At 38.7% G+C, this 72,089-nt stretch overlaps 1 protein-coding gene across 1 annotated transcript; it reads left to right on the top strand.

Annotated features, from left to right (window-relative positions):
- Positions 1–31,930: 31,930 nt before the first annotated feature.
- On the top strand, positions 31,931–34,225 carry LOC102411110 (zinc finger protein 671). Its single transcript, XM_044936988.1, has 3 exons — positions 31,931–32,372; positions 33,411–33,587; positions 33,784–34,225. Exons 1-2 carry the CDS (start codon positions 32,112–32,114, stop codon positions 33,477–33,479), a joined length of 330 nt encoding a protein of 109 aa, XP_044792923.1. The 5' UTR covers positions 31,931–32,111; the 3' UTR covers positions 33,480–33,587; positions 33,784–34,225.
- The last annotated feature ends 37,864 nt before the right edge of the window (positions 34,226–72,089 follow it).

Raw genomic sequence — 72,089 nt, 5'->3', positions numbered from 1 at the left:
GCAAGGCTTGTTGCTATACACTGTGGCTATAATGACTCAGTAGAACAAACCTAAGGGCTAATTGCTGCCTTGATATCATTTTCAGATGGAATAAGTGAGGTCCAGGAAGGTTAAGTAATTTTTGGTTAACCTGTCACAAAGAGGATAAGTAGAATTGAGATTCAAAACCAACTTGTTTTAAATCTAGAGCCCAAACCCTGATCCCATGAAATGACTTACCACTTTTCCTGCATATTTTAATATTCCAAGATTAAAATTATTTATATATTGTTCATACAGTAGTGCATCCTGTCACGGTTTAATGTGGACAACCATAAAGACCTTGATTTAAACACTGCACTTTGGTATGGTTCTCTAAGAGCTTCGCATATTTTTCATTTAGACCTGAAAGTGGAAACCTGACCTCTAATTTTAATATGAAAAGATAAATATGGCCTACACTGCATCAATTTATATTGAAATAAAAGTAAAACTCTTTAATCTTCTCTCCAAAACTTGACAAAAATATTGAGTTAAAGATAAACATGGTAGCAACGAAGGTGATATTTTGAAAACACTGTGTATTTTGAAGTCTTAAGAAAGCAGAGTAATTTACATGTTGTCCACCATGATAATTTTTACCTTTTCACCTATCAAAATCTTCATAAATTTGTAAGTAGCACAATGGTATTCCAAACAGAAATCATAAATAACTATAGTTTCAAGGTTACATTTAACAAACATCTATTATAAGGCAGAGATCTTTTAAATACATATATTTATGACACTTAAGAACATATATATAATTTATATTATATAATATATGCATGTATGTGTATATAGTATTTATATGTATTACATCATAATTTATGAAAATTACACATAATTATATTATTATATGTTTGTGACTAGTGGCCTTAATCTTCAGTTTACAGACAATTGGAGGAGCGAAGAGATCAAAGAACTTCTGAGAAATGTTTAAGATCCTTAGTAGTAGGACTGCAGATAGAATGCAGGACTCCCTGAGTTCAGGGTCATTCCCAATTTACTCGGGTGCTTTGAAGGCCTAAGTTGAAAAGAAACAGAATAATCTTGCAAAGATGCAAAGTAGAGAGAAACAAGGGAAAGTGAATTTGGAGCTAGTTTAGAGTGGAAAGGTTAGCTTCCCAGTGAATTCTGAATATGTGGACACTAGATCATCCTTTCAGGACCAAAAACATGTAGAGGTATTCAGGGAGCAGCCACACTGCTCAAATGAGGTAGACAACATCCAATCTTTCTTGTCATATCTCTCACATGAGGCTAAAGTCTGAAAGCAGAACTAGAATTTCATGGAGTTTTAAAGTTATATACATTGAACACTAATATGCTCTGTCATAATATTAAACAGTCTACATCACAAATAGCATACATTTGTATTTTCAGCTAATATACGTAAACACCATCAACTACATCAAAATGGCAACACACACCAATCTCTATTTGTGTTCATGCAATTCAGCAGACATCAATGGAATGAGTGCACATGAGGTAAGGAAGGTAAATGCCAGCTAGCTCCTCTAGGCACACATGACAACATGCTTTATGGGGTTGTAAAAACACTATAGGAGCAAGAACCTTTTTTTTTGCTCCATTAATTGGAGAATATTGAGCTCCAATTTCTATCATATGGAAGAAAACCCTGTTGCTACTGGGACTCTTATGACTCCCAGCAGCCTGACTAACTTCAACTGCACAGCAGTTCAGAATTTACACCATTGTTTTAACATGAATTAGCACAACAGTTAGAATATACACCATTATTTTCCAGACCCAGAAAAATGCATGTTATTTAAATAACACCTGTTATAGAAAATATGATACTTCTAAGGTCTATGAAAATATCAAAATTCACTAACTTTATAAAACTGAATAGGTGGCCTTGGTGGTTAAAATAAAAATTCCCACTTTTTAGGAACATCCAAGTTCTATGTGGCAGGATTCATTCTCTATGGGCTTCCCAGGTGACTCAGTGGGTAAAGAACCTGCCTGCAGTCAGAGAGGACTGAAGCGACTGAGCACAGCACAGCACATACATTCTCTGTAAGTGAGAGAAGGCCACACTCTCGGTTCTAAAGTTAGTTAATCAGCAACCAACTGTCTATTTAACTATTGATTCAGTAACTATATTATGAAATGCAGAGGGCTAGGTTATGAGGACAATGCAAAAAAAAAATAAAATACAGATCCACTTCACGATGATTTCACTAGTTGAGGACACATGGCAAATATATACATACATAAATATTTGTATGTACTGTGCTGAGTCGCTTCAGTCATGTCCGACTCTTTGCAACCCTATGTCAGGTATCCCTCCAGGCTCCTCTCTCCATGGCATTCTCCAGTCAAGAATATTCCTCCAGGGGATCCTCCAAACCCAAGGATCGAACCTGCATCTCTTACATCTACTACTTGTATAAAATCTCTTAAAATATAAACTGGGTATCTAGTCAAGGCTATGGTTTTTCCTGTGGTCATGTGTGGATGTGAGAGTTGGACTGTGAAGAAGGCTGAGTGCCGAAGAATTGATGCTTTTTAACTGTAGTGTTGGAGAAGACTCTTGAGAGTCCCTTGGACTGCAAGGAGATCCAACCAGTCCATTCTGAAGGAGATCAGCCCTGGGATTTCTTTGGAAGGAATGATGCTAAAGCTGAAACTCCAGTACTTTGGCCACCTCATGCGAAGAGTTGACTCATTGGTAAAGACTCTGATGCTGGGAGGGATTGGGGGCAGGAGGAGAAGGGAACGACAGAGGATGAGATGGCTGGATGGCATCACTGACTCAATGGATGTGAGTCTGAGTGAACTCCGGGAGTTGGTGATGGACAGGGAGGCCTGGCGTGCTGCGATTCATGGGGTCGCAAAGAGTCAGACATGACCGAGCGACTGATCTGATCTGATGTACACACTTATGATAACAGGCAAAGAGAAATAAGAAGTATCATTCAAATATTTGTTTTTCATCAAAGAAAATTTCTTTATTGAATTGCATTTAAAGAATAATAATTAGAACATTAAGTAAATCTCCAGGGTTCCTTAAGCACTGATTATTAAAACTCAATTTCAGGAACTCTTATTCATTACTGGTGGGAGTGCAACCTGGGGAGTGCCACTTTGGAAGACAGTTTGGCAGTTTCTGACAGAACTAAACACACTGGTACCATACAATCCAGCATTTGTACTTCTTGGAATTTGTACAAATGAACTGAAAACTTATGTCTACACAAAAACCTACATGGGGACATTTATAGCAGCATTATTCATAGCTGGCAAAACTTTGAAGCAATCAAGATGTCCATTGGTAGGTGAATGTATAAGTAAACTGTGGTACAACCAGACAATGGACTACTATTTAGTACAAAAAAGAAATGAGCTATCCAGCTATGAAAAGACACAGAGGAATCTTAAATGCAGATTACTAAGTGAAAGAAGTCAATATAAAAAGCTACTATATGATTCCAACTATGAAACACTCTGGAGAAGGCTATGGAGACAGTAAAAAGATCTGCAATGGCCAGAGGTTAGTGGGGAGGGAGGGATGAATAGATGGAACACAAAGGATTTTAGGGCAGTGAAACTATGCTGTAAGATACTATAATGGTGAATACATATCATTATACATTTGTCAAAACCCATAGAATGTATAACACCAAGAGAGAACCCTAATGTAAACTACGGCTTTTGGATAATAATGACATGTCAATGTAGGTACAGGATTTTTATACTTGGAAAGGCCATGCATGTGGTGGGGAGGGGCAGGGTATGTCTGGGAACTCTGTACTTTCTCCTCAATTTTCTATGAACCTAAACTGCTCTTTTAAAAAAGTATTTTTAAATAAAATTCAGTAGTGACACCTGTGAACAAAGAATCTATTCACTCATAGGCTACAACTTTGGAGTTTATTACTCCTTTCCTACCTTAGGATATGTAAGAATATCTGTACCTATCTGACAATGAGGAGAAAAGGAAATATTTGAAATATTTGAAAATTCCTTGCAATATATGACTATAGTAGGTGTTCAATAAATGCATTGAAAAGTCATTAAAGCATCTGTATGAATCACTCGGGAAGCTTGTTAATATGAAGATTCTGATTCAGCAAGTCTAAGGTGAGGGTCTGAGATTCTGCATTTCAAACAATCTTCCAGGTAATGCTGATGCTGCTAGTTCCTCAGACCACACTTTGTGTGACAAGGAATGCTTTACAAACTGGTGTCTCCAAAGAGTATTCCTGCTTGATAGTGGTTGGCAAAGGGAAAATTCGTTTAATGAAATTCACTTAGAAAAGGAAATGATGAATATATGGTCGCCTGCTTGGTGAGCCTGATATACACAGAAACAGTAAAGGCTCTGAGTAAAGCAAACTGCTGAACTTTAAATGACTCAGCATTCTCCAATCATATTATGACCACAGTACCTAATTACCTTTCTGGGGAGCTATTAGTCATCCTAGTATTTCACAATACACAATTCACAGAATGCTGATTTATATAGGCTATAAGAAGATAAAAAAGCATACAGCTTTATACTAGCTTTCAGTATTAAACTACATGATCTTTGAAAAGTCTAGTTTTATGTTTGATGAAATATACTGAAAAAAATATGCTGTTCTTTTAGGTCATATATTAAGATAATCATATTCAAAAATAGTGTTAAAATCAATTTTCCATATTTTTAATAGTCAAAGGCCAAAGAAATTTTTGTATATACAGTTACCAAACCCAAAGCTAGCACAACTCATAAAATAAGAAAAATATGTTCATTTTCTCTTCCAAGAGAGTCAAATATCAGTCCTTGAAAAGACAGTTGGGAATAGTTGCTCTCCTTCATTCAAATTCTTCAGATTCTGAGATTTAGACTACGATTGAGCTTACTGCTATGTTTTCCCTATTAAATTTATTTTTCTCATTAAGAAAAGAGAAAGAAAAAAAGAGGGGGGAAGCACACAACTTTAAGGTAAGGATAATTTACCTTTTGTGAAAATACTTTAAGTCTAAGCTACTTAGTCTCATGTATCTGATTCTCTTTAAGTAAAGGAAATGACCACAGCAAGTGGAGGTTATGTACAGGTAACAGTGAACTCACCTAACTACACATCAGGAGGAGAACAAGCAGGGGACAAAAGTAGATTTCAGACTCTCAGACAGTATGCTTGCAGTGGAGTGCTGAAGACAGTATCCCAGATTGGGTAGACAGGTGCATGTCAGAGATGATTAATGAGGGAAAAAAGGGAACAAAGTCCTTCACTTTCTTGACATACGCTGTCAACAAGGAGAATGAGAATACATGTTTCTGGACTCAGAAATGTTTTCTGCCGTATATCTCTTCTCCCCCAAGCAAAAGTACCAACCAGTATGGGTCCTCTTTAGGGTTACGAGTCAAAGCGGTATGGCTGTCTGGCCCTGCCCTTCCTTAAACTGGAGTGGAGGTGGCAGATAGTTATGGTTTTCCTAACTGTGAGTATCCAAGAGTGAGTACACAATTATGTCAGCTTGCCCACTGTGAACCAGGCATGAGTAGGCCAATAATATCCTCAGAAATCATGGTCTGACTAGCAATGAATCTTCCCACTTAAGGCTAAGAGGGAAAATCCATTGTCGGGAAAGCCCTCAAACTGTTCCCAACAGACTGCAAGAATGAGCTTGAAATTAATATGTGAACACCATTAGTTGCCAGGGATCTATGGCCCTTTTTTGGAAAAATGAGATGAAGTAAAAAATATTTGAGAAAACAAATACAAAGCAAACAGGAGTACAATGTAGTGTGACCCAACTCATTTTTAAAATAATGTTTTTGCACTTATTTTAAATATATATCATAGAAAATACTGATGAAAAGTTAAACAAAATAAACTATAAAATCCTTTCAACTATATAGTATGGCTGAAATTATTCATAATAAAATCTAGGAAAATAAAAGTTAATCAAAATCAATAACAACAGTCCTATTACTCAGAGATAATCACTATTAATATATTGGCATATTTCCTTATGGAGATTCTTTTCCTTACACATGATACTTCCTTTATATAAATGTACTCATGCTATATAAATAACATTTTTAACAAATATTTTCTATGTTACTAACAACAAACCTTGGAGAAGAAAATGGCAACCCACTCCTGTATTCTTGCCTGGAGAATCCTGTGGACAGAGGAGCCTGGTGGGCTGCTGTCCATAGGGTCGCAAAGAGTTGGATATGACTGAAGCGACTTAGCATGCATGCAGGAAGATATTTAGAATATAAACTTATGGCCATGTAGTATGTGTATGTGGAGGGGAGGTCTAAAATTATTCTATTTTTAATTATTTAACCATGACATTACAGTTTTCATACAAGGGTTCATAGTTTCATAAAGAATCAAATCCTTCCCCAAATGACCGTGAGAATAAAAATACATAACATCTTTCAACTTTGCAGGTGTTTTCAGGTAGCAGCCAATTTTATAGGAGAATTAGAACATCAGCAATAAGGCTATGAGACTGTATTTTATCAACCAAATATTTTTCTCATATTGCTATATAGAAGGAAGAGAGTAGATTGTAGTAATTATTATCTATAGTTTTTTTTAGAATCAAGTAAAATGCTGCTTCATTTCTGGCTTTGTCACTTACTGTGTGACTCCTGGCAAGAAGTCAATATATCTAGGCCTTCGTTTATACATCTGCAAATTCTGAATAATAATGATATATACCCCATAGAGGTGGTGAGCTGATTAAATGAAATTAGCTTTATGCAGATACCATTGTGTACATGGTGCTGCTTTCCAGGCTTCACCAGCTCTTTTCTGAAGAACTCAGCCAGGGTCAATCCAGCTGAGTATGAATCAGTGGTAGTGTCTGAGGTTCTGCTTAAAATAAAGACCTTAAGATGATAAAAGGATTTGTGATGATAACGGAATCTACAACCTGATTTGAGAGCTACATAAATAGCAAATTACTCATAAAAATATGTACACCTACAAAAGACACATGAGTTAGGTTCCAATATCGGCATCTATGTTTGCCTTTGTGAAGACCTGGTAATAACCCTTAAGCCACATGGAGAGAGACCACTCTCTGCACTGCTAACTAGCTTTCCCTCTTTCTATGTCCTGACACCATTTTTCTATGAGTCCCATTTCACTCTTGTATCACAGATTTTTTTCTTTTTTTCTGGAATGCTTCTTTCCTGACTGAGGCCTCTACTTACCGTATATACAAAAGCTTTTTCCCCCCTTTTTCATGTAAAGTGTCCATGGCAGGACCTACATGTCTCCATCTTTTATTTTCTACCACAACACACTCTATCCAGACACCAGACACTATGCAAAATGTAGAGTGCCTCCTGTCGTTCAGCCAGTCGAGGGCAGATTTCTGCTCTAACTCGCGGTCATAATCCCTCCCTGAGCCCCTTCTATACTCTAATGCTATATTTTCTGGTTTATTACAATAAATATAGTATATTTACTTTTATTTAACAAAATTCATAGATAAATAAAATTAAAATTACTTCTTGATTAGAACCTGAATCAGCTACATAAACATCATCAAATCTTCTGAGTAATGCCCTGAACATTCTGTTTAGGCAGTAGCTACTCCAGAAATGTTCCCATGGAAACAATCAAGTTTAATATTACCTCAAGTACTTTAAGGCTATGTCTAGTCTCAGAGTCAATTATATTTAGCTGAGGATAATCTGTCTTAACTCCCATTAAATTAGAACTCCTTTTAATGATGTTAATATTTGTAATATCTGTCCATAACATATACTTGCCTTTTTTCTAAATTACAGAGCCACAGCTTATACTTAAAAAGTAAACAGATACATTTTTAGACAACCAACATACCTATTCTTTTATATCCATTCTTATTCTAAAAATATTCCCCCCAAATTGTAAGAATGTGAGTTTTGCAATTTATAAAATGATATGACGTCACAGTATTTCAAATAATCACATGTCACCACTACTTTAGAGAGAGTAATCAGCTCAGTTAATCTTTAAAGAAGCAGGCTCTAGAAGACTGCTGTCCAAAAGAACTTTCTGTAATGATACAAATATTCTGTATCTATTTGGTCCAGTATAATAGTCACTGCCACAAAGAGCACTTGAAATGTAACTAGTGCAACTGAGAAACTGATTTTTTATTTTAATTAGTTTAAATCTGAATAGTCACATGTGGTTAGTTTACTACCATATTATACAGCACAGTTTCCAGGAAACTTTTAATAGAAATGTCAAGCATTAAACACATTCTGCTTAATATCTTATTATAACAGCAACATTCATTGCTGGAACCTTGACGCTCTCTTCTCCTCTATTTAGAGTGTACATTCAGCCATTCACTTTCTGCACCTCATTATCTCCTATGCATCAGAGTTATTTATAAGAGTGCACATCTTTTCCAAGAGATTACAAACTCTTCGAGTGCAGGAACCACATCTTTCTCAATTCTGTATGCCTCATTGATCATACTACAATACATTACATATTATAAGTACTCAGTGTTTGCAAATAATAATGATAGCCCCTTCTCATTTCAATTTTGAAAATATATTCTGATGGCATATTTTCCTTAGTACTTCTCTGTGTCCTAGTATAACTTAGCTCCTCCAGAGTTTAAACCTTCTCTGTGTTGTATTATAAGCTTCCCAGAGAGTACATTTTAATGCTCTGGTTGGCAATCTAAATCAGAACTCTAGAAGAAAAATCCAAAAATTTATATCTTTTCTGCCACATATATTTTGAAAGAGCTAGAGTAGACATTTTTTGCAACATTGCATCAAGAAAAGGAACTGATGGTGAACTAGACAAATCTACAAGCAGGGAATTGAAAAATATTAGTTCTTTAAATGCACCCTTCCTTTCCCTAGATATCTTGAGGCATTTTTTCATTGATCTTTTGTGACAAAAACAAAAAGGAACACTAGCTAGAGGACTACATGCAACTCAGTATAATGGTACACTCAGAACAACTCAAAAGGGAAGGAGGCAAGAGGCAAGAATCTGTCAGTCATCTCTTTTAGTATGATAAATTTTCAAATAACTCCCCTATAGACAACTATTTAGAAAGCTCATATTTATGGCTGAGAGACATTAGCATGAATTAATGATTGCTCTAAATTTTTTGAATCAATGTGAAGAACATAAGGTTTGAAGTTTAAAATAAAAGCTCTGCTGTTGCTGCTGCTAAGTCGCTTCAGTTGTGTCCGACTCTGTGCGACCCCATGGACTGTAGCCCACCAGGCTCCCCCGTCCCTGGGATTCTCCAGGCAAGAGTACTGGGGTGGGTTGCCATTGCCTTCTCCGATAAAAGCTCTAGGTAACATTAAACAGTCTAAAAATGACAATAGTTAATTTACCAAGGTATCTATTTTATAAGAAGCCAGCTTTATATGGAACTGTATTTGGGAAAGAGGGAAATAAGAATTCAGATTATTAAAACATGTATTATTCTAGTCAAATTTTATTTATGTAAAATTTCATTTTTAATTTTATTTTTTAATATGTAGGAAAATGTGTGTGACTTCAGTCTCATCTATACAGCCTTCTGTAGTTACATAAGAATAAGGGCCTCCTATAGTCTAGAAATCAAGGTGCACAGCTAATAAAATCAAGCATTATTTCAAAAACATTTTTATTATGCTCTTTCTACTCCATTCGTTTTTTAGGTCAAAAGTTGGATGTCTATGTTTATCAGAAAAATACGTGTATATGTATGGCTGAGTCCCTTCGCTGTCCACCTGAAATTATCACAACACTGCTAATAAGCTGTACCCCAGTACAAAATAAAAAGTTTAAAGCTAAAAAAATACATTAGAAAATAAATAAAAACTGTAGGTTTGTTTATGGTAGAAAAGAACTTGTGCTTCCCTTAGCAGAGAGGACTATAAAATGAGAATAAGTATCAAAATTATACACCCTGCTTTTAAACTCATGAACTAGGATTCATTCATTTGTCATGTCCCTCATCATTTGCAATTATGAGGTAAAGAAAATGTGGTTAGTGGGTGAATGAATCCTTTTTACTAAAAATGTCTTCAACCTATATAAAAACATATTAGTTTTAAATCAAAATGAAGCATATCATCAAACACTTTCACTCAAGGAATGAAGATCCATATCAGTTTATTATTTTCCAAATTTGGTTTGGCACATTGTAGCCTTGGAATTGAAGAAAATGGCCAATGATTTACAACCAACCATAAAATTCAGGCCTCCGCTTGGTTGTCCTAAGGTAACAAAAGGATCAGTTGGTAAAAATGATTATGGGTTAGTCTATTCACTACATCTCTAGGCAATGGAACGTGATAACTCTATTGCTCATAGTGTCCGCAGTTTTTAAAAGTCATGTAATTGATATTTACTATCATGAAGGAAAATATTAAATATTAGAGCTTAAGAATTTTCCAAGACATAGATCTTTATTCTGTGATAACCAAATACAAGTCAGGCTGTGAACATAAAACAATTATTTAATATTCAAAAAGTTTGCTTGCATTTGGATATTTATTTAAAGTGTGCCAGTCCTACTGTTGAACCTGGACATAGCCTTTGATACTGCTTTTTTAAAAAATGAGCAAACTAAAAAGAACAAAAGAGTTTAAGTATATCAACTAACAGTCTCTTCTTTTAACAGAAACTATGAGACATGAGTAAGGTCACACTTCTCCATCCATGTCCCTACAAGGATACACTGCCTTTTACCATTTCATATTCATGTTTAACCTAGCACTGTGTTTACAACAATTTTCAGTAATGGACACAGCAGGAAAAGCATGAAGGCTTTAGAAATTATTGTGAGTAAAAAGTAAATTGCATTAAAAGGTTGTCCATTTAGTACAATTCAGTACAGTAAAGCACTTGGAGGGGGTGGAATAAATATTGCTGCTTTATTATGTTTTTAACTTTAGAGTAAACAATGTTAAAGCGTGTACCTTAGCTATTCTGTTTTGAAGCCTACTGATCAGATTCTCATTTTACTCTAAGAGTGAACATTTACTTACTGAGATGCCAGCATCATTTGCTAGTAATATAAAAGAGGACGTCATTCTCGTTTTATGCATTAAGCAACTTACCACACTGTCAAAGATCAGATTTATATATGTGAACTTTTTAGAATATATTTTAAATTCTGCTTAGAAATAGATTTGGGTTTTATTTTGTTTCTCCTCTTCACAGTTGAGTAACACTCAAATCTCAACTGTAGGAGTGACATCACCAAAATGGTGACTTTGGAGACCCCGGCATCAACAACTAGACAGCTATCCACAAACAAAAACAGCCCCGGGAGAGCTCTGGAGTTCTATTAAGAAATTTTAGTAACACAGTGAAACAAAAAGCCTGAGAATAATTGCACAAGAAGAGAAGAAAGACAACTTCATTTTGCCTGCACCATCCCATCCCCCAAGCCAGAACTGTTCAGAGCCAAGAGGGAACTTCGAGCCAGAAAAACTTCCTCCTTCCACACAAGGAAGAATGAGGTGAGCAATGAGCTTCTCCAGCCTTTCAGGGCACCACACAGTGGTCCTGCCCTGGTTTAACTCTACCCAGACTGGAAAGCTGAGATGTATAGAGATGCCTAGGAACAAGAAAAGCAGGAGCTACTAGTAGCAGCCAATCAGTGATAGTTGCAATCCAGTGACCTGCTCTGTAGACAAACCAGGCCAGCACAGCCAAGGCAGACCACCTGCAAATCCTTAAGCTTTTACCCCACAGGTGCAAATTCTACATTAACTGATGACAGCCACCTGCATCCCTCCCTATGCCTCACCCCCACTACATGACTCTGAACCCTGGAACAACACTGGCAACCAGCTCAGGCCTCTGCAGCTGCAAGAGTGCAAGACACTATCTGATGCACCCTCAGCTGACCCCCACTGCCCTGTGAATGCTCAGGGGCTAGCCCCTCCAGCTGTGCACTGGCACAGCCCTTGGCCAACCCCTGTCACCAGCCTCCACTGCAGTTTGCACTCCTGGGCAGACAGTGCTAGCCCCAGAAGAGCATGCCAAACAGCAACTACATTTGGGTGCAGATCAAGCCCAGTCTTCTATCACTGGCCTATACCACACTCATCTATAGCTAGCCCTTCCAGATGTGCACCTGCACAATTCCACACAGACCCCCATCACAAGCCTCCAATGAAGGGTGAATGCACAGGGGGAAAATAGGAAACTGTCAGTGGGCTCTCAGTTGACCCTAGGCTTTGCTGCAGAACCTGGACTCCACCACAATGTGTGCATCTGCAACTGGCCTTGCCTCTATGTAGGCACCTGCTGCTGGCCACTAGAGCCAAATGTGTAAATGCCAACAGTTCAGGCCACCACCAATGACTGCCCTAACTGCTGATCCTGGAAGAACCACTGAGGATCTCGACAGGAAATAGTAAGTTTTTACCTATCAGCTATTACTCTAAATGAAAATGTATTGAATTCTCCAGTCAAAAGACACAGAGTAGATGGATGAATGGGAATAAAAAAGACCCAACTATATGCTGCCTACAAGAGGATCTCTTCACCTTTAAGTGCACATACAGGGTCAAAGTGAGAGCTGGCAAAGATATTCCATGCAGGAGGAAACTACAAAAAAGCAGGGGTAGCTATATTTACATCAGAAAAAATAGACTTTAAGCCAAAACAGTAACAAGAGACAAAGACGGTCATTATATAATGATAAAAGAGTCAACTCAGTCAGAAGATAAAATATCAGACATATATAGACATTTCATCCAACAGCAGTCGAATACACATTCTTTCTTCTCAAGTACACATGGAACATTCTACATCATAGATTATATGATAGGTCACAAAACAAGTCTTAGCAAATTTTAAAAGTTTGAAAGCATATAAAGTATTTTCATTCCACAAGGGTATCAAACTAGAAATCAATAATAGGAATAAAAAATGTGGAAATTAAACAACACATTTCTGAACCAAAGGGTCAAAGAAGAAATCAAAATTGAAAATAAAAAAAATCTGAAACTAATAGAAACAGAAGCATAGCATATCAAAACCCATGGAATGCTACAAAAGCAGTTCTAAGAGAGAAGTTTAAAGTAATTATGTTTGTCCCCCATGGTTTAGTTGTAAGTCATGTCTGACTCTTTTGAGACCCCATGGACTGTAGCCCGCCAGGCTCTTCTGCCCATGGGATTTCCCAGGCAAGAATACTGGAGTGGGTTGCCATTCCCTTCTCCAGGGAATCGTCCCAACCCAGAGACTGAACCATGTTTTCTGCATTGCAGGTAGTTTCCTGCACTGCAGGCAGATTCTTTACCAACAGAGCCACCAGGAAAGTCCTTACAGTAATAAACACATTAAGAAAAAACTCAAATCAACTACCTAACTTTCCACCTTAGGGAAACAGAAAAGGAATAAAAAATTAAGCCCAAAGTTAGCTATAGGCAAAGTAATCAGCGCCTCCCCCCCCCAAAAAAAAAAGTGGCATCCAAATCAAAGAGAAAGAAATAAAACTGTCTTTTGTTGCAGATAATATGATTTTCCCCTTCCCTGATAGCTCAGTTGTTAAAGAATCTGCCTGCAATGCAGGAGACCCTAATTCGATTCCTGGGTCAGGAAGATCTGCTGGAGAAGGGATAGATTCTTGGACTTCCTTTGTGGCTCAGCTAGTAAAGAATCCACCTGCAATGCAGGAGACCTGGGTTCAATCCCTGGGTTGGGAAGATCCCCTGGAGAAGGGAAAGGGTACCCACTGTAGTATTCTGGCCTGGAGAATTCCATGGACTATATAGTCCATGGAGTCACAAAGAGTCAGACACAACTGAGCGACTTTCACTTTCATTTTCAAAATGATCTTATATTCAAAAAATCCTAAGATTCTGTTAAAAAAAAAAACAAAACAAAAAAACTATTAGAACTAGTCAATGAATTCCGTAAAGTTACAGGATATAAAATCAACATACAAAAACCAGTTGCATTTCTATACACCAACAAAAAGACAACTGAAAAAAATTTAAATCCCATTCACAACAGCACCAAAAACAATAAAAAGAACTTTGAAACAATTTTAACCAAGGAAGTGAAAAATATGTACACTGAAAACTATAAGATTTGATGGAAAAAACTGAAAAAAATACAAACAAAAAAGATACCTTGTGTTCATGGGTCCGAATATTGTTAAAAGATCCATGCTACCCAGTCAAGTTCAAGGTAATCCCTATCAAAATTCTAATGGCATTTTTCACATTAATATCCTATAATTTAAATTGAATGAAAAAACACTCTAAATATTCAAAGGAATCCTGAGAAAGAAAAACAAAGCTTTAGATATAACACTTCCTGATTTCAAACTATACTACAAAGCTACAGAATCAAAATAATATGATGGCATAAAAACAGACATATAGACTTATAGAATATTGTTGTTCACAGGGTAGAAACTTCCAGCAATAAGATGAATAAGTTCTAAAGATCTAATGTACAGCATAGTGATTACAGTTAATAATACTGTAATATATATTTAAGAGTTGCTAATAGTGTAGATTTCATTGTTCTCACTACAAAAAAGAAATGTCATTTATGTGACATGATGGAGGTGTTAGCTAATGCTACAGTGGTAATCATCTTGCAATAAGTACAACAAATCAATGCATTGTACATCTTGAACTTATAAAATGTTGTATGTCAAGTAAATTTCAATAAAACTGAAAAAATGAAAAAAAAAGAAAAACCTTATCTGTAATACATAAAGAAAATTCAAGTTTGAAATATAAGAAAAAATTTTTTCTCTAACAGGATAAAATTTTGAAGAATGAAAATACACTGGATAGATTAAGAATGCATTTTCTGCCATTGATATTCTTTATTACAATAATGCATTTACAATGATTCCAATGAAACTTTGTAGAACTATATATATATATGATATTCATATTAATGTTTAATGTATCCAAAATAGTATTATTTTGATAAATATTAATTCATTGCAGAAGGCTCCTGCTGCTGCTGCTGCTGCTGCTAAGTCGCTTCAGTTGGTCCGACTCAGTGCGACCCCATAGACGGCAGCCCACCAGGCTCCCCCGTCCCTGGGATTCTCCAGGCAAGAACACTGGAGTGGGTTGCCATTTCCTTCTCCAATGCATGAAAGTGAAAAGTGACAGGAAAGTCACTCAGTCGTGTCCAACTCGTAGTGACCCCATGGACTGCAGCCTACCAGGTTCCTCCGTCCATGGGATTTTCCAGGCAAGAGTACTGGAGTGGGGTGCCATTGCCTTCTCCTTCAGAAGGCTAACCTACTCAATTTAATAGTATATTTAGTGCTAAGCTATAGTGGAATTCTCATGAGATTAAATACGATAGTTACATGATATCAAATATATATTGATCAGTATCTTGATATTGAATATGAACAGGTGAAATGTTTATGATCAGGTATCAAAAAGTTAGAAGTCTCTGCAGTATGTTTTAAATGATTACATATCCATGACAAAGCCAAAAATATGGGATAAATCACATTTTTACACAATTTAATAATCCAAATTCATATACCTCTTTCAAATAACAAAAATGAGGATGATGAATTAAAGTTAACATCCACTGACCGCCTTCTATATGCCAGGCACTGTCCTAAGTTCTAAGCATTTTACATGAATCAACTTTTCTTTCTTCTCACTCTTTATTCCCCTGGCTTTCATGATGTTGTAGTCCATGGGAGATTTCCACATATTTCTCTGAACAATCTTTCGTTTTCCAATGTTTTTAGTTCTCACATCATAGATTTTTTTAAAATTTGCTTATTTTTGGCTATGCTGGGTCTTTGTTACTGTGCGGACTTTTCTCTAGTTGCTCTGACCAGGGGCTACTACTTTCTTGTTGTGGAAAATGGGCTCTAAGGTACACAGGCTTCGGTAGTTGTGGCACATGGGCTTACTAGTTACAGTTCCCAGACTCTAGAGCACAGGCTCAGTAGTTGGGGCACACAGGCTTAGTTGCTCTGCAGCATGTGGGATCTTTCCAGACCAGGGATCAAACCCATGTTTCATGCATTGGCAGGCAGAATTTTTACCACTGAGGCACCTGGGAAGCCCCTCACAACTTCTTTTAAAGTGACATTTTCTAAGGTTCCATAGTAGGTTCTTAATTCTTACATCACAGTTTCCTAGTTGATATTCATATCTGCACCCATATCATCTTATCCCTTTTGGCAGAACTTGCAAATCCTGAACTTAAGCCCTGACTTCACTCTCAAGTTCCACATCCTCATGTACAATTGACTCTTTGACATCTCCACATGACTTTCCTAAGTATCTTAAACTTAAGATATCCTGAATTAAAAGGATTATTTTTCTAATGTTCAAATATACCAACTGTTGTTTAGTCATTAAGTGGTATCTGACTTTTTTGCCACCCCATAGACTGTAGCCCACCAGGCTCCTCTGTCCATGAATTCTCCAGGCAAGAATACTGGAGCAGGTTTCCATTTTCTCCTCCAGGGGATTTTCCCAACCCAGGGATCAAATTCATATCTCCTTCATTGGCAGGCAGATACTTTGTGACTGATACACATGGGAAGCTCATAAATCTACCAATTATACTAAGTAATAAAACAACAAAATTAAACTATCCTCTGCCTTCTCTTTGTTGGTACCATTAACATCCTTTCATTTATCCAAGCCTAATATTGGAGAATCATATATAACTCTTCCTTTTCCCTTAACCATTTTTATTCAGTTATCAAATCATTTGATTTTAACTTCAATCAAATGATTGAAGTTTGATTCAATCAAACGTATACAATTTGTATAGTATAAGGTAAACCACTCAACATTACAGTAATCCAAGTCTATGCTCTAATTATTTATGCCAAAGAAGCTGAAGTTGACTGGTTCTATGAAGACCTACAACACCTTCTACAACTAACACCAAAAATAGATGTTGAGGATTGGAATGCAAAAGTAGAAGTCAAGAGATACCTGGATAAACAGTAAAGTTTGGTCTTGGAGTACAATATGAGCAGGGCAAAGGCTAACAGAGTTCTGTCAAGAGAACACACTGATCATAGCAAACACCCTCTTCTAACAACACAAGAGATGATTCTGCACATGGATATCACCAGATGGTCGATACCGAAATCAGATTGATTATATTCTTTGCAGCCGAAGACGGATAAGCTCTATACAGTAAGCAAAAACATGACTGGGAACTGACTGTGGCTCAGATCATGAGCTCCTTATTGCAAAATTCAGGCTTAATGTGCAAAAAGTAGGGAAAACCACTAGGCCATTCAGGTTTGACCTAAATCAAATCCCTGAGGATTATTCAATGGAGGTGACAAATAGATTAAAGGGATTAGATCTGGTAGAAAGAGTGCCTGAAGGACTATGGACAAAAGTTCATAACATTGTATAGGAGGTGGTGACCACAACCATCCCAAAGAAAAAGAATGCAAAAAGGCAAAGTGGTTGTCTCAGGAGGCTTTACAAAGAGCTGAGAAAAGAAGAGAAGCAAAAGGCAAAGGAGAAAGGGAATATACACAACTTGATGCAGAGTTCCAGAGAATAGCAAAGAAAGATAAAAGGCCTTCTTAAAGGAACAATGCAAAGAAACAGAGGAAAACAATAGAATGGGAAAGACTAAAGATCTCTTCAAGAAAATCAAGAGATATCAAGGGAACATTTCATGTGAGTATGGGCACAATAAAGTCCATAAATGGTAAGGACCTATCAGAAGCAGAAGAGATTAAAAAGTGGGGGTAAGAATACACAGAAGAACTATACAAAAAAGGTCTTAATGACCCAGATAACCACGATGGTGAGATCACTCACCTAGAGCCAGATATCCTGAAGTATGAAGTCAAGTGAGCCTTAAGAAGCATTTCTACAAACAAACCTAGTGAAAGTGATGGAATTCTAGTTGAGCTATTTCAAATCCTGATGCCGTGAAGGTGTTGCACTCTATATATATGTCAGCAAATTTGGAAAACTCAGCAGTGACCACTGGACTAGAAAAGGTCAGTTTTCATTCCAATCCCAAAGAAGAACAATGTCAAAGAATGTTCAGACTACCATACTATTATGCTCATTTCACATACTAACAAAATAATGCTCAAAATCCTTCAAGCTAGGCTTCAGCAGTACGTGAACCAGGATCTTCCAGATGTACAAGCTGGATTTAGAAAAGGCAGAGGAACCTGAGATAAAATTGCCAACATCCATTTGATCATAGAAAAAGCAAGGGAATTCCAGAAAAACATGTATTTCTGCTTCCTTGACTATGCTAAAATCTTTGTGTGGATCACAATAAACTGTGGAAAATTCATAAAGAGATGGGAGTACCAGACCACCTGACCTGTCTCCTGAGAAACCTGTATGTGGGTCAAGAATCAACAGTCAGAACCAGAGGTGGACCAACTGACTAGTTCAAAAATGGGAAAGGAGTACAACAAGGCTGTATATTGTCACCCGCTTATTTAACTTACATGCAGAGTACATCATGTGAAATGCCAGATAGGATGATCACAAGCTGGAATCAAGATTCCCAGGAGAAACATCAATAACCTCAGATATGCAGATCATACCACTCTACTGGCAGAAAATGAAGAGGAACTGAAGAGCCTCTTGATGAGGGTGAAAGAGGAGAGTGAAAAAGCTGGCTTAAAACTCAACATACAAAAAACTAAGATCATGGCATCTGGTCCCATCACTTCATGACAAATAGATGGGGAAAATGTCAAAACAGTGTCAGATTTCATTTTCTTGGGCTACAAAATCACTGTGGATGGTGACTGTAGCCATGGAATTAAAAGACACTTGCTCCTTGGAAGGAACACTATGTCAAACCTAGACAGCTTATTAAAAAGCAGAGGCATCACTTTCCTGGCAAACGTCTATATAGTCTATGCTATGGGTATTTCCTATGGATACGCTATGGGTAGTAATGTAGGGATGTGAGAGTTAGACCATAGAGAAGGCTGAGCACTTAAGAATTGATACTTTCGAATGGTGGTGCTGGAGAAAACTCTTGAGAGTTCTCTGGACTGCAACGAAATCAAACCAGTCAATCCTAAAGGAAATCAACCCAGAGTACTCATTAGAAGGATTTATGCTAAAGCTTAAGCTCCAATAATCTGGCCACCTGATGTGGCAAGCTGACTCACTGGAAAAGACCCTGATGCTGGGAAATCCTGAAGGCAAAAGAAGAGTGTAGCAGGGCATAAGATGGTTGGATAGCATCACTGACTCAATGGACATAAATCTGAGCAAACTCCGAGAAAAAGTGAAGGACAGGAATGCCTGGCGTGGTGCAGTCCATGAGATCACTAAGAGTTGGACATGACTCAGCAACTGAAAAAAGACATCAACAAATGAGCAACCCACCAAAAAGATCTTCAGTTGCTCCCCATTTCCTAAAATCCACATCTGTCATTTAGGGCTCTCCACATCCTAGTTTTTACTTCTTTTTCTAGAACCATTTCTGCCAAATGCTTTCTTCTCCCTAACTAGCTATTTGTTCTCTTTTCCATGTCATTGTTTATACTGCTCCCTTGGCTAAAATCTCTCCTTTCACATTCATACACACATTCATCAATTCTTTTAGTGAGTACCTAACTACCACATGCAAGATGCTGGGTCTTCCTTTCTTCTTTTTTTTTTTTTGGCCATGCCATATGGCATCCCTAACTTGGGGTCAAACCCTTGCCCCCAGTCGCCTGTATTGCGAGCACAGAGTGTTAATCACTAGACCACCAGGGAAGTCTAGTTTTTGATCCTAGAAATGTGATGGTGAAGAAAACAATGTTCCTACAGTAAGGGACTTACATTCTAATGATAAGACAGGATTTAAATAAGTGAACATATAATAAAATGTCAGGTATGAAAAATAAAAATAAGGGGATAGAAGTTACTCCCTATAATCAAGCACTCAGGGAACTCTTCCCTGAAGGGAATAACATTTGAACAATCGTCTGAATCACATGATATATTGGGATCTATATAATAGTAGGTACAAAGATCCTTGACAAAAGCATACATGAGGTATTAGAGAAAAAGCAAGGAAACCAGTGTGGCTGATGCACCTTGAATGAGGGTTTTCCTAAAAGAAGGTAGGAAACAAGGTCAGAGCAACCAGAAGTCAATTTCTCAAGGCTATGGACCATGGTAAAGATATGCCTCTTATTCTTAGTGTGATGGAAAAGTGTTTGGAGGAGAGCAGAGGAATGACGCAATTTTATTCATTTTTCAGAAAGATCACTCTGCAGGCATATAGGGACTGTGATGGTGGTGGGAAGAATGAACATAGGAGACAAGTTAGGAGGCTATGGGACCAGTCTAAGTAAGAGATGATTATGGCTTAAAATGGGGAAACTTGGGTAGAGGTAGTAAGAAATGAGTAAATTCAAGACTAATTTCAAAAACAGAGCCAAAGAAGTTGGCTGAGAATTGGATATGGGAAATGGAAGAATGAGAGGAATCCTGGATAAGTCCTAGGTTTGGGCCCTCAGCAACAGGGTGCATTATGACACGTGCATTCTTCCAAGATAAGAAACACTGGAAGAGATTTGGATGAAGAATCAAAAGGTTTTGGACCTGCTAACTTTGAAACGGTCATTAGACTGTAAAGTAGAAATGTCTAATAATCCTTTAGTTATGAGTCTGGAGTTCAAAGGAGAGCTCAAAGCTTAAGACTTCCATTTGAATCATCAGGTTTTATTGTGTCATCTGGAGTTACTGAACAGGATGAAATCACTCCATTCAGTAATTCTCAACCTGCTCACACATTCGACTCACTGAAGGAGATTTAAAATAAAATATTAAATATCTCCTCATCCCTGGTGGCTCAGATGGTAAAGCATTTGCCTACAATGTGGGAGACCCGGGTTCAATCTCTGGGTCAGGAAGATACCCTGGAGAAGGAAATGGCACCCCACTCCAGTACCCTTGCTAGAAAAATCCCATGGACGGAGGAGCCTGGTAGACTACAGTCCATGGGGTCACAAAGAGTCGGATACGACTAATAGACTTCACTTTCTTTCTTAGGAGCTTCCCTCATGGCTCAGATGGTAAAAAGCATCTGCTTGCAGTGTGGGAGACCCAGATTCGATCCCTGGGTCAGGAAGACCCTCTGGAGAAGGAAAATGCAACCCCCTCCAGTACTCTTGCCCAGAAAAATTCCATGGATGGAGGAGCCTCGTGGGCTACAGTCCATGTGATCACAAAGACTTGGACATGACTGAGGGACTTCATGTTTACTTTCATCTCCCCATCCCCAGACCAATTGAATCTGACTCTTGACAACTGAAATGGTGCAGAGAGAGGTCTGTGTACTCAGCTCTGGGGCACATCAAAATTTAGAGACTTGTAAAAGGTTTTCCCAGGTGGCTCAGTGGTAAAGAATTCACCTGCCAATGCAAGAGACACAGGAGACGTGGGTTTGATCCCTGGGTTGGGAAGATCCCCTGGAGGAGGAGATGGCAACCCATTCCAGTATTCTTGCCTGGAAAATCCCATGGACAGAGGAGCCTGGTGGGCTATAGTCCATGGGGTCACAAAGAATCAGACATGACTGAGCACAAGCATGAAAAAGCAGGTTACAACAGAGAAAGCTAGAAAACAAGTGGCCACCAAGGCAAGGGAAAATCAGGACAGTAGTGCAGTGTCTCATAATCCAAGAAAAAAAGCTTTTCAAGAAAGACAGATGAACTTGGTCAAGGTGAGGAATGACAGCTGACCCCTGGATTTGATAATATGGAGGCAGCTATAACAAATGGGTTTAGATAACACGTAGGGACTAAAGAGTTGGACACAACTTGAGTGACTGAACTGAACTGAGGGACTAAAGACTGACACCATGCATCCAAGAGAGTAGAAGATGAAGTAAAGAGAGCACGTAGTAACAGCAACTCTTCGTCTTATCCATCTATCAGGAGCTTTGCCCATTTTCAAGGCCCAGAAACCTCTTCTAATTTCACCAGACTATCTGGTGATAGAGGCCGAAATAGAGAGCAATCTCTCTATTGCTCAACTTCCACTTGTCCTTTTCTGTGAGATACTAATTTGAACTCCCATTATTTATGCTTTTTGTGGAGAAGGATCACATTTAATTAATCTTTCTATACTCTGCGATGAAGGAGTAATAGGTTCTCAGTAATTGGTGGCTCAAAATTAAGGAAAGAAAAAAGCTTTGAAATATGCTGAAAAAGCACCGAGTGTTACTGAAGTACCAAGTGAGCAGAGTTCTAATGTCACATATCAGAAAGGGAAGATGCTGAAATGCACTCAGCTGTGAAGTAAATGTGAAGTATTGTGAGATAAAGAAGGCAGAAGTAATCAAAAAGCTGGAAAAACAGTTTCCTTAATTATCTCTAATGTTATCTTCATTATTGAGCACTATGTAGCACTAAACGGCAGTTATGTGACAAGCCACTGACCCATGCACAGATGACAACAAACTATGCATCCTCCTCTTACCCATACACAGCTGCCAGGCCTCACCTGAACCACCAGCTCTGCCTATAAAAAGGTAATGAGCCAGAAAATGCTGAAGCTGTAGTTAAGGAGCTGCATGGTCATAATTTTTGTTTGTTCACATTTATTTTTTAATAATATGAATTTTACAACACAAAAAAAGTTTGTAAAATCTACCTAAGTTAGTTAGTGAAAAATAGCAACACAGAGGACACGGTGATCATTAATAAGTGCATATCTAATCACGAAAACATGATAGGTATTAGATTTTCATTGGCTCTGAATGTCAAAGAAGTGCTTACTATTTACAGAATTTTCTCTTTTAGTAAACTTCAGTCTACATCCATTCATTATACCCAATAACAATTTTCAGTTTAAACTTTTTGTAAATTAAATGTCTCAAATATGTGAACTGTACACAATAAAAAACTATCGCTAGGTTTTGCTTTCTAAGTCTTACAGGTCTTCATTGTCTCTTTTGAAGCCCCAAGGCACTAAGTCCCCCAAAGACCTTGAATACAATCTCCTCAGCTGCCATCTTTGATCTTTCTTCCCCCTAAACCAACAATCTTCCCCAAAAGTGATGAATAACCCCCAATATGTGGAGCAAATGTGATTTCCTTCATCTTCCTTTTAAAAGATAATATACGTGAAAACTGAGCCAGAAAAGGAATCCTTTTTTATCCCTCTGTGGAAAAAAATCACGAATGCATTTCTTATGAATGAGTTTCACACTCACACACAAAAAGTAACTGCTAACTAAAACTAGAAATGAAATTAGAATTGTCTTTCTCTAAAGCAAGATAAATATACACTACTTATTTCAACATATGTTTATTTGGAAGGATATGTTAAATCTGGTTAATGATTTAATTAAAGGGCTGTGTTTTCCAAATCAGAGCCACAAATTTGCCTTCTGGTATTTATCAGAATGTAGATAAAATTATATATTGCACAGCACAGTGTTTACTATATCTAGTGAAGAATAAAGGGGAAATTATTACTAATTAGAAGTAGCTTTCAATGCTTAGACACATATCTATTATAGAGAGTATGGCTATTCCTAACAGAAAACATCCACAAAGCAAATAGAGATATTATTTTTAAAGCATTTTTTTTCCTGGTAAACCTTCTCATAAAAAGAAAATCTTAGGCTTCTGTGAAAAACAATATAAATCACTACCTCACAAAGATTTAAAATTTTTTCTGCTTTTATTAAATCTGTGTTTTTCTCATAATATGAAAAAATCACTAGTATATGTTGGAAAGCACTTGCTTTCTATCTAGTCTGGACTCAAAATCAATTGAGGAATCCCCCTAAAGCAAACTTGAAAGGTGGTGTTCATACAGCACCTTCTTGAACTTTCTCAGCAACATGACATTCATTACTCTATTAGGCAGTCTAATCCATTTTTTAAAATCTCTTAATTGTTAGAACATTCTAAAACAAATATCAATATCATGAGCCTGAGTTACAATTAAGGAAGATGGCACAGATGGCATTGACCTTCATCTCTTAATATGCTCCTCACTATAAGGAAATATCCTTAAATCCTTTGCTGTTAAGGAAGGTCTGGGGGCACCAAGATTCCTTTTAACGAGTCCTGAACCCAAAACTGCTGCTTGGTTGGCTGGTTTTTAATAACGTGACAGAAGGATAATTTATTAGAACCAATTCCATGAAAACTCATATAAAATGACCATTTTCTGAATGACCACCTGAGGACAAATGTACAACAGGAACCTCTGAGAAGGCACACAAGTAAGTTACTGATAGCAAGTCAGAAACTGGAGGGGGAAGGAACATTAATTTTTGAGTAAAAAAAAGGAAAGGGTGGGTGGAGAATGGAGTCCTGGACAAAGGAGAACAGCCACTGCTCCTTGCTCATTTCAGGGGTTGGACAACAGTGTGGAGCACACATGGTGGGGGGGGGGGGCTGCAAGACAACGCTATGACCAGCACCTTCTGCGTATTGACACAGCCGGCTGGCAAGTTGCAGGGTAGGAGCCACGTAGGACTGCCATTCACATAGGTAAACATCAGTTTTCACGAGGGTGTGCAAGCACACAGAGCCTATGGGCTCTCCTCCACGTCATCTAAATATAAACACAGAAGCACACATCTCCCACTACAAGTGGGAGGAGAGGCGTGGCCAGACACCTGTTGGCTCCGGTCCCAGATTCAGTGACTTCTCCCCAACAGTGGGTCTTGACCCACAATCCACACTTGCACAGATACAGAACTTGGCCAGGACATCTACCCAGCTGATTTGTTTCACTGTCTACTTCACCACTGCACCCAATCCTTAGCTTAGATTCACAATATATGTATGTGTGTGTGTTTGTGTATACATATTAATATATAGATTAGATATGCATGTGTATATATAGTGAATTAACAAGAATATTTATTATATGTGGAGGCTTTATTTTACTTCAGACAAAGTAAAATGGCAACTGAATATTACATTTATATCTGCAATTTAAAATTGTTCCAAGGCATGTACAAATGGGACCAAGTATTTTCCAAAGGTCTTTTAAAGGTGATTGCTAAATTTTCTAGATTCCAAAGACTAAAATAATAATATGTTAAAGCAGAAACTATGGGAAAATCCAAGCTTATGGAAGAATCAAGTGTTTTAATTTCTGACTTTAGTAAATTAAACATTGGTGTTAAAAAAAATGTCCTCTCCCTGCTCTGATTTTGTTTTGGGAGGAGAGACTTATGCCATTACTTTCCTACATCATTGGGAGCATTATTCTTCCTGATATGTAAAGGGAAGGCTCTATGCACCCTACTTTATGCAATGTTGTCTGTCCAGTGTCTAGAAATGACTGTCCATAAATTTCAGCCAAAAATTCATAGGCAAATCAGGTCTACAGTGCTATCTCAGAGTTTGTATATAGGTATGAAGTTATATTATGCTAGACCATACATCTAGTAAGCTGGTATCTTTACTACTATCTGGTAAAACAAAGCAAACTAAGTCAAATTGTTTTCTGTATAAGAGCTCTAAGAGTTTTGAAAGAATACAACTGATGTCCCCTGAAATCTTTACTCTTGGCTAAAAGATCAAAAAATACTGTTCCCTTTCCTTACATCATTGCTCTGGATTTCTTTCCCTGGGCTACACCTCAAATGAATTCAGAAAATACTGAACTGAACATCTTCTGTTCAGTAATACAGTGGGACTCTCCCCTCCTGTGACACTATTTAAAGGCAGCTAAGATGGCAGTGTATGGGCTATGACATTAAGCATTGCCAGATGTTTCGTGGTTTATATGCTGAGTCATCCCTGCAACTCATGTAAAAATTCTACATAGAAATGTACTCATATTAACTGAGCTGCAGTTCTAATAGGTCACAGTTCCAATGTGCCTTTAGAGGTCTCTATTTTCACGCCACATCACTGACAATCATGGCAAGTGACTGCCTAATTTATGTTCTGGGTCTGAGAAAATATTTCTGCTTTCTCTCAATGATCAGTGATGATTTCTTATCTTATAACTTCTAAAGTTATTTTTCTATTTCCCCTTATACACAGGACCTTGGCTAGGATCTACTTTTATATGAGTCAATGCTAATTTTCTAAATATGTTACTTTTTAGCTCTTAAAAGATGCCTTTAAAAGTCTCTTAGGACAAATGTCCTTGGAAAAAAATAGACATTTATTCTTTAAAACAATTTCTTTAGCTTATTCAAAGTGAAAACATATGTGCCAAAGTTAGTGATTTTTTTTTTGGTTGTATATTACATTAATATCCAAATGGCTGGAAAAGTAATAAGCCTCCTTAAAATTATACACCTTAGCTATATTAACTATAAATCTGATAGTTTCAAAATGATACCTGAAAAATTTTTAGAAAGTCCTTGATAAAGTTATTTATCATAAACTACTAAAAATACTGGTAGAAGTATGCTTTATCTTATCTCCTAACTACTTCACCTCTCTTCTACAAAGCAAGATGGTGGTTGTCTTATCTCTATCAAAAGAGTACAGAGTATAGACATTATATGATTTTAATATACCACAAAGTAGTCTGAGTAACTTTTTTAGATAAAAATATTTTCAAATCTTTATGTAAGTGTACTCAGTTCAAAATATGAGATTCATTTTCCTACAAGGTCAATTAAATATGCAATTAAAAGTTAAGCCCACATGTCTTCCTCCCATAGCTGTCAGAGTAAACTCTCTAGGGTCATCATGTCTCCACTGATTTGTACATCGTACAGAATCATTCATGCGAACTGTATTCCAAATGGCTTTAAAATATTAAAAGTTCCATTTTATAATTTCTTCTGCTCAGTAATCAGTGTGGTGAATCTCCTTCATCTTGATAAAGGTCACAAAGTTGTTTTATTCTTCAAAGTGCCTGATTTTGTGGGTTGTAGCAAGAAGACGGAGGAAAAGGGAGAACAGGTCATAAAAAAAAGAAACAGAGTGTAATCAGCACCAGCAAAGAGACAGGACGATATTTAGGAAAAACTATACAATTTTTCCCTCACTCTGAATATTTTTTTCCACTCTTTGACTACAACTTAATCAGATGTCTATTGTGCATGACTCAGCAGAAATGGGCAGGGGTGGGGGCAGAGAGGTGACAGAAATAAACGAATTTTGTCTGTATAACTTCAAACATTTAGGTTCAGGGGAATACAAATAATTTTTATTCAGAGTCAATATATTTAGAGAAGTTATGACCAAATCGAAAAAAATTTAATAGTTTCTCTCCTACCTTGTCACCTCCACAAAGTGAAAAAATGCCATGATTTGGGGGAGATCTGTAATAGAGAAAGTGTGAAAAGTGGAAAAGGACTATAAGGGATTAGAAATTAGCAAGAAAGGACCCAATCTGGAATGACCAATAGACAGGGCTACCAATCTAAGGGGTAGTTTCATTATCTTACTGTTGGTAAATGGTAAAGATTTAAAACAAACTCTGGTGTTGGATGAGTCAGTCCTAAATAAAACCTTCGATTCTAAGTTTAATCAGGCAAAATTTAGTAGAACTATAAGGATTAATTGAAAGTGGAACAAGGTAACACACGTATCTCAGAAACCATCAATTCAAAGAACTGGGAAAGGGATGTGCATAACCCAACACCAACCTTAAGCTAACACATCTATTATATGTGTACAGAGATGAGGTAAATAAAATTTATTTTCAAGCAGACACAGAAATCAACACAAACACGAATTAAAGCAAAAATAAAATTCCAAATTTCCACAAAACTACCACACAAGAATCACAAACAAAATACAGTAAAATAATATTAGAAAAATTAGTGTCAAAAAGGTAATGCATACAGAACACTACAACAAATATCTCAAAAAATAAATGCGTAATTTTAGGTAAAAGCGGAATTCAAAATGGAAATTGCCAAATTTTTATTTTTTAAGAAAAAAAATTATGAACCACACTACTACTACATTTCAAACCTAAGTGTTTCAGCTAAAGCAGTAATAAAAGAAAGATGTCTAGCTTCAGCTGCATTTACTAGGACACTAGAAGCCCTGAAATAAATGAACTGAGAAAAAGAATAAGAAAATAAAACACTCTAAATAGAAGAAATTATTAAGCCAAATGAGAAAAAAGAAATAAAACCATAAATTCAATTAAAAGATAAATAATTTTTTACAAGAATAATAAAAAAAGACTAAACTTTGTTTAGACGAGAAGGCAGGTGTAAACAAACAACATCAATAATGAAAATGGGTAACTATTAAGTAATCTATTTTTTAAGAATAGAGGGTTCCCTGGTGGCTAAAATACTAAAGAATCTGTTTGCAATGCAGGAGATCCAGGTTCAATCTCTGGGTCAGGAAGATCCCCTAGAGAATGGAGTGGATACCCACTCCAGTATTCTTGCCTGGAGAATTCCACAGACAGAGGAGCCTGGCTGGCTACACTTCATGGGGTTGCAAAGAATTGGACACTACTGAGCAAATAACACTTTCACTTCACGTTTATTAAAGATTAATTACCATAAGATCCAACAATCCCACTTCTGAGTATATATCCAGAAGAAACAAAAGCACTCTCTCAAAGAAATTTCTGCACTCGCATGTTTACTACAACACTACTCACAATAGCCAAGATATGGAAACATCCTAAATGTCAGTTCATAGATGAATAAAGAAAACGTGATATGGAATGAAATACTATTGAACCATATAAAAGAAAAAAGTCCTGCCACCTATAACAATATGGATGAGCCTAGAGTACCTTACGCTAAGTGAAACAAGACAGACACAGAAAGACAAATACTATAAATATTCCCTTATGTGAGGAATCTGAAAAAAGTTAAACTTATAGAAACAGTAAAATGGTGGTTGCCAGGGACTAGATAGTGGGAGAAGTTAGTCAAAGGGTCAAACTGTAAGTTAAAAGATGAAAAAGATCTTGGGATCCCAAGTACTACATTGTGACTTACTTAATATTACAGCATTATATACCTGAAATTTGCTAAGAGAAGATTTTAAGCACTTAAGAACTTAAGCACTCTTTTCTTTGGACACAAAAGCTGTAAAGAATAAAATGAAAGATTACTTGCAAAGGATCTGAATATCTATATAACCAATTCAAGAAAATTAACCAACAATTAGAACTAAAGTGACAATTCAAAAGTGTTTAAATACAAGCCTAAAGTTCAAGTGAAGAAAGGTCTCATGGTGTAGCAGTTTTGGTGTTCCTTTGCCTGTGTTTATTTTTTTCTTTTAGCGCCAGAACCTTACACTAGAGAGATGCCTTAAGAGACTGGGGAATGTGCTTTCTCCTTGCTGGACATAGTAGGATGCATAAAAGAAAAACTCTGAAAGTAGCCTTTGTAATGGAACCAACAACCAGAAGTTGAACTTCATGTATCCAGCACACGGGAGAGACAACATCAATTAGCAGGTATGTGGGAAGTCTTCAGGAGCTACTTTATACTTTCTAACCTTCCTAGGACCTTCCTTTGGCCTGAGGTATATCATGACTAGTGTCTGTTGCAGAAACTGCCCCACTTATACCAGCAGATAGACTAAAGACCGTGTGGCTCTTATGCCAATGTTCTTAGCTGAGTCTAACTGACATTCTCTCTCTCTCCTGTTTCCTAGATGGAATCCTGAATGATACGAACCCACCAGGGATCCACTTTGCTTACCCCCTGGTGGTTTCAGTGTGACCATGACCCAGCTCCTGTGGAAAAGATCTACAATCTACTGCAGTTTTCCAAAAGTTTCTGTTTCCCATGGACAGTATGGACTCTACGTGAGCTAGCTGAAATGGATTTCACCAGCCTCAACATCACCTCACCTTGGAACTGCCTGCCGCACACATATACGGTTGGTTGGTTTTCCCAAAGAAATTCGAGATCCAGATTTTTATGTAGAACCATCTTATCTCTTATCAGCTTTATTCGTTTATAATTGAAAGAGAATAAACTGCACTTACTTAAATTGTAAGAACAGTTAAGGTAATGAATACATCATTACCCACAAAAGTTTTCTCATGCTCCTTAATGATCTCTTCCTCTTGTCCCTCCCTAATGCACATGCAACTATTGATTTGTTTTATTTCATAATTTATTAGTTTGTTTTATCTAGAATTTTATATAAATGTAATCAGTATGAGTTTTGGTTTTTTCCCCCCTACCTTCTATCAGAAACCATAATTGTTTCATTATTATTTTCTGTTTGGGGGACTATCCATATGTTATTCCTTTTTGCTGCTGAGTATTATTTCCCTGTGTGTGAATGTTATACAGTTGTTTATCCGTCAATTATTAACGAACATTTAGGTCATTTCCAGGTTCTGTCTATTAAAAATAAAGCTTATTAGAAGCAAAAAAAGGAAAAAAGTATCTGTAATGACTTCACAGAGGCAGTTTCCTTGCAAAAGAAAGGCAGGTCCTCAAGAACAAAACCTCACCACTCTTACTACCTCCATGGTCTCTCTCTCTCTCTCTCTCTCTCTCTCTCACACACACACACACACGCACACACTTTCATACTCAGTCATGTCCGACTGTTTTTCACCCCATGGACTGCAGCCCACCAGGCTCCACTGTCCATGGGATGCTCCAGGCAAGAATACTGGAGCGGGTTGCCATGCTCTCCTCCAGGGGATCTTCCCAACCCAGGGATCAAACCCATATCTTTTATGTCTCCTGCACTGGCAGGTGGGTTCTTTACCTCTAGTGCCACCTGGGAAGCCCATGAGACCTACCTACTAAACCTTTTTTAAAGCTTATGTCAAATGTATAAAGTTTGTTTCAAAATATAGAAGAGAAACTAGATAATTCCTAATTTTCTGAGTTTAGCAATGATTGCGACCCCCTAGGCAGAAAAGCACAAGAAAGTGAAAAGGTATATTAAACAGTTATATATATATATAGAGAGAGAGAAGCAAGAATTCTAAATAGAATATTGGCAAATCATAATCAACAAATAATAATTACATCATTTCCAATGGTTTAATCTCAAAACTGCAAAGATAGCACAATTAAAGAAAATTTACCAACAAGGTGAATCCACCAAAATAATCTGTCTAAATGAATGGTGACTCAGATGGTAAATAATCTGCCTCCAATAAGGAAGACCCTAGTTGGATCCCTGGGTCAGAAAGATCCCCTGGAGGAGGGCATGGCAACCCACTCCAGTATTCTTGCCTGGAGAATCCCATGGACGGAGGAGCCTGGCAGGCTACACTCCATGGGGTCACAGAGAGTCGGACACGACTGTGAGACTAAGCGACTAAGCACAGCAGGGCACTACTGAGTGATATCCAGCAATCATGCATGATTAAAAGAACTTTCATAAATATATAGCATACACCTATATCAAATATAGGTACAGTATAACATGCACAGTCTAGAATAATGTACATTCAATTCAGAAATTTAAAAAGTTATCTCTTATCACCACTGCTCATCAATATTGTCCTCAAGGTTCTAGCCACTGCAATAAAACCAGAGAAAAAAGAGGAGAATGGACACAAAAGCTGTAAACTATGAAATGAAATATTACTTGCCAAGGATCTGATCATCTATATAACCAACTCAAGAGAATCAACCAACAATTAGAACTAAAGCGAGAATTCAAAAGTGCCTAAAAACAAGCTACACACACACATACATTTAATGGTAACATTGTATAGCAATGTACGTGTAAAAAAAAAAAAGTTAATTCATAATATCAACACATTTTCGAGCGCAGGAAGGGCTGAAAACAAGACCATCAAATTTGAAATGGAGGCACCTGGATGGACGTAAACAAAGCTGAGAACTATGAATTTTAAAACCGCCTCAAGTCACCTTCACAGCAGAAGCCTTCTTTCCGCTCTCCAATCGAAGGAAGTTAGCCACTCCCGGACTAGGAAAAACATATCTTTACGAGGGCATCTGGGCGGGACTTCCAGCCTCAAAGCATTTGCACACCCTCGTTTTTAGTTCCGGTTGACTCGGAAGTGCAGGACGGAAGCTACTTCTCTGCCGGCGCCTTCGCACCACACCGAGCAGAGCACCATTTTGTGACTGGGACCTACCTCCACAATCCGGATTTACCTCTGTGCTTTGCAAACTCTGTGCTGCCCCACTCCCAGGTTAGTGTTAAGTGAGACTCCGTACCCCTGCCAGTGAGGCAGACGACCGTGCCTGTTCCCTGGCGCCTACTCAGGCTTGCCCACTCAGTGCTTTGGTACTTTGACAATGGCGGACGCTGCACCACACACGGACTCCCTCAGAAGCATTGTGACCTTTGAGGATGTATTCATACACTTTACCAGAGAGGAGTGGGACCTGCTCACCGAGAGTCAAAAACGCCTGTACCTTAAGACGATGGTGAACAACTTTTCACTGGTAATGTCAGTGGGACTTGAAAGTTCCAGATATCGTTTAATTTCTCCACCAGAGCCAGAGAGCGCACCCGAGGTTCCTGCCAGGATAGGCATAGCTGCGGCAGTGGCAGAGGTAAGCCAGGAAAGCCCTGTCCCTAGTCCTGGCCATAGTGTGGAGGATAGAGATGACTCTTCCATTTCTATAAAAATAGCAGATGTGCGAAGTCTGCAGGTGGCGCCTTCCATCCAAAAGAGCCCCCTATGCGACACGTGTAATCCAGTCTTCAGTGGCGTTTTTCAGCCGGCTGGGCAGCCGGAAACCTCTTCTGGGGAGCAGCCATATACGTGTGGATCATGTGGAAGAGCTTTCCCACTCGGTGTAAGCCTCGACCAGATGCAGAGGTGGCAGAGTGGAGAGGCAGTCACTAGAAGGGAAAGGGACCAGGCCTCCTCTGTGAATTGCCACAGATGCCAAGGGTCAGGGACGGCCTGTACCTGTGAGAAGGGCGAGGAAGACATGTCAGCCAGTTCTGGAGTTGTGCAGCACCGTGGCACTCAAAATGGGGAGAATCCAGGCACGAGTGCTGAGTGTAAGGAGACCTTTCCCACTGGACAAAGGGATCACCCATGCAGTGGAAGCGAGGGAGCTTGTAACCATCAAGAAGAACGTGTCCAGCAGCAGGAAATCTATGTTCGAGAAAGGTCCTATGAATGCAACACATGTGGGAGTGTCTTCGACTGTAGAGACACATTTAATAATCACCAGGAAGTCCACACTAGAGAGAGGTTACGTGAGTGTGATGTATGCGGGAAATCCTTTACACGCAGTTGCTATGTTAAAATACACAAAAGGCTTCATACTGGAATAAGGCCTTTTGTGTGCAATGAATGCGGAAAAACATACATCTGTAAGTCCCACCTTAGTCTCCACAAGAAAAGTCACACCAAAGAAAGCCTGAGAAGACAAAACATTGTAGGAAATGTGTTGCTGATACCAGTCTTGGTTAACGCGAGAGAAGTCACACAGGAGCAAGGCCTTAGGCATTCAGCAAATGGGGGAGAGCCTAAAGAAGACTCTCCCACCTCTGGCCAGTGAAAGTTCAAGTGAAGAAAGGTCTCACGGTGTAGCAGTTTTGGTGTTCCTTTGCCTGTGTTTATTTTTTTCTTTTAGCACCAGAACCTTACACTAGAGAGAGGCCTTAAGAGACTGGGGAATGTGCTTTCTCCTTGCTGTACATAGTAGGATGCATAAAAGAAAAACTTTGAAAGTAGCCTTTGTAGTGGAACCAACAACCAGAAGTTGAACTTCATGTATCCAGCACACGGGAGAGACAACATCAATTAGCAGGTATGTGGGAAGTCTTCAGGAGCCACTTTATATTTTCTAACCTCCCTAGGACCTTCCCTTGGCGTGAGGTATATCATGGCTAATGTCTGTTGCAGAAACTGCCCCACTTATACCAGCAGATAGACTAAAGACCGTGTGGCTCTTATGCCAATGTTCTTAGCTGAGTCTAACTGACATTCTCTCTCCTATTTCCTAGATGGAATCCTGAATGATACGAACCCACCAGGGATCCACTTTGCTTACCCCCTGGTGGTTTCAGTGTGACCATGACCCAGCTCCTGTGGAAAAGATCTACAATCTACTGCAGTTTTCCAAAAGTTTCTGTTTCCCATGGACAGTATGGACTCTACGTGAGCTAGCTGAAATGGATTTCACCAGCCTCAACATCACCTCACCTTGGAACTGCCTGCCACACACATTTACGGTTGGTTGGTTTTCCCAAAGAAATTCGAGATCCAGATTTTTATGTAGAACCATCTTATCTCTTATCAGCTTTATTCGTTTATAATTGAAAGAGAATAAACTGCACTTACTTAAATTGTAAGAACAGTTAAGGTAATGAACACATCATTACCCACAAAAGTTTTCTCATGCTCCTTAATGATCTCTTCCTCTTGTCCCTCCCTAATGCACATGCAACTATTGATTTGTTTTATTTCATAATTTATTAGTTTGCTTTATCTAGAATTTTATATAAATGTAATCAGTATGAGTTTTGGTTTTTTCCCCCCTACCTTCTATCAGAAACCATAATTGTTTCATTATTATTTTCTGTTTGGGGGACTATCCATATGTTATTCCTTTTTGCTGCTGAGTATTATTTCCCTGTGTGTGAATGTTATACAGTTGTTTATCCGTCAATTATTAACGAACATTTAGGTCATTTCCAGGTTCTGTCTATTAAAAATAAAGCTTATTAGAAGCAAAAAAAAGGGAAAATGTATCTGTAATGACTTCACAGAGGCAGTTTCCTTGCAAAAGAAAGGCAGCTCCTCAAGAACAAACCTCACCACTCTTATTACCTCCATGGTCTCCCCCCACCCCCACACACACACACACGCACACACTTTCATACTCAGTCATGTCCGACTGTTTTTCACCCCATGGACTGCAGCCCACCAGGCTCCACTGTCCATGGGATGCTCCAGGCAAGAATATTGGAGTAGGTTTCTATTTCCTCCTCCAAGGGATCTTCGCAACACAAGTCTCCTGTATCTCCTGCATTGGCAGGCAGATTCTTTACCACTGTGCCACCTGGGGAACCCATTGCCTCCACATTGCCTTTCAAAGGTCATGTTCTGTCATGGTGCAGGGCAGATACAGAGATGAAATAGCACCTGTATCCAATGTAATTGCAAGTTCTTGTTGATTCATATAAGCAAGAAATCAGGATATATTGTGGGAATGGGTTTTAAGCTTGCTGGACCCAGGAGACTAGAACATTAAGTTAAATAAGGTAAAATTTACCAAGATGGTAATACCTGAGATTTGGCATTTAATGGCAAGGTGGCAAGGTGAAGCATGGCTGGAAGTGGATCTAATTGTTTGGTAAAGCCTGGATTGAATGGTGGCCTACATAAAAGAATTCAAGTAACCGAGAATTTCCCTGGAATTTTTCTGTACCTCAAAAGTACAGTTCCTGTATACTACATTTCCAAGTTTTCTTGTCCTCTGGCTTCCATGTACGTTCAGCCAGTAGGAAACAGAGTAGGGGGACTGAAGGGCAGGAATCCAGGTTTCTTCTACGCCCTCTATGCTTCATCTGGCTTCTCAAGGAATGTCTGCACCTCCTTTGCTGCAGTAGCCCTTGCAGACAGTTCTGCCATGGTTCTAGCATTTACCAAGTGATCTTGGGCCCTGGAAACCAGTAATACCACCCTAACTTTGTCCCTCTAGCCTAGGAATGGTAATTGTTTTGTTCTGATAGTAATCTGTCTGTGGCCCCACTTCCCCCTAATTTTGGGTTCCCAAGAAAACCATCAACTGAGTAGTCAATTCTCTGAATTTAACTCCTTCTATTTAAATACATCTTAAAAGTACTTTTTTCTTAAGTCCTATTTTGTGTGCTTATATTGTTGCAGAAACCAGTACACGAGAAACCAAGCACCACACTCAGAGAGCTGGAGAACTGTCTACAAGGGCTACTATAGCAAAGGAGGTACAGACATTCCTAGAGAAGCCAGATGAAGCACAGAGGGCGTAGGAGAAACCTGGATTCCTGCCCTTCAGTCCCCTACAGTGCTTCCTACTGGCCGAACCTACATGGAAGCCAGAGGACAAGAAAACTTGAAAATGTAATGTACAGGAACATAGTTTGAATTTAAGTTTTTGCACCAGCTTACTTTAAACTCACTTAGGTAAACAATTAAACTTATTTTAAACTTAGTCCTAACTGTGCACTAAAGTTTTTTCTTTCTCAGGGCCCACCTTCCACAAAACTTTTAATCACTTTCTGTAACAGCCACCTATAAGTCAGACCTTCTTTTCCCTTTATAAAATGTAATTTTATTTTTTTATGTCTTATTAAAACATACATCCTAACTTCTTATTAGATTAGCAAGCAAACATTAATACTAGATATTTAATATTGAATATTTCCCAGTTCATGTGACTCTGAAATTTATTTAGGTTAAATTTTTTTTTTGTATTTAGAATTGTTTGATTCATAAGCGCTTACTTTTCCTTAGGCCAATTAAATTAGAACTCATTTACAACTTCAATAGACATTATCAGAAAAAAAGACATATGCTGAGACATACATAAATCCAGACAGACAGACTGATAGAGATCCTATAGTTTTTTGTTTGAGATTTAAAATATCTCTTTGACTATTCCCCGCCCCCCCACCCCCTCCTTTTTTTTTTCTTCACTTGAAGTTCTAATTTGCCCAAGACTGAGGTCTCAGGCAAAGCTGGCTTTGTATTTCAAGGATATGGAAAGGGTTAACTTCAAGCTTTTCCCTTGGCAGGCCTTTTAACAAGCTAATTGTTTTTGATTGCATATGCAAAAAGAATTGGTTTTTCAGTTTCCAAAAGGAAAATTTTTTCTCAGGTTGTTCAATCAGCAGTCACGCGCTCACAGTCATTCAGAGGCTATCACAATCCCTCCCTTCTCCTGAGTCCCCAGGTTTCCTTAACTGTTGCTCCCTTCCTGGGAGCCCCGGGAAGTGATCAGTCTCCTCTTCTACCTGTTGGGGTAGGTTCCACCTGGGGACTGGCCGCAGGGTGTTACTTTATCCTGTGTCCATTCCTGGTGAGTTGGTCCATCCCTTCAATAAGTCCAGTTGGGGTTCGGCCGTCCAGAGAGTCAGAACGCTGGTCCAAAAAGAGAACCTGCAATACTGTCAGGTGGCATGCCCCTTTGTTCGTCTCAGGGTTCCTTCGCTGCAGCCCGGCTGAGTCACCAGTCCAGTGTTCCAAGGGGCCTGTGTGGTTGGAATCTAGCTGGGGCCTCCAGAAATGTTGCAGAAACCAGTACTTGAGAAACCAAGCACCACACTCAGAGTTGGAGAACTCAGGTTGATTATGCCAGCGGGCCCAGAGGAGTTAACACTCCAAGCTCTGAGCCACCAACAAAGGGATTACAGAGTTTTTATGGACAGACTGTAGTGGGCAACACTAGTTGTTAATAAGCTGGTTTAAACTAAGGGGTTTCACACATATGGGAAGAGCAGTCAAGATTTGGGGGTGGGGTGCCTGACCTTTACACAGACAGGCATGATGAAGAGGGTTTGCAGGGGCTGGGCAATTGCAAAGAGCAGGACAAGGGTGAGTAAGATAAACTTCAGTTCCTAGTATTGCAAGTCCCCATGTCTTGAGACTACATAACCTATGTGATCTAGACTTTGCAAGGGCCAAGCCAAGTTACAGAGGCAGAAGGAGCAGGAGGTTATGTAAAATTTTAACTTTTCCTCTTCAATATCCTAACTTGTAACTAACTATGCTGAAAGAATGGGAGGAAGAAGATAAGTGTGTAAGAAATACAGGAGCTATATATTCTTTAGTTGTGGTTTTTGCAGACACCATTAAGAGAATTTAATGAAATGACTATTCGTAGAATTAAGGGAAGGATTAAGGAACCCAACAGAAGCAGTGATGTACCCAGAGTCTAACAACAGCAGGAAGCTTTTCCCAGCCTTATAAAAGAAGGCAAGGGAGAAAGCAGGGCTACTGGAACCGCAGGACATGACTGTGGGAAAGGGCCCCCCAGTGGAGCTGTCACCATCAATAGGGCAACACAGCCACTATTAAGGTGTAATCTGGCTAGGAAGGATCATCAGGGAGGGCAGATAGACACCTGACTTTTCTCTGCTCCTGACGTTACCTGTCATTGGCAAAATAAAAATGCTAAGCAAACCTCAAGGAGGCTCTGGTGATCCAGTCCATGGAGGTCATCCTCCCAGGGCATGGAACAGAGCAAAGAGAGGCAGAGGTTGGCTCTAGAAAAGCAAACAGAGATTGATCAGCAGTACTCAGTTTCCGAAATGAAAGTTGAGAGCACGTGGTAAAATTGAAAAATCAAGAAATAGCTGTGAAAGTGTATGTGTATTGCAAAATCACACTGTTTACCTTTACTCACAATACTTCTGATTCAGTTCAGTTCAGTCTCTCAGTTGTGTCACTGTTTCCACTGCTTCCTCATCTATTTCCCATGAAGTGATGGGACCAGATGCCACCATCTTAGTTTTCTGAATGTTGAGCTTTAAGCCAACTTTTTCACTCTCCTCTTTCACTTTCATCAAGAGGCTTCTTAGTTCCTCTTCACTTTCTGCCATAAGGGTGGTGTCATCTGCATATCTGAGGTGATTGATATTTCTGAAGTTATTGGAGGAGGAAATGGCAACCCACTCTAGTATTCTTGCCTAAGGACTCCCACGGACAGAGGAGCATGGCCTGCTATATAGTCCATGGGGTCGCAAAGAGTCAGACATGACTGAGAGACTAAACACACACACACACATGCATACATAAATAGGGAGGACTTAAGTTCAAAGGCTATTTGAGTATATTTTTGTGCATATGTGGGTATATTTACCAATTGAAAAGAGGGATAGAAAGCTGGAGAGGTGGGAAAATTTTTTGAATGATGAAGTATTATCAAAAAGCAAGGAGGAAATTGGGTCAAGAGTACAAATGTGGGACTAAAACTTCCAAGAGTAGCAAGAGGAAAGTAAAGATTAATATTCATGCAGATTATGGATAAACTGGAGAGCAGACATGGAGAACTTTATCCAAACAGGCCCCTTTACTGATAAAATGGATGTTATATTCATCAGCTGAGAGTGAGGAGAAATAGAATGGGATGTAAGGACAGTCAAGAAATTGTGCAGTAGCTGAGATGGAAATAGAGTGAACATCTGTCTTCCAAAATGGGACACTTTTGACAGTGTGTTAGTTTGATGTGGCTATTGTAACAAATTAGCATAAACTTGGTTTGTTTAAAAAAACTGAAATTTGTTCTCTCACAGTTCCGGAAGTCTTATATCAGTTTCATTGGGCTAAAGTCAAGGTGTCACCAGAGTCATGCTCCCTCCAGAGTCTCTGACGCATAACCTGTTCCTTGCCTCTTCCAGCTTCTGGTGGTTGCCAGTATTCCTCATTGTGTCTGCATAACTCTAGTTGCTACCTCCATAGTCACCTGACCTCCTCTTTTGTATCTGTCCAATTTTCCTCTGCCTCGCTCTCATAAGTTTACATGTGATTGCATCTGGGGCTCACCCAGACAATCAGGATAGCTCATGTCAAAATCCCTACCTTAATCATATCTGCAAAGACATTTTTTCCCCCTATATAAAGTAGCATTACAGGTTCCTGGGATTAGAATGTGGATATCTTTAGGAACTGAGTGTGGAGAGTCAGGCGTGTGGTGTTAAGGCATGTTCCAGAGGAAGCAATTACCCCTGAGGTAGAGGTAGGTGGAGGCAGGATACAACACCTTTGTGCTTGTGTGCATCCTAATGAATGCAGCTCAGCGCCAGGGCATATGGATTTGGTCACTCCACAGTAAGCAGTCTTTGCAAACACATGCAGTAGCCCTAGACAGACACCAGTTGTTTGTAAAGAATTTTGGAATCAAAGAAGTTGAATTTGAATTACTGTTAAGTGCAGACACAGAAAATATGGTGAGAAAAGCTGATTTCAGAATTCCTAATCGATATTTATTATGAACTTCAGGCACCAGAAAATTTTCTTCATGATTAGTGGGCACCAACACATCTACTGCAGTATTTTCTCAATGTTTCTGCTAGCTTCTTCCTCTCATCTTACCTCAGTTTTTCAACTTCCTAGATGTCTGTTTGGGAATCACAATCAGGTATTTGTTGTTGTTGTTCAGTCTCTAAGTTGTGTCCAACTCATTGCAACCCCATGAACTGCAGCACGCCAGGCTTCCCTGACCTTCACTATCTCCCGGAGTTTGCTCAAACTCATCTCCATTGAGTCAGTGATGCCATCCAACCATCTAATCCTCTGCTGCCCCCTTCTCTTGCTCTCAATTTTTCCCAGCATCCGGGTCTTTTCCAGTGAATCAGCTCTTCGCATCAGGTGGCCAAAGTACTGGAGCTTCAGCTTCAGCATCAGTCCTTCCAATGAATCTTCAGAGTTGATTTCCTTTAGGATTGACTGGTTTGATCTCCTTGCAGTCCAAGGGACTCTCTAGAGTCTTCTCCAACACCACAGTTCAAAAGCATCAATTCTTTGGCACTCAGCCTCCTTTATGGTCCAACTCTCACATCCATACATAACTACTGGAAAAACCATAGTTTGACTATACAGACCTTTGTCAACAAAGTGATGTCTCTACTTTTGAATACGCTCTCTAGGTTTGGCGTAACTATTCTTCCAAAGAGCAAGTATCTTTTAATTTCATAGCTGCAGTCATCATCTGCATTGATTTTGGAGCCCATGAATATGAAATCTGACACTGTTTTGACATTTTCCCCATCTATCTGCCATGAAGTGATAGGACCGGATGCCATGATATTTGTTTTTTGAATGCTGAGATTTCACTCTCTTCTTTCACCTTCATCAAGAGGCCCTTTAGTTCCTCTTCACTTTCTGCCATTAGATTGGTATCATCTGCATACATGAGGTTGTTGATATTTCTTCCAGAAATCTTGATTCCAGCTTGTGCTTCATTCAGCCTGGCATTTCACATGATGTACTCTGCATAGAAGTTAAATAAGCAGAGTGACAATATACAGCCTTGACGGACTCCTTTCCCAATTTTGAGCCAGTCCATTGTTCCATGTGTGTCCACCTTACCTGCCTCTTGAGATATCTGTATGCAGGTCAAGAAGCAACAGTTAGAACCAGACACAGACAACAGACTGGTTCTAAATTGGGAAAGGAGTACGTCAAGGCTGTATATTGTCACCCTACTTATTTAACTTATATGCAGAGTACATCATGCAAAACGCTGGGCTGGATGAAGCACAAGCTGGAATCAAGATTGCCAGGAGAAACATCAATAACTTCAGATATGCAGATGGCACCACCCTTATAGCAGAAAGTGAAGAAGAACTAAAGAGCCTCTTGATGAAAGTGAAAGAGGAGAGTGAAAATTCAGTTCAGTTCAGTGGCTCAGTCGTGTCAGACTCTTTGTGACCCCATGGACTGCAGCACACCAGGCCTCCCTGTCCATCACCAACTCCCAGAGTTTACTCAAACTCATGTCCATTGAGTCGGTGATGCCATCCAACCATCTCATCCTCTGTTGTCCCCTTCTCCTCCTGCCTTCAATCTCAACATTCAAAAAACTAAGATCATAGCATCTGGTCCCATCACTTCATGGCAAATAGATGGGGAAACAATGGAAACAGTGAGAGACCTAAGTGTCTTGGGCTCCAAAATCACTGCACATGGTGACTGCAGCCATGAAATTAAAAGACGCTTGCTCCTTGGAAGAAAAGCTATAACCAACCTAGACAGCATATTAAAAAGCAGAGACATTGCGGACAAAGGTCCATCTAGTCAAAGCTCTGGTTTTCCAGTAGTCATGTATGGATTTGAGAGTTGGACTATAAAGAAAGCTGAGCACCGAAGAATTGATGCTTTTGAACTGTGGTGTTGGAGAAGACTCTTGAGAGTTCCTTGGACTACAAGGAGATCCAACCAGTCAATCCTAAAGGAAATCATTCCTGAATATTCAATGGAAGGACTAATGCTGAAGCTGAAGCTCCAATACTTTGGCCATCTGAGGCAAAGAACTGACTCATTGGAAAAGATCTTGATGCTGGGAAAGACTGAAGGCAAGAGGAGAAGGGGATGACAGAGGATGAGATGGCATCATCAACTCAATGAACACGAGTTTGAGCAGTCTCCGGAAGTTGGTGATGGACAGGGAAGCCTGGCATGCTGCATTCCATGGGGTCGCAAAGAGTCAGACATGACCAAGTGACTGAACTGAACTGATTGTTCCATGTCCGGTTCTAACTGTTGCTTCTTGTCCTGCATATAGGTTTCTCAGGAGATAGATAAGGTAGTCTAGTATTCCCATCTCTTTAAGAGTATTCCACAGTTTGTTGTGATCCACACAGTCAAAAGCTTTAGCATAGTCAAAGAAGCAGAAATAGAATTTTTTTTGACATTCCCTTGCTTTTTCTATGACCTAGCATACAGTGGCAATTTGATCTCTGGTTCCTCTGCCTTTTCTAAAACCAGCTTGTACATCTAGAAGTTCTCAGTTCATGTACTGCTGAAGCCTAGCTTGAAGGATTTAGAGCATAATCTTGCTGGCATGTGAAATGAGCACAGTTGTGTGGTAATTTGAACATTATTTGGCACTGTCTCTCTTTGGGATTAGAATGAAAACTGACCTTTTTCAGTCCTATGGCCACTGCTGAGTTTTCCAAATTTGCTGGCATAATGAGTGCAGCACTTTAACAGTATCATCGTTTAGGATTTGAAATAGCTCAGCTGGAATTCCATCACCTCCACTAGCTTTATTTGTAGTAATGCTTCCTAAGACCCACTTGACTTTATACTCCAGGATGTCTGGCTCTAGGTAAGTGACCACATCATCATGGTTAACTGGGTCATTAAGAGCCTTTTGTACAGTTCTTCTGTGGTATAAGCTATTAATATAATCTCTTCCCGATAGGGAACATTGAGATCTGACTTTTTTCTTAGATTGTCTATTTAAATTCAAATCCATTAGATAATTTCAACTAATTTTTCAACTTTATGCTGTGCAGCTGAAATATGAATTTCTTCAATTGAAAAAACACAATTAGAATAAGAAAATTAAATGTAAGGCACACATATCCTTTTTATTTAAATTTTGTATATACTACTCTGCAGTGTTCATTTGCAAATTTCTGAGAAGGAAAAGAAATTCATTTCCTTAATGAAATAAAATGTCCTATTTAAGCAAAATAATTTTTTCAGTTCTCCTATTAAAATGAACATATTCAGTTAAAGAATGATAGGGAGTGATGAAATTATTTTGGATGAAAAACAAACCCAACCATGTTAGAGATGCTACTTTAAGAATAATATATAATCTTTATTACTCTGTTGATAGGTAGTTATCACAATATATAAGCACTGTTTTGAGTTGATAAGAGTATTCTATCAGTTCCAGAAAGTATAAATTATATCATGTAGTTTCTTGATTTAATGCATGTATAAATAAAAAACAGATCAAAGCAAGACTCATTTTTCATAAGGAAATGAAAGGGATGAAGAAATAATGGTGAGCTAAATGTGCGTTGCTCAACCCTGCGGTAAAGGATTGTGCTACATCGGAAACAGTTCTGTTAGATTTTAAACCTGTTGATTGGTCAGCTATTTTTGCTGTTGTTTCCCTTGGAGAGGCATCGGGTATACACACACATAATCCAGTACATTCCTCATATGCAGAAACACTTAAAACTGAGTAAAAACAAACAGCCTTCTAATCTCATGACATTTGGAAAACAGCATGTGGAAAAGAAATTAGAGTATTGATTTGGCAATAAAATAAAATGACGGAAGTGGATTCCTTCCTCTATTTTTCTGCATCTTGAGGGAGATCTAAATTAAGAAGATGGCAAAGAAGGTAAAATGAATCAACCATAAACACAACCACCAATTTCAAAAGCATTTTCATCCTTAAATGTGCCAGTGATTCATTTATCTATCAATTCTTCCAACATTTTTCCATAAGTTGTAAATTCTGAAAGTTTGCATTTGAGACAAGTTACTGACAATGAGCTCGATCTCTTTCAATTTAGGAAAATCAAGTCTCAAAGTGCTTGTACTTATGACTTTACATTTTGAAAGGTAGCAAGTGGTTAAAGGAAATAAAACCTCACCTCCATGGTAATGGAGGGAGAAGCCTCTGAGGCAGCAACACTAGTAATAAATTTTGAAAGCAGTTCTAACCCACAAAGTCAAGCAATGACCTGTAGGATTGATTTTACTTCACTGAGGGTATATTAATATGTCATTTCTTTCAGTTTCAGAAATAAATTTATTTCATTATAAAAACAAAACAATGAAGTCAACTCTAGCTTTAAATTACTAAACTATTTCATACTTATCTATTTTTATGAAATATTGTTTAGAATTAGATACTTGGGGGCTATTTTAATGTGTCAGGTTAATTTTATGTAGCTCTTAACAGTGTAGCTTCTAGTAGCTGAATGCATTATTTTAATATATTATTATACAAAAATGCACCTTATGATTAGAGGGCATGTTTGTAAATTCCACTTTCAAAGTTGACATTAAAAACTTATTTAACTTTCTCATAATAAGAACAGAGTTGATCATTTTGCTGTTCATGGAAAATACATCACTTCTATATTCATGAATACTAACTGTAAAAGAGAAAACAACAAAGCATGGTAGCACATGAGTTTATGTCTTTAGAGAGTAGATATATTCCACCAAGTTCTCCAGGAAACACTATTTTCTTATTAAGTTGTTTTATAGAATGGAGGTGGCTACATTCAAAATTGATTATCTTTAATGAGACAATCAAGATAAAAGCCAGGTTTATGGCCTGCTGGGACTTAACAGTTTTGAGATTACCTATTTTTACCCCCATTAGAGAAGGAAATGGCAACCCACTCCAGTATTTTTGCCTGGGAAATTCCATGGACAGAGGAGCCTGGTGGGCTACGGTCCATGGGGTGGGAAGAGTCAGACAAAACTTAATGACTAAACCGCCAGCACCACCTCCTTCCCCATTACTCACTGACTCATTCTCAAACTTTCCTGTGTCCTAACAATTTGAACAAATGGGGCTTATCCTTGTCATTTCTATTTTTATCTTACACATTTTGAAATTTTACAAAGCAGGATTTTTACCACATATTTTCCATAGTTGCTGCTGTCTGTGATACTCTTATCTGTGATGAGCAGGTTTCCTATATTAAATTGCTTATTAACATCATGCCTCTTGTAAAATTAATTGATTGCCTATGCCAAATAAATTTTTTAAGTTTGAAATTCTGGTCTAAATGCAACTGCGGTGACATGAATTACTCAACCTACCACATGTGGGGCCTACAATTGTTGATTTTTTAACCAGCAACTTTAGTGACAGTTGCAAGCTTGTCCTCTTAAAATGGTATAGGAAACATGAAGGATAAATATCTAACTCTTCTTCATACGATAAAATGCAGGACTGGCCCTTAGAGTGTAACTGGAAGAGCAAGGAAAAAAATGCACAAAAGTAACGCCTTTAGGATCATTTCACACATAAAATTTTATATAAATACAAAATTTGATTAAAAAACATATATATATATTATTCTCCTAATTCAGATTTTTATGCTGTTCCCTGTTAAATTTCAAGAAGTAAAATACCAATTGATCTATTGGTATTTTACTTCTTGAAAATATATATATATATATATATAATTCTCCTAATTCAGATTTTTGTGTTGTTGTTCCCTGTTAAATTTCAAGAAGTAAAATACCAATTGATCTAGACTGAAAAGACGATCCTGTGTACTCTGTATGCTACAGGGAGTTTCTTCACCAAAGCACAGAAGAAAATTGATATTCTGAAAAAATAGAGGTACATCTTAGACAATGTCATTCAACATAGGTGTCAATGCACTAACGACTGGACAGAAGAAACTGCTAAAACCTATATAGCCTTTTTATTGTATTGCAGAATAAAAAGGGAGGACCTATGTTCTTCACTTGATGTATTCTTTTCTTTTCTAATGCCACTGAAGTGTAATAGAATAGCTATTGTTGGGCTATTTTCTGCCTGTAATAGAATCTTTGATTTATAAAGGCGCTGAATCATGCATTAGCCTTATTTCTCAGTATACACACAGGAGCCATTTCAACCAGAACTGAAGGGCTACAGCCATGATAGAATAGAGCAGCTGTTTAACATCACTCAATATAACCATGCATATGAAAGAACAGCAAGGATTTCACTTTATTGATTTAATTTCAGAACATTTGCACATTACAATGGCAATCATACCAAGACATTTTCATTTAATGAGATTCTATCCACAATAGAATTTACGGGTCATACAATTTCAGAGTTAGAAAATCCTTTAGAGAATCTATTCCCCTCCCCCTCAACTTATATATTAAGAAACCAAAGCCCGAAAGAGGTTAAATGCTTTGACCAAGATCTCAAGGCTTGTAAATAGCTCTGACTAGAACCCAATTCTGAGCCCTTTGATTTTTTACATAGCATGATAATTGAAGATAAAAATATTTTTTATTTCAGTTTTTATGTTCCACAAATATCTGATGTTCAAAATATATGTTAGTAATTATGTGGCATGAATTAGAAAGAATGAGAATCAATGGCATTTGTCTTACTGGAAATTCCTATAGATTTTCTAGGTTTGAATACTTGACTACATCAAGAAATCCAATATAGAGAAAGTGGATTCAGGGAGGTACATGGGAAACATTTGTTCTACGTAACATCTCTTTAATTTTCTCAACTTCCTGGGTCCTTATTTTTCTAGTATTCTAATCTTACACAATATTAGTTAGGCTCATCAACTTCCTAAAATCTGATGGCTAATAAGAAACATTTTTTACAAGGTAAAACGTGGTTGAAGAAAACTGTAGCAGGATAAAACCACTAGCCAAGTACTTATATATTTCAAAGCATCCCATAATGTGTGACATAAGCAACAGTAGCCAAGATCAAGAGAAAGGGGTGGACTTTATTTTAACTTAATTATTCATTTCAGTTAAAGACTATCTATGCTCAGCTTTGACATTAATGCTAGAGGCACCAACCACATATCCCTTTTAGCTGCTATGAATGAAAACCCCTGGTTTCCTAGAACCCAAGCTAGTGGTACTGTAAGCGCCTGGCAAGTCAGGAAATACCAAAACACAGAGAAAAGGTTAAATGACTGAAAGTACTTAGCAGCAAATAATTCCCCAAAATGTTGAGTCTTTTAATGTGACTGGTAGATGACTGAGGTAAATGAGGGGTTATAAAATGTAACTGGAAACCAATTCAAAAAATAGAGGAAGTCCCAGAAGGTGAAAGAAGACAGAAAGCAAAGCTATATCAGGGAAAATAAGAGAAGCCTCCCACAATTTAACATTTTAAATATAGAAAACAGTGTTATTTCACTGCATCCATATAAACCATAAATGTTCATTGTTAAAACATTGTTTATAACAAATTGAACAATACATGAATATACATCACTGGGTAAGTGCCTAAATTAATAACTTCACATTAGTACTTTGAAATACCACTGTTCTATTATACTGAATATAGCAGACTCAGATGTATTGACTTGAAAGGACGCCCTTGACATAGAATTTTTTAAAAAACATGCCAGATAATATGTGTTTTATCATACTAATGTCATAAAAATCTACTTTTTAAATCCCTAACCACATAAGGATATATTTGGGTTTTCTGTGTCTGTGTGAAACTGAAAGTCACTCAGTCATGTCCGACTGTTTGTGACCCCATGGACTGATTATTTGGTTTCTCCAGGCTAGAATACTGGAGTGGGTAACTGTTCCCTTCTCCAGAGGATCTTCCCAAGCCAGGGATCAAACTCAGGTTTCCTGTATTGCAGGCAAGGATTCTTTACCAGCTGAGCCACTAGGGAAGCCTGCAAGTGAAAATCGCTCAGTCGCGTCTGATTCTCTGTGACCCCATGGACTGTACAGTCCATAGAATTCTCCAGCAGAATACTGGAGTGGGTAGCCTTTCTCTTCTCCAGGGGATCTTCCCAACCCAGAGATCGAACCAGGCCTCCCGTACTGCAGGTGGATTCTTTACCAGCTGAGCCACAAGGGAAGGTTTTTTTTACCTGTACACAAAAAAGGAAACGGATGAAGGAAAACAGATTCCAAACAATGGCTACACTACAGGGGTGAAATTAGAGTGTGGTGGATAGGGATATCACTGATTTCATTTTAGGCCCTTTTTACTGGGATGACCCGGAGGGATGGTATCGGGAGGGAGGTGGGAGGGGGGTTCAGGATGGGGAACACGTGTACACCTGTGGTGGATTCGTGTTGATGTGTGGCAGAACCAATACAATATTGTAAAGTAATTAGCCTCCAATTAAAATAAATAAATTTAAATTTAAAAAATAAATCAATAAATAAAATATACATCATTTATTCAGTTAAGTGATGAGGTTTTTTAAAACAGATTCAAAATACTGAGTTTCTAGAAAAACAACTAGTTCCTTATGAATAGCCAAATAAAACACTTGGCAGATCCTATACAGACTATGAAAATACAAATACTTAACAAAGACATATACATAGATATATGGCCAAGAATAAGGAACGATGGATTGAAAATCAATGGTGTCCCATAGAAGTCAATCGTTTTAAGTTTCAGTTCTATTTCTGGTCTCTACAATTGTGCTCTTCAGGAAGATTTAAAAAAGATTCTTTTAATGGGGGCTCTGTAAAACGCAAGACAAAAGTTGAGCAAAGGGAGTTATGACTCTCTTTTGAGATCTCTTTAGCCAAATGCCAAGATACAGTATTTGACAAAACAGGGATGAAACCACAAAACTGCATGATGTTATTCTTTTTCCTGAGAGAAGATCACTATGAACTGGCCTGACTGAAACCAGTTATCATTAAGGAGATTTAAGTGGACTTTGAACAATGCACCTCCAGACTTCACATTGAATAGTCCAAAGAAGTGATTTCATATTGTCAAATCCAATAGATACTATGCTGGATTTTAATACTCTGGCAGCAATTTTCACATTTCTTTGGCTATACTATCAATTACCTTCAATTTCATGGTATCATTCTCCTTTCCTTCTCTTTCTCATCCTAACTCTGACTGTTCCTTTTTGAAATCTGCAATTAACTATTCCCCATCTCTGGCCTTATCTTTCATATCCTACAGACTGTGCAAACCATCGCTCAGTTCATTTTACATGCTGTGCCTGAGTGATTTCACCCACTCCTTTCTTCATTTTAATGACCATATAAATACCAATGGCTCTTGGTTCTAATCTCATCCCAGAGTTTCAGACTTATATATCCAATTGTTTGTTGTACACATTCACTTGGATATTCAAGAACAACAAACTAATGATGTTATTTTACTTTCCTGTATAGCCCTAACACCTGAACCTCTTCCGGTATTCCAGACAATGTCTAGAGATATTTTTGGTTGTCACAACTGGGGAAGGGAATGCTACTGCTCTCTATTTGGTTGTGGCCAGGGATTCCACAAAACATCCTATAATACATTCCAGAACAACACACTCTCTGACTAAAACATCATTGGTACCTGAACTGAGAGACCTTGATCTGTAGTTTTTGCATTCTAATTGGAAGACTTTTAAGAAATAGTTACAGATTTAGAACCAGTGTATAGCCACTAAGAGCATAACCCAATATTATTCTTATATGATTAATATTTGAATCACAAGGATAATTTATTTTGGATCAGTATTGATCCATGAATAAAACCTGGGTCCTCAGTAGTGGACATACAATAAGATAATTTTCAATGAGTCATAATACTATAAAACCCCCTTCCCTGGAAGTCAGCCAGAACCCATGACTTGCTCCTAGCCAACAGAATATAGCAAATATGAAAGGATAGTCATTCCTCCTGATCATACTACTGCTTCTTAGTACATTGGAGCAAAAGAGAGTCTCCTGGCCCCCCAAAAAGTAAGCTGCTATGTTTTAAGTTTTCCATTTAACAAGGAACTCTGGGGGCCTCTAGGAACTGAGGGTGACCTCCAGTCAACAGTCTTCAAAAAAGCAAAAACCTCAGTCTTACAATCACAAGGAACTACAAGGAACTGAATTCTTCAAACAAAAACATGAGTTTGGAAGAGGATGCCAAGCTCCAGATAAGAACACAGGCCACCTGACACCTTGATTGCAACCTTCTGTGAAGGTGAGCAGAGAACCCAAATAAGCTGTGCTCAGACTCCTGACCCACAAAGACTACAAGATAAAAAATATAGGTTGTTTTAAGCCATTACATGTATGCTATTATATTGTGCAAGAGTAGAAAGCTAACATGAATGTCAGGGAAAAAAGGAGAAAAAAAAAAAAAAGAGCAAGAGTGAACATAAATTTCTTAAGACAGCATGACAGTTTTTAAGTTTTCCTTTACATTTTCTTGCTTTCCCTTCTAGACAAAGATTGATTTCCACCCCCTTTCTTCTTTGAATTTGGGGGATTAGATTAATATACATACCAATCTAATATATATACCTTAAGATATCAAATTGCAAACATCCGTTGGTAAATCAGAAAAAGTGAGAGAGCTCCAGAAAAACATCTATTTCTGCTTTATTGACTATGCCAAAGCCTTTGACTGTGTGGAGCACAACAAACTGTAGAAAATTCTTCAAGAGATGGGAATGCCAGACCACCTGACCTGCCTCCTGAGAAATCTGTGTGCAGGTCAAGAAGCAACAGTTAGAACTAGACATGGAACAACAGACTGGTTCCAAATCGGGAGAAGAGTACCTCAAGGCTGTATATTGTCACCCTGCTTATTTAACTTATATGCAGAGTACATCATGCAGAATACAGTGAAATGCCAGGCTGGATGAAGCACAAACTGGAATCAAGATTGCCAGGAGAAATATCAATAACCTCAGACATGCAGGTGACACCACACTTATGGCAGAAAGTGAAGAAGAAATAAAGAGCCTCTTGATGAAAGTGAAAGAGGAGAGTGAAAAAATTGGCTTAAAACTCAACATTCAGAAAACTAAGATCATGGCATCTGGTCCCATCACTTCATGGCAAATAAAAGGGGAAACAATGGAAACAGTGAGAGACTTTATTTTTGGGGGCTCCTAAATCACTGCAGATGGTGACTGCAGCCATGAAATTAAAAGACGCTTACTCCTTGGAAGAAAAGTTATGACCAACCTAGACAGCTTATTTCAAAGCAGAGACATTGCTTTGCCAACAAATGTCTGTCTAATCAAAGCTCTGGTTTTTCCAGTAGTCATGTATGAATTCGAGAGTTGGATTACAAAGAAAGCTGAGCACCGAAGCATTGATGCTTTGTGGTGTTGGAGAAGACTCTTGAGAGTCCCTTGGACTGCAAGGAGATCAAGCCAGTCAATCCTAAAGGAAATCAGTCCCCAATATTCATTGGAAGGACTGATGCTGAAGCTGAAACTACAATACTTTGGTCACCTGATGTGAAGGACTGACTCATTGGAGAAGACCCTGATGCTGGGAAAGATCGAAGGCAGGAGAAGCGGACGACAGAAGATGAGATGGTTGGATGGCATCACGGACTCAATGGACATGAGTTTGAGTAAACTCTGGGAGTTGGTGATGGATGGGGAGGCCTGGTGTGCTGTGGTCCATGGGGTCGCAAAGAATCGGACACGAATGAGTGACTGAACTGAACTAAGGTTCTCACAATGTTCATTTTCACCTTAAAACTCTAGCAATGAGATAGTTACAGTGAAGAAAATTTTAGCTGAAGATCTGTAGTTAAATAGAATACTTTAGCAAATGGAAGGTCGAGTGTGATGACATGTATATGATAAGAACATGATTTGGTTTTGTTTTTAGCTTTATTTAGTAATTCAGATTTGTTTGTTGTTTTTGGCTGCACCCCATGGCTTGTGGGATTTTAGTTCCCCAACCATGAATAAAACCTGCGCCCTTAGCAGTAAGAGCTCAGAGTCCTAACCACTGGACAGCCAGGGAATCGCTAGTAATTTAGATTTGATAACCATTTATTGTATAGTTATTTTCAATACATATTATTAAATTTCAAATAGAGGTGCTGACTCCCTGGTGCAGAATAGTTAAAAAACACAGTAAAAATGCTGCTAACTTGGCAGAAGATGATAAATAAGTTGTGTAACTACAGAGGAGATGTAAAGGATACAGAGCTAACTTGTGATTATTTTAGCACCTTAAAATAGCCACATCCATTAGATGAGTGCTTAGTGTCAAGTATTAGGATATTTCCTCAAATCTAAAATACTTTCAAATTGTAGATACCATAAAATTTTATTTTATCTCATGGACCTTGACCCTGTTAAAGTGGGGATCAGCAAACTATGACCTGTGGGCCAAATCCAACTTACCACTTGGTTTATGTACAGTCTGCCAGCTAGAAATGGCTCTTACATTTTTAAGTGGTTGAACAAAATGAAAAGAAGAATAACACCTGATGACATGAAAATTGCAATATTCAATAAATAAAAAACGTTATTTGAACCCAGACACACATTTATTCACATATTGTCTATGGCTGCTTTTGAGCTACACCAATAAAAGTGAATAGTTTAGATGGAGACGATGTAACCTGCAAAACTGAAAACATATCTGGCCCTTTTTAGAAAAGTTTGATTTTTTTCTCTAAAATATGTTATGTTTTGAAAACTGCCTTTATAAAGAAAGAATGTGTGCATATATTTAATATGCATAATATGTGTTCATATGTGTATGTCTGTGATCCTGTTTTTTCTTTCCTATATTGATTTGATATTTATTCAGTTCCAATTAAACATGATTTTCCATAAATACAGGATACCATTCCTTTGCATAGTTTCACCCTCAGTGAGTCTAGGATATGGGCTTCAAGGTAAGCTCCACTCTTCTTCCCTTTATTGCTTTATTCAGGGGTGGGCTACACCTTGGCTTGAGGTCACCAAGCCTGCAAAACATTCCTGCTGCCCAGAGCCCTGCATCCTGCATGATTCAGGGCTGTTTCATACCACCTGGGTAACTCCTTTACAAAGGCCCTGCAGGGGTGAGGAATTGTAAATCACTGCTTGGCATTTCCAAAGGGTTAACAAAAGGGATAGAAATTTTATTAGCATTGCTTGAGTAGAACTGGCCAGCCCCTATCTTTCCTGTCTGGAGATTTTGATAGCATGTCTCTTTAAAATGGCAACAGGCCCAAAAGGAAGATAAAGATGCAATGGTAAAGGTTAGAAAAAGCCAATAAAATTACTCGAAGAAATATGCAGACATTGTGGCTGCTTTTTACATAGGAAAAGGAAAGAAGGGAAAATCACAGAAGGGAGATGAATTAATGTATTGTTTAGGGCTCTGGTCATTAGGCTGCCATCCTTTTCACAAAATAATTTTGAAATATATTTGAGATTTGTCTGATAGTTATCTTCTCAGACTTCCTCTACATATAGAATTCATTTATAATTTGCCTTGCAAAAAATTGAGAACAAAAAACATTTTAAGATGCAATGTTTTTAATAGATAAGCATTTAAATTTTTCCCTCCCTCCATTTTATAACCTTAATATCACTAATACCTGTAATTTGTGAATACAAAAAATTCTTATATAAATGGAAAACTTTATAGAGATTTCGTACAAGGCCTCTACTCTAACCTCTCTGGCCCAACAGAAGATCCTCCTCATCAATATTCCTGTCACTATTTGTTGGGAACAGAAATAATAAGGGTCCCATTAGGGAGTGGTATTACAGTGGTACTGGACCAGGGTCCCAGAATTGCTTCAATCCTACCTAGCTAGCCCAGCAAGATCTTCCCTATCACCTTCCCAAGGAAGATACATAGAGGCATAGAAAATAAATCTTTTATTATTCAGTGGGGCTTTGGCCACAAACCTCAAAGTAGAGCACTTCTACAAGATGATCTAGACCACCTATCAGACTCCATCTTCCTTTGGTCTGGAGGAGAGAAAATTAGAGCCCAGAATCAAAGCAGGCTGAGTGGCTGTCTGGATTCTATAGCTCCACAATCAAAAGTTTTTATTTCTTATTTCGATTAGACAAAAGGCAGCACCCAGTTTTCATGTTAAACCCTGGCCTCACTTCTATGAACAAGAACAGACACTAGAACAAGAGAAAAAAGACAGCCACCCAGATAAGGCCAAACCATATGAGTGGAGACAGAGAGTGGGAAAAGGAGAGAAAAGATCAGGTTCTTTTGAACAGACCCTTTACATGCTCAGAACACTAAATTCAGTCCGGGACTGACTCATCAAATGAAGATAATGACAGTTCTTTTTATTGAAGAAAGTATAATGAGGAAAAAACACCATGAGTTAAGGTGAGCAATAATGATTTTTTAATGGGGAAGTTACCGATTTATTTCATTTAACATTTGAGAATTTCTCCTTTTAGTAACCCAAATTTTATTTCTCTTCTTTGTAACTTCCTCTCAATGATTTCTTCTATAAAACCTCTGTCCTCTGGACATAAACAAGTAAAGTCAATACAATAATTGTTCATGAAGTAGTTGGAATTATAGGATTTCATTTGTTTATCACCTCAAGTAGAAAATTTTGTCACTATTCCCTCTCCACACACATACTCAAAGAGGCAGCAAAAGGTAACGTGAATGCATGAGGAACCCTGACTTTAGGAAACCATAATCTTTTAAAGATGGTATCTAGTGAACCTGCCCAGCCTTTACTCTTGAGGGAGACATTATGTTTTTAATTCTGACAGTTAAAAAATATTCTGCCCTCTGCCTTCTGTCCCAGAGGGAGACACTATTTCTATCCTCCAAAGCTGTTGGCTAAACAACAGCCTTAAAAGGTAGTCCAAAACAAAAGCTAACACAAGCTGTACAAATATAAGAAATCCATGGATAATTGTCTCCCATATAGATGTATGTCTGTATGTATGTACATATACACACACATAGTATGTGCATTCTTCACATTCATAAAGGTTACTTTTTGCATACATAGGACCAATTTTAATATATTTGTGACATGCTTTTTTCATGGACATTCTTCCTTGTCAGTATGCCTCATTCTTTTTAGCAACTACACAATACTCCATAGTATTTATATACCATGATTTATTAAAAATTATAAGCCATTTCCCTATGTATGAACTTTTAGATACTTCTCGATGTCTTACTATTACAAAAATGCTAGGAAAAACACCTTTATACATATATCTTTGTTCACATCTGAGTATTTCTATAGAAAATTTTAATAGAAATTGAATTACTTGATCAAAAACATGTACGCTGAAAAATTTGAAGATTATGTATGAGTTGCCTATATCAATTTATATTCTTCCAACAGTATATGAGAGTGTCCAAATACTGTTTCCCTATGTGTATTAAAATACCTATGTGTCCCTACTAAGGATAAACCTATGTAAAGGCATGGTTTAAAACGATCATTGCATAGGTATTTTTGGTTTTAATACAATTTTCTCTTATTTATCAAATGTGTCTCTACATAAACCCTGGAAGCAGGCTATTATTAGTTCCAAGTTTAAATGATCAAAATGAGGCATTTTGATAAACGAGGAAGCTATGTAAAAGATATAATCAGAACTTCCATTGCTATTCTGGCTTCCCCTGACTCAAATAAGGAATAGAACTTCCTACTGAAACACTTCTAGGATTTATTTCATCCCCCAAAGGCAACGTTGCTATATAGCTTCATCACATTTTCCAGAATTGGGTTTCATGGCAGTGGACTTGCAACTAGGGACTTGTATTGAACTTCAAGTCAACTAAAACTTCAGGTTCCTTTTGTGATACTGTTGTGGTTGTTGTTGTTGCTTTAACATAATGTACCACTTATCAAGGTTTCCCCAACCTGTTTATATTATATAAGCAATTAATAATATATACAATTGATTTTTTTCATCCTGAGTCAAGAACTTCCTACATATCCTTACTAGATAAAAATGCATCATCTTGCTAATTTTAGCTTATATTTCCAACTGTCAAGATCTTTTTGACACTTGATTCTCTCATCTGTTATATCCTCTGACCCTCCCATTTTTGTATCATTCATGCATTTAACAAATATACATCCCTTCCATGAATCCACTCAATTCATTTACTATAATGTTATACAAGATGCATCCAAACTCAAGCACCTGTCCAAAGGTGGACATCATTCTGTGTATGTCTGTCTTTCATAACAAGAGCCGTGCCCCTGAATTGAAATGAGTCTGATGTCACTAGCCCAGGCATGGGGAATATGTCTGTGGCAGGAAGAAACACTAATGGGAGGGAGAAAGATGCTATTTTTCACATAGATGTATAGTTAAACAGGCCTCATGGGAAAGGTAGTAGAGAAGGACATCATATAAATTGAATTAAATTCTCATAAAATGAGATGCCCTTAATTTATTTTTTCCTGAACATCAGTGTAATCAATAATTAAAAATGCCATTTCTCTTCTTAGATTTTCAGAAAGCAGTGAATTTCTCATATCCACTTGGCAGCTTTATTAGCTACTATTGTTTCTTTTTTTCAAAGAGGTCATCTGCTTGCTGAATTGTTTTTTTCTTTCTTTCTTATAATTTTGGTAATTATGTTTTGATGCTTACATTTGCATGATTGTATTCAAAGCTCTTACGTCTAATAAATGCATTGAATGCAGAAAAAGAGCAGAATGATAATATTGGATATGAGGGAAATGAGTATTTTAAATGTCCATATGTAATTTTGGTCTTAATTAAAGAATGGTCTGGAAGAACTTTTATAAAACCATTTTGTTTTATTTTTACCTGGAAGCTTCCTATTTTTAAAGTAAATAGCTGGTTTTTCTTTCAATCAATCTGTTATTGGAAAATGTGTTCTAGTGACAGTGAGTTGAGTTATGTTTTGAAATATTACAATTAGGTTAACCCTCTGGTGGTCATAGAAAAGCGGTGATCAAATTTGGAACACACCCAAGGTTGAGGGGATAAATCCATTACAATTGGATCCCCAAGGCCCTAAAGAATACTGTGCTAGACAATATCAGGAAGATAAGGCAATTCCAAAACTTTCAGTGGAGGAGGAGGAAGCATCATTACAAGAAAGTTCCATTAAGCCCACAGAGGTACTTAACATGGCTCATCTTCAATCCCACGATCTGCTTAAGAGGGCACCACTTCTTGGCCAGTTGCTGCTCTTTGATGATTTCACTGCATGGTCCTATGGTACACCTAAAAACCTGTTTAAAATAGGAAAAAAACAGTGCTTTGTTATTTCACCAAATTCATTCAAATTTCAATTTGTAACATCAATTTATCAGTCTTCTTGTCCATTGTGACTAAGTCTGGTATTGAAATAGCAGCACGGCACACCACTGCCATTTTTCTTGCATGCAATAAAATAAGTAAACAAATATAATCCTTCCTAGATAACTTTTTCTTTGTATTTCATTTTCTTCTTTGACTCAGTTTTATTTTTCCGTCATTCTTCTTTGAAATCACCAATTCTATGCAATGACTACCTAGTCAAAAATATTGTGGCACTAGGAAAGAAATAACTATGCCCTAAAAGTCCTTTCCATGTGTGTGAAATAAATGAAATTGGTAACAGTAACATGTACAATGTTCATTACTTATAGATTTATAAACACATATCACAAAATCACTAGCACTACAGGGATAAAATGGACTTTTGATATTTTTATTCTCTTCTACAGTATTTAAACTTTTCTAACATATATGATCTTATTGATTACAGAAATTTCTCTCTTTTCTTTGGACTTTAATTCCATGAAGTTACTTATGGCTTAATCATTCATTCCCCAATAATTTCAACAGTGCCTGGCAAAAAATAGGCACTCGATAAATGTTTGTTCATTATCTTCTCTATGTAAGGTCGAGGAACTCAAACTCTGAAAGATTGATATGACTTGCAGACGCTCCCAAAGCTACTCAACAGGGAAACCTATGTTGATTTAAGAAAAAAAAAAACACAACCTAAAAATTGAGAATTATGTTTTATTTGGTGGACTTACTGAGGACTCTAGGCCACGGTGGGTACAGTCTCTCAGATAGCTCTGAAGGACTGATCCAAAGAGGTAAGGGAGGAGCCAGGATATACAGGAGTTTTTGCTAAAACAAGAACAAACAAAAACAATAACCACACCCACAAAAAAATAGTAATCAAAGATTAATGCTAATCACTGAAAACAGACATCTCAAGTTAATGTTTTTAGTGCTTTTCTATGTATGGGAAGATGCAAGAGTCTGGGCTTATGGAAATTATTTCTTTGATATGAATCTTTAATATCTAGGTTCAGTATCTTGGTTATTTATTTATTTTTTCATCCTGAATTCTCCTCAGGGTGCACAACAGGGGGCAGCTGCAGTGATTAATGGATTTCTGGCCCCAACATTCTTTATTATTTGTCCACGCCTAGTTGAAACCCCAGAGCTCCCAGTAAAAATCTTATGTTGTTTATTAACTACTTTGCATTTGAATCTTGCCTTCTTTCCTTGACTTGCCCTGGAGGACCTAGACCATACATTGAACTTTTAGAACATTGTCTTTGTTCCTCATTATGCCCAATTTCAGTTTAAATGCCAGGCTCACCTACTCAATGCTCTGTGGTGACATAAATGGGAAGAGAATCTAAAAAAAAAGAGTGGATACTTGTATATATATTGATAGGAATAAAATGAAGAGACAAAATAGGTGATTCATTAGTTAATCCCACTAGGGGATTGTAAATAGAAAAATATGGGAAACCCCTGTAAGTTAACGATTACTTAAGAAAGCAGGTTTGGTTAAGCACAAAACCAAGCAGCCTTGCTTAGCAACAAAACCACGCAACAGAAGCATGGGACGTGCCCCTAAACAGTAAAGCAATGATGATATGAGCTCCACATCCTTCCCAGTGAACTCAGTAAGTTAATGATCCCTGGATATGCTCTCTGCACACATAAAAATCAATAATATGAGGAACAAGCTTGACTACTCAGGGACAAGAAAACTCCTCTGTGCAACCTGAAGGAGGAGTTAATGATGAAAACATGATGTCTTCCTTACTCAAGAAAGACAAAGAAGGTCTTCTCTCCTCCCCACTTTTACTTTGATTATAAAACTGTAGCCTGGTCAGTTCGCAGGGCACGGCATTTCTCACCCAGCGGCTTGTGAGCCTCACAAACGTCCTATTCTAATAAATCACTTCTTATCTACCACTTTGATCTTGTTGAATTCTTCTCTGCACTGAGACATAAAGGACTAGGCTGCCAGAGCTCTTCAGAGCCCTTCTGGAATGACACCAATCGGTTTCAATATAACTGATTCACTTTACTGTACAGCAGAAACTAACACAACATTGTAAAGCAACTGTGCTTCAATAAAAAATTCATTTTAAAAAATGCCACATTCAGAGATAGCTCCAAAGGAGAGCTTTAAGAAAAACATATGGACTGTTTCATTCTAAAAATTGTGTTGTTAAAAACTTCTTTATGAAAAATAAATGTTGTATGGTCATACCCAGATGCTATACTGTAAATTACCCATCTACCATTACTCCTTGCCAAAAGTTTCCCAGATTCCTATAAATCACAGGGCTACATAGAGACTAAAGGGTAACAATTTCTGTGTACTGTTTGGTCGTCCATTCAAATGAAGATCTATGCCTTTAGTTGCCCATTTTAGATAGTTTTTGGTTCTTAGAAATTTGATAAGATAAAACCTTTGTAGTAAAGATACCATGTAAGAATATAGGGGACTTCCCTGGTGGTCCAGTGGCTAAGACTTTGTGCTTCCACTGGATGGGTGCATGGGTTCAATTCCTGGTCAGGAACTAAGATGCCCAATGCCACGTGGCATGGCCAAAAAAGAAAAAGAATATATATCACTCCCCACTACTCTAATGAGAGTACAAAAGTAAAGCACATGAACCTAAGGGAAAAAGTCAGCAACACAGATCTACTAGATTTTATAGAATCAAGGAACTAAAGAGCCTCTTGATGAGGGTGAAAGAGGGAAGTGAAAATTCTGGCTTAAAATTCAACATTCAAAAAACTAAGATTATGGCATCTGATCCCATCACTTCATGGCAAATAGAAGGGGAAAAAGTGGAAACAGTGACAGATTTTCTTTTCTTGGGCTCCAAAATCACTGTGACTGCAGCCACAAAATTAAAAGGCAATTGCTCCTTGGAAGAAAAGCTATGACAAACCTAGACAGCCTATTCAAAAACAGAGACATCACTTTGCCAACAAAGGTCCGTTTGGTCAAAGCTATGGTTTTTCCAGTAGTCATGTATGAATGTGAGAGCTAGACCATAAAAAAGACTGAGCGCCGAAGAACTGATCCTTTCGAATTGAGGTGCTGGAGAAAACTCTTGAGAGTCCTGGACAGCAGAGATCAAACCCGTCAATCCTAAAGGAAATCAACTCTGAATATTCACTGGAAGGACTGATATTGAAGCTGAAGCTCCAATACTTTAACCACTTGCTGCGAAGAGCCAACTCATTGGAAAAGACCCTGATGCTGGTAAAGATTGAGGGCAAGAGGAGAAGGGGGCTGCAGAGGATGAGATGGTAGGATGGCATCACTAACTCAATGGACATGAGTTTGAGCAAACTCTGGGAGATAGTGATGGGTAGGGAAGCCTGTTGTGCTGCAGTTTATGGGGTCACAAAGAGTCGGACAACAACAATAGAATCAAGAAAAAAATGATCCATTTCCTTTATTGTGAATAACACCTTCCAAATACGATCATTCTAAAACGCTAATTATTATTCAATGTCCTCAGGTCTTGCCCTAATCCCCTATTGGAGCAAGTCTCTCTGACAGTGGGCAGTATTTCAGTTACCAGCAGGTGAGGTGAATAAAACTGATAAACAAGAGTCCTTCAGCCCTTTGCCAGGGAAACAATAAATGACTTCAGCAGATCTGTAGTTACCAGGCCTTCCAGCAAGAATCCTGAGCCCAATCAGGAAATTAAGTCCCAGTGTGCCTCAGTGTGTCCCCAGCAGATGAAAAGCACAGACGAAAGAGGGAACCAAGATAAAACCATGAAGGCCCCCGAATTCAGCAAGAGGCTTAGTGCACACTAATTGTATCGATCTGTTCAGGTCAAATACTAACATTTCTCTGCCCTTTGACATCTTCTTAGATCCAGCCAACAACTGTAGGCACTGTTAAAGAGGAAAGTCTTAATGCAGGAGGTGGGGAGATAGTATGGAAAGAAAAGACAGACCATCCTATGGCCAGCACTCCGTGTTTTGTTTCATAGGACATAAAATTTACTTCCTGCTTCTGAGAATTGTTTTTCATCCATACAGTTTTCAAAAATCTGGTGTACCTAATTCAAAGCCTTTAAAATTTATGTTATAAAATTTATTACATTGCCTTTATAAATCAGCACTTGGTAGTAACAAATTGTCAAAGAGTGCCATATATTAAAAAGATAAATCAAAATTAAATAGTAAAAAGACAAGGTGTTTCAAATCAGACAGCCAAAGCACTTGGTAATGGAAACATTTGTAAATGAGACACTGATTTACAGCAGGGATCTTAGAGTGCGTAAATCCTGCGCAAGTTTTTGCATCCAGCAGCTGGGACTTTTGGTCCATTGTTTATAAATCAAGAAGTTAATGAAGAGTTAGGGATCTGTAAAACCAGACACTAAATTAGAAATTTGTAGCTTTTGATTTATAATAAGTTAACTCAAGAATTAAATATATAAATAAGCAGAAAAAGAAACTGCATTTAAAATCAGGTGAAGATTAACATTTAAAAATCCAAGTTGTAAATATAAAGATTAGCGACACTAACTCAGCCAATTCTACAGCTCTGCATTTCATAAGACTATGGATGCCAGCACTTAGCATCTTCCATGAAGTAATTACCTCATTCTTACCTGTTAATTTTAATAGGTTGCAATTTTTTTAAATATGGTATTGACATTACAATACTCTTTTGCTCTACCAAAAAGGACCCCAAAAACGGTCATATGGCATATCTTAACCTGAGAAGAGAGTGTCTAGTTAACATACATGAAGTTCAAAGATCTTCCATTTCCATTCACACACACACACACACACACACACACACACACCGTCCCATGTAAGGACACTTCTCTCTCCTCCTTTGCCTCCTGACTCCACCTCAGGGTTGAATCCTAGACGAGCACAGACCATTTCAGGAGTGAGCTGCTCAAGCCCCACGTGGTTGTTTTACACAAGCCACACAGGATGTCACTGAAGCACGTGAATTTGGGAGACCCTCACAGACCTCCTGTTTGTTTATCCCCGAATATCTCCTGCAAGGAGGAAGAACAAAAGTGAAGGAGTGAAGAGGAATCAAGGGAGGACAGGCAATTTAGGAGCACAGGGCTAAGACCCCCGACAGGAGACTGTCTCAGAGGTGAGGCTGAACTAGGCACATGTGCCTCACCCTGGCTCTGTCCAACAGAGACCCCACTGCTGGACTTGGACTGTCCCCTCGGGAGTTACACCCCCACAGAGAGCTGTACCCCTCAGAGTTTGGGGACTCATCCTGTGGAAGCTCCTCTGGGTCCTTTATCTGCACACCCCATCTCGCTTGAGAGTCAGGTGCCTTCTCCCACTGCTCTGAGGCTGAGGTGGAACACCTTGCCTCCCTGTCCTGCCAGCGGCCCCCCTTCCTCTGCCCTCTTCCCTCCCAGCCACACTAGTTGAGTCTCACCATCGATGAAATCGTTCACGCTCCAGATTTGAAGGGTTGCTGATCTGTGGCCCCATGTGGGCTGACACCTTGCCGTGTGAATAGGGACCTTCAGGTGCTCTTCCCCTGGATGGGGGCACAATAATCTGGGACTTCATAGAGGCACAGGGGAGGGTATTGAGGGGTGGGAGTGAGGGACAGTTTCTGTGTCTGAGGGTTTCTGGAAATGGGGACATGTGCTCTAGAATCACCCAGATGACACCTCCTAAGCCCCTGCTTAGCATTCTGACTCTGCTGGGATTAACTCAGATCTCAGCAGCCCACTGCATGGTGAGCACTCAGGACTTGAATAGAGTATCCCCCTCTTCCCTCCTCTGTTCTCACTGACTTGGTATCCCTGGATGCGAACACCCCGGACTCCCCCATGTGCTTCTCTCACAAGGTCTGCCATGAAAGCATCTTGAGACAGACATGGCGGAGATGGAGGAGATGCATGAGCCTCAGGTCTCCTGTTCTCACTGCTCACCAGAGACTGTGTCTGCCTCGAAGTGTTGTTTGTTTTTCTTTGCTTCCCCAAGTTCGCGTTTGTGGACTGTGTGCTTGTGTCGATTCCCCACCTTTCAGTGTGGCTGCTGTGCGGCTTTTCAGAGCGTGGCCCTCCCTGGGGGAAACCACGTGAAATCTGAATGTCGACTGTGTCCTCATCTCCTGCTACAGAGAGAGCCACTAGTCCTGTGATACCACGCAGATCCCTCAGGAGTCTCCTAGTATCATTTGTCAGATTTTATAAAGCACAAGCTAAGGATACATGCATCTCGATGCTTGATAAAAAGTGTTCTAGTATTATAAAGCAAATTCGTACTTCAGAAATCGATGGGATGAAATTAAAGGGCACAGATCCTAAAACCTGGAGTTTGAAGGTAAATCTTTCCTTACTTAATATTTACTCTCAGGTTTATTTAACATCAGTCCTCGGGTTAGATCTGATGTGGTATTTCAGACTCATTGTACCCTTCTGCACTCTGCTGGGAATTTTAGCAAGCTGGGCATGGCAACAGATTATTGGGTTTGCAACAAAGTAGAAAATCAGAGTGAGTGGTGACATAATTTAGGTACAGAAAATCCTCCAGTGCACTGTTCAAACAGCTCCATTAGGCCCAAAACAAAGAAATAAACCCTATGAGACTGTAGAATGTGGTATTTTGCTTCATAAGCATTTGATCATGTGTTGTCTATTGTTTGGAAGAAAAAAAAGAGCCATCAGTCAGGAGACAGATACACACACACACACACACACACCAGTGTATAAAAATATATTGATTCTTAAAAAGAATAAAATTCTGGATTTCTATTCCCCATGCTTTCATTTGCTAAACTAATGCTAGTTGTAAAGATCCGAACGCTTCAGTGTGTCTCCATTATAAGTTCATCAACATTAAACATGTGTTACCCAAATTGTAATTATTCTAATATCATCTACTTTAGGTGGAATACCAAATCTATGTCACTGACAAAACTTTATTCTCTACAAGAAAATATGGTATTAGCTTCTAAACCAGTGTTTGTAAATTACAACCAGTCACCCAATAAAAACCAATGTTTTTGTTATTGTAAAGATACTGGCTGATGTGCGAAGTGGATATTCTGTTGGTGGATTTACCAGAGAACATGTGCAAGTGAAGACAGAAATAACAGCTGTTTAAATGAATGCATAATTACACATATAAATGGCAGCTAGAACCTGTCCCTCTGTAAAAAGAACAGCCAAATCCTGCTTTGGGGTCTGGAGCGGGGGCAGGTATGTGCTGTCTGCCCCTAGATTTCCTAAAAGCCACTCTCTGCTCTTCCCCGGGCCCCAGGGGGCTGTGCCTTGCAGTGGGCATCTCCGGGCTTCTCTGCACTCTGCCTCTGCCAGGAGGTGTCAGCAGGGACTTGGAGGGCAGAAGACAGCGAGGTCATGAGTGTATTTCTCTCACCTCCTCCTGGCTTGGGCAGTGATGGTGCTCCTCCACAGGTATGGCTCTGCCCAGGGCCCCTTCCTGCAAAGCTCCAGCGCTCAACCAGCTGTCAGAACACCTTCCGCTTCAGGTGTGGTAAAGGCTTCTGTTTCTTCAGGTCCCTAGGTGCCTCAACAGCCCCTGGGCTTCTCTGACCCCGTCTCACTCTGTGAATAGCCCTACACTAAAAGAAGCGTCCTAAGAGATCATGTCAACCACTTTCCTTGGTTTTTAACAGATAAAATTAGTCAAACGTCATACAACCGTTGTTAAATTAGGATTAGAATTTGCCTCTGGACCCCCAGTCTAGGCATTACCCTACACCCCTCTGCCGTATTTCCATATGGAAAGAGACTCGGGAGCAGGGTAATAGTAGCAAGAGGTAAGGTCATGGAGCATCTGTAATGAGAAAGGATTAAGGAGCAGGAAGAGAGGGATGGTCTGTGCACCTGCATGGGGTCAGCAGCAGTGTTGAAGGCTGTACCCCTTAGATGTGGAGAAATGCAGTCTTCCACGGAAAAGCGCTCATGCAGCTTCCATGCCTCCTCCCACAAAGGTCAAAGTCCACCTTCTTTTTGAAGACTTCCTGGAACTGAAGCCACCAAACAAAATTAAATTTCATAGACTTTATTGCTCGTAATGTTGTTAAGATCAAGTGAGATAATGCATGTTGGAATGCTTTGTAGAAAGTGATAGATTTATAGTATTATTAATGAGAACCATCAATTACAGATGAGAATGCTTACCTCTGAGATGTGGTGTCTGTTTTGACAAGAAAGGAAGTGTGTAAAAGATGCTGCTATCTTAACCTGTAATTAATACTCCTCACCCTTCCTCAAAGGGCTCGAATGAAGGGGCTTGATGAAGAAGGAGTAAATAAACTTAAATTGCCTTAGACTGTCATCACAATGTTGGCTTTGGTATCTGTTTTCATCTAGATTTATACATCTTGACCACAATCTGTGGTACAGAATTTTCTTTTATAAAACAGAGGATGAGGTGGTTTCATAAGACTCCAGAAGGGTCTGTGCAACAGGCTGGGACAGAGTCTTGCTGACTGCTGAATTCCAGAGCATAGCTACAGCCTTTGCTGAGTTGTCAGTGTTGGATTGATTACATCATTGCCAGGAGATTTTCAACAGCCCTCCAATAAAACAGCTCCGACAAAAACGAAGATTTACTTAATGATGACTTTTCAGGGAATCACTTGACTCATAACTGGCAGAGTCAGCTCTGAGAGTGAGAGAACAGATCTTCCCTGAGCTGTGCTTCACCCAGAAGCAGCCGGCGAGAACTTTGAAACTCCGCCTCACAGAGCGTGGCTTCCACAGCCTAAAGGAGACACCGGGTCCCTCAAACCAGTAACTCCACAGGTACCCAGCACTCAGGCAGCACTTTCCATCTGAGCTGAGGACCCTGAAGCTACTTAGAGAAGCAGTCTGCACAGTGGAGAAGGAAGCCCCAGGTTCAGGGAAGCCCACTTTCCCCTCTAGAGCCTTGAGAAGAAATACAGGCTGCAGAGACAGCCCACTCGCTATCAGGATTTACTCTCAGGAAGTCCTGCCAGTTCACCGAAGTAAGAGTGGATGAGATCATCTGCAAGGCACTCTCTGGAAACAGATTGGTTACATTGAAGACAAAGTCTTCTCTGTCATGGCCCTGCCCCAGAACATAGGCACGGCTCTCAGACAGAGCTCTGCGGGCTGCTTCTAGACAGAGCACGCCTGCAGGCCGAGGTGGGCACCGCGTATGCTCAGCGGCTACAGCCACTCCTAGCTGCCCGTGGGGACGAGCCTGTGGGTCTCCATCCACAGAAAGCTGCAGCAGCGTCAGCGTGTTTGCCAGGAAGCTGTCAGCCTACTTCTGACTTAGACAAGACCCCCGAAGCAACTGACTTTATTCAAAGGCCACCAAACTGCAATGCTGATCTAACTCCAATGAGGGAGTGGAGCACTTTAGTTTGGAGGTGGGCTTTTAGGGAAGTCAGTCTTGTTGCTGGTATGTGTTAGTTCTGTGAAGTTGGGCAGCGGGCACCAGTCAGTGGAAGAAAGGCCATAGGTTGCACATTAAGGAAACATTTGCCTTTGGAGCAACAAAATTTTACAGGCTGTTAGAGGAAGCCTATCAGAGAACATTTGATCATCTGCCTGCTGACCATATGGTAACCTTGTGTCACTCTTAGAAGAGTTAGGTTAGCATTCCCCACCACCCCCACCCCAGACTGATTGTTCCCAGGAACTCTACACCATCAGGATATGTCTGACCTCAGGGTCTTAGCTGAAATCACCAGATCTCAAGATGGTCTTCCTAAAGAGCTTGCCCTGCAGGCTTTCAAGTCAGGATACGATACGCTGTGGCTCACACCCCTCATGTGCTCCTCCACTCCTTTCATTGGTAGTGAGTTTCTGAAAGGTCTGTTTGCACTCAGGTTGCATCTCTCCTCAGCTTTCCTTGTGCGTGAATGCCCTCCGTACGCACGTCTGTCACCATACTGGAATGTGACACCGTGACTCTGTTTATGAATGTGTCTTCCTAGTGAGAATTCCAGTTCAGTTCAGTCGCTCAGTCGTGTCCGACTCTTTGCGACCCCATGAATCACAGCATGCCAGGCCTCCCTGTCCATCACCAACTCCCAGAGTTCACTCAGACTCACGTCCATCGAGTCAGTGATGCCATCCAGCCATCTCATCCTCTGTCATCCCTTTCTCCTCCTGCATCAGAGTCTTTTCCAATGAGTCAACTCTTCGCATGAGGTGGCCAAAGTACTGGAGTTTCAGCTTTAGCATCCTTCCTTCCAAAGAATACCCAGGGCTGATCTCCTTCAGAATGGACTGGTTGGATCTCCTAGCAGTCCAAGGGATTCTCAAGAGTCTTCTCCAACACCACAGTTCAAAAGCATCAATTCTTCGGCGCTCAGCTTTCTTCACAGTCGAACTCTCACATCCATACATGACCACTGGAAAAACCATAGCCTTGACTAGACAGACCTTTGTTGGCAAAGTAAAGTCTCTGCTTTTCAATATCTAGTTTGGTCATAACCTTTCTTCCAAGGAGTAAGCATCTTTTAATTTCGTGGCTACAGTCACCATCTGTAGTGATTTTGGAGCCCAGAAAAATTAAGTCTGACACTGTTTCCACTGTTGCCCCATCTATTTCCCATGAAGTGATGGGACCAGATGCCATGATCTTCGTTTTCTGAATGTTGAGTTTTAAGCCAACTTTTTCACTCTCCTCTTTCACTTTCATCAAGAGGCTTTTTAGTTCCTCTTCACTTTCTGCCATAAGGGTGGTGTCATCTGCATATCTGAGGTTAGTGATATTTCTCCTGGCAATCTTGATTCCAGCTTGTGTTTCTTCCAGCCCAGCATTTCTCATGATGTACTCTGCATATAAGTAAAATAAGCAGGGTGACAATATACAGCCTTGAAGTACTCCTTTTCCTATTTGGAACCAGTCTGTTGTTCCATGTCCAGTTCTAACTGTTGCTTCCTGACCTGCATACAAATTTCTTAAGAGGCAGGTCAGGTGGTCTGGCATTCCCATCTCTCACTAGTTAGTGGGAAAGTAATGGAAGACGCCTTGTTCAGTAACCAGGAAGAGTCAATTTAGACTCTTCCAAGCTAGATCTGCCAGGAGATCTAGCAAGATTGCTGGGAGAATTATCAATAACCTCAGATATGCAGATGACAACACTCTTATGGCAGAAAGTAAAGAAGAACTAAAGAGCCTCTTGATGAAAATGAAAGAGGAGAGTGAAAAAGTGGGCTTAAAGCTCAACATTCAGAACACTAAGATCATGGCATCTGACCCCATCACTTCATGGGAAATAGATGGGAAAACAGTGGAAACAGTGGCTGACTTTATTTTTCTGGGCTCCAAAATCACTGCAGATGGTGATTGCAGCCATGAAATTAAAAGATGCTTACTCCTTAGAAGGAAAGTTATGACCAACCTAGACAGCATATTAAAAAGCAGAGACATTATTGTGTCAACAAAGGTCTGTCTAGTCAAGGCTATGGTTTTTCCAGTAGTCATGTATGGATGGGTGAGAGTTGGACTATAAAGAAAGCTAAGCACCAAAGAATTTGAAGGAAGAAACAGAACAGGCTCTATCTTGAAAGCAGGACTCCATCTTGGGCTGGACTGTGGACTTTGAGCTATATGCCCAGTATCTATGGAAACGACATACCAACTGGAAAACCAGGCCCAGAAGGAAGAGCCCTGGGGCTCTCCATCACCTAAAAGAATACCCTAATTATCTGTGTAACCAAATAGAATCATACATTCTATTATGCTTATTGGAAAATGACCACAAGCCTATTGATAATTGTCCACTGCTAACTACCTAGGTTTAAGGCATATGAATCATGGGTTGACTTTGATTCTATCTTTCTTTTTCCTTTGTTCAGACTAGTTTCAGGGAATTTGGGGAGGTGGGTTTAGACACATACGCTTAGGGTATATAAAGTTTTCAAAAAACTGGCCGGGGGCCCACCGGTGTGGGCCTGCTTCACTGCACTCCACTCTCTGCATTGTCCTTCTGAGTGAGTTTGTTTCCCGGAATTTGTGGCTACAACAAATTGATGCTTTTGAAGTATGGTGTTGGAGAAGACTCTTGAGAGTCCCTTGGGCTGCAAGGAAATCCAACCAGTCCATCCTAAAGGAGATCAGTCCTTGGTGTTCATTGGAAGGACTGATTTTGAAGCTGAAACTCCAATACTTTGGCTACCTGATGCGAAGAGCTGACTCATTTGAAAAGACCCTGATGCTGGGAAAGATTGAGGGCAGGGGGAGAAGGGGACGACAGGGGATGAGATGGTTGGATGGTATCACCTACTCAATGGACATAGGTTTGGGTAAACTCCGGGAGTTGGTGATGGACAGAGAGACCTGGCGTGCTGCGGTTCATCGGGTCACAGAGTTGGACATGACTGAAAGACTGAACTGAACTGAAGCTAGATCTGCATCTTTGGTTGCTTTTGTTATTATAATCACACATAATGGCCTGCCTCAGGGAACCCTGCCCCTCTGACTGACTGTTAAGCTAAAGTGCCTTTGTTCAGAACTCTGTCCACCAGTAGATGGCAAGAAGGAAGAAATTAACACATCCTACTACCTGAGGTTTGCCATTTTAGGGGATACTTGCAAGATTAAATGGCCTTTTTACTTTGTTTCCTCACCTCCCCCCATCTCTGATCCATAAAAGAACCTGGCATCCAGACCCCAACAAGATGATTATTTTGAGACATTAGCCTGCCATCTTCCCGGTCATCTGGTTTTCCAAATAAAGTTGTATTCCTTTCCTCAATTCTTTGTCCCTCAGATTCACTGGCTTCATGTGTGGCGAACAAAGTGAGCTTGGACTCATAACAGTTCTAGCACTTAGAAACTTTGAAGGCGAGTGACAGAAATCATAAGAAACTCAGGAAAACCAAAATTTTGTTCTTCAATTGTGTCTCGGGTCACAAGAAAAAGATTGAATTCTGGACCTCAGGAACCACTGGAAAACTACAGACTTGAACCAGGGCTGAGAAAGTCAGTGGAAACGTTCATCTCACTTCTTGGTCCTCTGCATTTCTGCTTCATTCCTCCTTGCAGATGAATGTTCTCTGCTTCTCAGTTAAATGGTGGAAAAATAGCTATCTCACAACCCCTGAACAAAATGACTCAGACACACTCACACAAAAAGCCTTAGCTCAGTTCCAGTCTAGCTTTCTATAGATGTGCATTTGATTGGTCTAGACAGCTCTAGATGTCCACCCTGCTCCAAATGTTACAGGCAGAAGGCTGAAGTCATGAGCTGCTAAGAGAGCTGAAGGAGACACCCTGGTCTCTGATCCTGTGGATTCAAGGATAAACTACTTCTCAAATTAAGAATAACTTTAGAATGGAAAGATACTCTAAATATCTACTGTAATTGTTCAAACTTCTTACCACTGCTTTCAACTCTGTATCACATGGTAATGAAACTAAATTTAAATTTATATTTTTAATTTTTTACATTTAATATTTTTTTACTTGATTGACAAATTTTATTTTAAGGAGTTTTGCTTATAATGAGGAAACTTGGTAAATTATTATTCTCTGGAAAAATTTTGAAATGTATTTTTTACAAAGGTTTTTAAAATCTTGAAATTCAAAATTCAAGTGCAATATCCTTGCAAAAGAGCAAAGTACGGTACAGGCAACACATACTATACCTCATCTAAAATATACAAATGGGGGAGGGATAGATTGGGAGTTTGGGATTGCCATGTACACACCACTATATTTAAAATAGACAACCAGCAAGGACCTACTGTATAGCACAGGAAACTCCATATTCTGTAATGACTTAAATGGAAAAAGAATTTGAAAAAGAATAGAGTCATGTATATGTATAACTACTGTATACCTGAAACAAACACAACATTGTTAATCAACTATAACATAAAATAAAAATTAAAAAGTATAAAATATACAAAGGAAAGCAAAATGTTCAATTGAAAAGTGCCATTGAAATTTGTGAATTATTTCTCTGGAAGCTTCAGAAAGGACCAAAGTATCAAATATTAAACACATGCTAGTGTTGCTGAAATAAAAAACCTAGTTCATGTAACAGCTAGGGTTTTTCAGCTAATGAAGATATTTGTCTCATTTGCAAGAATGACATTTATGTAGTGAATATTATGTGTTCTTTCATACATATATTTATAGTTTTTCATATATTATTTTGTGTGTATATTCATTTGAAAATAAAAAGAATACCTACTCTTATGTATTTTCCTAAGAGAAATGAAAGCATCCTCACACAAAGACTTATATATGAATGTTCATGGCAGCTTTGTTCATAATAGTCCCAAATGAAAATAACCAAAGTGTGTCTCCACTGGTGAATGAATAAACGGATTATGTTATATCAGACAACAGACTATGGACTACTACTCAACATTAAAAAGGAGCAAGCTACTGGTATAGGCAGAAATATTAAAAGATCTCAAATGCCTTATGCTAAGTGAAGAAAGTCAGGCACAAAAGACTAACATACCGTATGATTCTATTATGGGACATCATCCTGGAAAAAGTGAAACTATAGGAAGAGAAATCAGATCAATGCTAAGGAATGGGTGGGGGGGGATTAGTTATAAAAGGAGATGAAGGAATTTTGGGGAAATGTTAAATATTATGATTATGGTGGTGGGTGCATGACTTTATAGTTGCCAAAATTTATCGAACTGTGGACTTGAAAATGGCCAATTCTCCATTATCTAAATCATATCTCAATAAACCTGATTATAAAAATGAAATAAAAGAAATACAAAATGATAAATTAATGAATACAGCATACAAATTTGCTACTCTTAAAACTCACAAAAATAGATTTTACTTACATAATACATATTTTAAAATTGAACTGTCTCCTATAGTCTCATAAGTATTCATTACCTTAAAAATAATGCCTCCTGATGGATTAGACATTGAAGTTACATAGATCAACCTATTTGCAATCTAAATACTAGAGGAAAACTTTACAGTTTTGCCTGTTTTATAAAAAGCCAACATGTATATCTTCCCCAGGTACAGACAAACAAATGCAGGTTATATCTGAGGAAATTTCAGAAAACTCTGGTTTAATCTGACATTTAGATATTTAATCTATCATAGCACATCCTGCTAATTAAGTGCATTTCTATTTAATTGATGTGAGCTCACTCGGACCTGTAAAATGAAAAGAAACATTTCAATGA

This window comes from Bubalus bubalis, chromosome X, assembly GCF_019923935.1.
Source record: "Bubalus bubalis isolate 160015118507 breed Murrah chromosome X, NDDB_SH_1, whole genome shotgun sequence".
Lineage (NCBI taxonomy): Eukaryota > Metazoa > Chordata > Mammalia > Artiodactyla > Bovidae > Bubalus > Bubalus bubalis.
This window is presented reverse-complemented; position numbering and strand designations above follow the sequence as displayed.

Coding starts and splice junctions, on each gene's coding strand:
- LOC102411110 (XM_044936988.1), top strand. CDS start 32,112: ATGGCGGACGCTGCACCACACACGGACTCCCTCAGAAGCATTGTGACC. Junction 32,373..33,410: donor TAGCTGCGGCAGTGGCAGAG/GTAAGCCAGGAA, acceptor TTTTTCTTTTAG/CACCAGAACCTTACACTAGA.